Source organism: Protomyctophum parallelum (genome assembly GCF_964188405.1).
Source record: "Protomyctophum parallelum genome assembly, chromosome: 8".
In the NCBI taxonomy this organism is placed as follows: domain Eukaryota; kingdom Metazoa; phylum Chordata; class Actinopteri; order Myctophiformes; family Myctophidae; genus Protomyctophum; species Protomyctophum parallelum.
In genome coordinates, this window is record NC_139703.1 from 32,701,690 (window position 1) to 32,773,778 (window position 72,089).

At 41.5% G+C, this 72,089-nt stretch overlaps 4 protein-coding genes across 5 annotated transcripts in view; 1 reads left to right on the forward strand and 3 right to left on the reverse strand.

The window, feature by feature from the left end:
- The window catches only part of rpl22 (ribosomal protein L22), a 6,623-nt gene extending 702 nt beyond the window's left edge, over nt 1-5,921 (reverse strand). Inside the window, exons 1-3 of the mRNA XM_083770658.1 lie at nt 5,844-5,921; nt 4,967-5,092; nt 4,293-4,417 (exon numbers count right to left, since the gene is read on the reverse strand). Coding sequence (XP_083626784.1) covers nt 4,293-4,417; nt 4,967-5,092; nt 5,844-5,855 — 263 coding nt within the window. The 5' untranslated portion in view covers nt 5,856-5,921. The remainder of the gene's footprint in view (nt 1-4,292; nt 4,418-4,966; nt 5,093-5,843) is intronic.
- Nucleotides 5,922-10,468: 4,547 nt separating this feature from the next.
- On the forward strand, nt 10,469-41,070 carry rnf207a (ring finger protein 207a; the record flags this gene model as incomplete). The annotated part of the gene is given in 22 exon segments (XM_083771126.1): nt 10,469-10,480; nt 10,799-10,821; nt 10,823-10,876; nt 16,928-17,008; nt 17,213-17,847; nt 19,865-19,946; nt 20,037-20,100; nt 20,104-20,112; nt 20,232-20,348; nt 23,267-23,373; nt 24,011-24,033; nt 24,036-24,082; nt 24,750-24,818; nt 25,023-25,091; nt 25,644-25,743; nt 25,746-25,749; nt 32,929-33,106; nt 33,329-33,514; nt 33,997-34,048; nt 35,142-35,259; nt 38,752-38,844; nt 40,409-41,070. Coding segments are annotated over 22 exon segments (2,283 nt in total). The 3' UTR covers nt 40,569-41,070.
- zpr1 (ZPR1 zinc finger) lies at nt 16,617-18,343 on the reverse strand. The gene has a single exon (XM_083771541.1). It carries the CDS (start codon nt 18,209-18,211, stop codon nt 16,883-16,885), a length of 1,329 nt encoding a protein of 442 aa, XP_083627667.1. The 5' UTR covers nt 18,212-18,343; the 3' UTR covers nt 16,617-16,882.
- Nucleotides 41,071-50,912: 9,842 nt separating the features above from the next.
- agtrap (angiotensin II receptor-associated protein) lies at nt 50,913-58,896 on the reverse strand. 2 transcript variants are annotated; one of them, XM_083770932.1, is made up of 5 exons: nt 58,776-58,896; nt 57,219-57,253; nt 56,696-56,804; nt 55,724-55,928; nt 50,913-52,257 (listed from the first exon to the last, which is right to left on the reverse strand). In XM_083770932.1, exons 1-5 carry the CDS (start codon nt 58,806-58,808, stop codon nt 52,112-52,114), a joined length of 528 nt encoding a protein of 175 aa, XP_083627058.1. In that variant the 5' UTR covers nt 58,809-58,896; the 3' UTR covers nt 50,913-52,111. The 2 variants fall into 2 exon arrangements, with proteins under 2 accessions (XP_083627058.1, XP_083627059.1); XM_083770933.1 differs by lacking the exon at nt 50,913-52,257 and adding an exon at nt 52,423-53,784.
- Nucleotides 58,897-72,089: the final 13,193 nt, after the last annotated feature.

Genomic DNA, 72,089 nt, shown 5'->3' on the forward strand with positions numbered 1-72,089 from the left:
TGGTTAATTGTGTATAAAATGTCAGTCCTGTGTTGGCATGGTGTCTGTTAGCAGTCATATTTATTTTGGATGTCAGTAATTAAACAAAACACATTTCAATAGATGAAATTAATAAGGCCTTAATGTCAAGCACGTTCAAATAATGAAATTTAAAGGCCTTAATGTCAAGCACGTTCCCATAATGGGGGGTAATACGTTGGTTAGACATAGGCCTATCAACAGTCTTACAGTCATTAGTCAGACAAACCCGTGCTGTGGGTTAAGACATGTGTGGCAGGTTCAGTAATGAGCTAAGCCCTTAAAAGGTATATTCAGTGATTTCACTTAATTCAAATATCACTTTTCTTTTTTTTTATAATCCTCCCTACTATAGAGTGTGCTGACCATATAAGGAGTTTCTCCCTGTCCCTAGTTAACCCCTGGGGTCAAAAAAAGCGTAGGTTTGGCTAGAGAGCCCATCCTTTATCCAATCAAGATAGAGAGGGGCCTTCCTCCAACACATCTTGTTACCGGGCCGGTTAGCTGACCGGGGCCTCCAAGGGCTCTTTGATTGATTGAATACTTTATTAACAGTTTGCAGAAACAAGCACAGGAAAGTACAGTTCAATACAAGGTCTGCTAAGATGATAAAAACCATTTCCATTGGGATCCTTCATATTCAAATCATCACAATTCTACACTTGGTCTGCTGCTTTTTCTCCCTTTACACTAATAGCTGGGGGCGAACCCATAATTTGGCTTTTGGTGACTAGTTTTTGAATTTTGGTGTGGTGTTAGGTATGGGTATAAGGTTTGCATGTTCTCCCCGTGTCCCCTAGGGTAGGTACCCTCACAAAAAACATGCAGTAATCCTGGTCACTAAACTGCCTCCCCCTGGCCAGCCGGGGCGCCTGATGGAGGGGAAAGGAACTGGTTGGAATAACGTGTTCCTTCCACGTGCTACGTCCAACCAGGGAAACTCCCCCCTGTCAGGTGTAAAGGAGCAACTTGGACACTCAGGCATGAAGGAAGCATGAGTTCAAGTCCGTTGCTCTCCCCTTGTCCCCCATATATGGGGACTAGGTTGGTGGAGGGTGTGTAGAGCCCAGGATCACATTAGATGATTGACACAGGGGTGAAAAATGGGTTACAAATTCGTGGGATAAAATATATATATATATTAAAAAAGGTTTTAAAAAAGATGTGCAAACGCGTTGGCGCACCCCCTAGTGGGCTGTTTGCACAGACTCAAATATTAGATACATATAGCTATGGTTGTAAACCAAAATAATTGATAAAATAGATTTGTCAATGGATTATGTTACTATTGGGTGTGCTAAATAACATACTAAAAGTTTAGGAAAAATCACACCCGTGTGAACTGAGTGGTGCAACTCCCCTCTCTCTAGTCACCAAAATCCAAATCTTTACAAGTGCGCCCCCAGCTATAAGGGCAGATTCATACCAGGATGTTTTACTGTGATTAAAAATAATCCTGGAGCGTATTGTTGGAAAGTGCGCTTCGTTTGGGCAGGGTGAAAGCTCATTTGAATTAAAGTGCTGATCAAACAAACAAATTCACCAAAAGAAATGGTGGGTTCGATTCGCTTCCAAGCGCACCAGAAGGCGGGTCACCACAGGTGTGAATGCAATTGCATACAATATCGGGGATAAACCAAAGAATGTGCCATTGTGGAATGAAGTTGGCATTTGGCACACGAGGAAGGAGAAGGCATTATTACGTCACATGCATGTGTTTGGTCCGACGGGCATTAGTCCGACACCCTAGCCAAAGCCCAAACCCTAAACCTAACTTCACAGGAAGCCACAGGTTGGTTTTAACCTTCCACGCATGTCGAGAGCCACAGGTTAGTTTTAAACCTGCAACAGGTTAGTTTTAACCTGCCACGCATGTAGGGAACCACGGGTGAGTTTTAAGCGGCCACAGGTTAGTTGGGGGCGACTGTGTTGTCGGACTAATGCCTGTCAACTATTATGTCTAACCAACGTATACACTCTATTATTACGCAATACGCAGCGTAAAGATGTTCTGTGGACAGACGTGGTCTCAAAGAGATAGAAGCCCATAACACTGCAGTGTAGGCTACAGGATATTTCGCGAGAGAATGGGTTCCATCGCACATTTGCACACTGTCGCATTAAAATAAAGAGTTTGCGATCGCAGTACATAACAATCCATGACAAGATAAGTAAAAGTGGTAGTGCGGGTCATGAGAAACATAAGTTCACAATGGTACGACGACCTGGACGTGACAAACAAACAAGATTGCAAAGATCACAAGTTGGTAAAGTTGCAGCGAGTTGCACGGACCCCGAGGCTGTCCGTGAACAGACAGTGGTACAGCTGCGTCTATTGGAGAGAGTGGATTAACTTGTAAGGGACCCTAGGGTACCGCTGTCCAAAATACAGAAAAGGCAACCGAGGGTCCCAAAAGGGGCTAGTCTGGTGACATGACATCTAAATTCAATTTATGTTGAAACAATTCAGTTTAAAAAGAGACAGGAAATGGCAGGACAGTGAGATGGAGGATGACATGCAGCAAAGGGCCTTGTGTCTGCCCGACTCACCCTGTTCGGCCCTACATTTTTTTTAAACTTTGCTGCCCCTAGTGTATATTCACATCATATTCATATTAAAATCATATACATTCGAAATTCAAAATAATTTGAAAATTGTGACATGTGGTGTTTTAAAAGGAATATTCAAATATCATTTTTGGCCAATTCTGGCAGCACTATTGTACAGTCTTGACCATACTGGCCACAATAGTGACAATACACATCATGTCTCCAACATTGACAAACCACCATGCATTTATATCGGGCGTGTTGGATTGACTAAAATCAAGCAAGTATTCCTTCAAGTAGATTTCCATAGTATACTAATTAACTGAATCCAATAGCTTCCACAATAATTCAACTAACTAGCTTAGGAAAAGTTGGCAGCGACGTCAAGTGTACCATGAGTAGTTTAACATGCCAGACCAATGGTTAGCCCCTCTCGGAACCCTCCATAAAGCTTTTCTGAAATTTGGATGTAACTTTATGTAGGGTCCCTGTGCGTATCTATATTTTCGTATGGGAATTTTGGAACGTGGGCATAAATATGCTCGGTAACATCGTATCTGCGGCGTTTGACGGCCTCTTTTTGTTTGAGTTATTCTGAATTCGTGAACTATAAGTACCTATACATACCGCTGCGAATATCTCCTGTGGAGCGGAAGCCATTAAGTATTTTTAATCTGTGTTTGACCGATTTGGAAGCTTGGATTCTTCTTGTTTATTTACCGTTCATTGTACCGCCTCCCGATGTGCGGTTGGCTTGTGCCGGCTACGTGCCTGCCTCTGATCTGCTCTGTCATAGCTATAGCGCCACTAGCTAGCCAGATAGGCGGTACAATGAGGTGTCAATAAACAAGGAAGGAAAAGAAGAATTAAAGCGACCAAATCAGTCAAACAAAGATTAAAAATACTTAACGGCCCTCACACGAAGAAAAGTCCTAAAAGAGCGCAGACAGGCCGTATTCACGGTGTTTATGTTTTATTTATGTCCGCGTACCAGGTGGCAGGGTAGAGATGGAACAGGACCCCATGCTATCTGGGTCGTCAAAAATGTCAGAAACTTCAGTAGCATTGGGTTCTGCTTGTAGGGCTAACCAATGGTATGGTCCGTTAAATCCATTACAAATTCAGTTCATGCTATCCACGTTTTTCCCCGCCAAGGCACTGGGGCTCCTTGTGTGTGTGCTTTGCTTCCTTCAGGCCGCGTTGCCATGTCTGCTTATTATAAGCAACCTTTTTTTTAACACTTTATTTTTATTGATGCAGCAATGAATAAACATAAATGTGTACATTTTGCTGTATCCGACATGTAAAATTATAAGCAAACTTTGACTTGTTTTTTTCTGTAAAGTCACAGGTTACTGGTTGATGTTTTTTTGGGGCTTGATTCTAAAGTGTACACAGTAGTTGCTTATTTGGGCTTGCTTCCACATTTCTTCACATCAAGTAACCCCAGATTAATTGTCCACATCTGAACATATTTTGTGCCTTTTTTATTAAAATATTCAAAATATTTCTATTTATTCTCAATGTGTTTTTAAATAACAGATGTACAACCTCACAATGTGTCGCTGTGAGCTTGTAGATCAGCCATTTTCATTTGTGGTTGTTTTCATAGACCTGGTCACTTGTTTCTCTTGCAAAACTGGCAACACAGCAAGAGAAAGAGGAACTTATGCACACAAAAATGCAAAGACTTATGGGCCATATGAAAAAGGTGAATGCTATACCTCTTGGAGAAGGGAACCTCAGAGTTCACAGCAATTTTGCTCTTGCTCCTCTCAATGGACACCACACCACCGCCCAGGTTTCCAGCTTTTCCATTCACCTTAATGCGCTCCTGAAGAAACTGCTCCTAGGGTAGAAAAGAGATGTGTACAGCAGAGCACAGCATTTTAGCAACTATTGTAAAATCAAAAACACTGAACTTCCCACAATATTTACTTGTGAGAAGCTGAGATACGGTGCCAAATGATAAGGTGACAGCTGTAGCAGCTGATTGTGTTGCTTTATTTTTGAACATCAAAAACACAATGGATCATTGAATAGCTAGTTCACGACCTGATTGAAGCCATTCAATTTTGTGAGAGACAGGTGTTGCGCCATCCTGTGAGAGGGTTATCTAATAGTCCAATAAACAGGCTGTACACTTAAAATTATGGATTCACAAGATCTGGCATTTATTGATTGCCCACAATTATCCCAAATTGAATGGTCATGTGATATACATATGAACAGCAAAGACATATATGAAAGCAAATACGACCTGTTACATCACAAATGCAACACAGGATTGAACTGTGTTCAATAGACAGCAATGTGCAAAGGGATGATGCTTTGCAGCTGCTATGCATTATGTAGGAGAGATCAGATGGAAATACAATAACATAACTAATCTTCTTACAAAGTTGGCAGCATCCATGATGCCATCCTCAACAGGGTGGGTGCAGTCCAATGTGTACTTTAGGATCTGCTTTTTCTTCTTCCCACCCGGCTTCCTCAGCACTGGCTTCCTCAGCACTGGCTTTTTCTAGTTAGTAAACAAAGTCAAAAATAGAAAAGGGAAAAAGTCAGTTAAGACACACACACACACACACACACACACACACACACACACACACACACACACACACACACACACACACACACACACACATTTGAAATAGTATAGTACAGTCTACCAAAATAATCATGTAGCTTCTTAACAGTCAGAAACTGTTAGATCTATAGCTGTCTGCTCCATTCCTATTCAAGAGACAACTTACTGACAGCTGGTATTAGATTTGCTGAGCCAATGGACTAATACTTTATGGTGTCGTCCACAGTTAACAGTTGTGCTTGAAATGTACTGTAATTCTCCAATCTGTTAATAAATGCATCCATCAATCAATCCATTGGCTCAGCAAAAATAGTCTGTGCAAAACACAGACTGGCATTAGTTTAGCAGCACGAGTCAGTGATTGATGAATTTAGTAAAACACTTAGTTGTACGACAGGTAAAAGTTCAGTGTTGTTGACGAAGTATCCTCCTCACAAGTTGCCGTTACTGGGAGTGGACGCTAGCCTATACTCCTCTACTCTACTGCATTAGCATTTAGCCAACGTGGTTTAACCAACAAGGTAAATAAAGATCAGTAAAGAGCTTTTTACTACTGCAGTAGACGTATTGATATACGTGCACTAAATACACACTTGTGTGTTTAGAAGACAAGCAAGAATGAACACGTACACACTGTGGATGTACACATTTTAGTCATAGAGTATTATATTTTAGTACTCACAATCGGAGCCATGACTGACAAATTTGGCAGAAAAGGAGGAGGAAATGCTACACAGGAAGTATAATAACCCGCAGCACAATCGATGCACTCATCGATTTGTCTATATCTGGAATCGATTGGAAAGAGACCAAGATGATTGATATACAGTACAACTTATTCTAATGTTCCATCTGGGGACTGTTATTTAACGGTTTTTAGTACGCCAATAGTTATGAGGTATGTGGGTTTTTTTGTGGTGCAACCACTCCTATAAATGGTAAATGGTGCATTTATATAGGGCCTTTATCCAAGGAGCTTTACATAGATTGTGCATTACATTTACCCATTCACCACTCACACACATACACCAATGGCGGCGGAAACCATGCAAGGCAGTGAAGCACCAACATCAGGAATGTAAATTATCGATGAAAATGCTTCAATCATGGTGCACTTTGAGATCAAAATGAAGAGGCTAGATCTATAATGAACTAGAACTGCACTCTGTCGAGTGCATACTTGCTTGTTGCACACTAGTAGGCCATAAATGGCCAACTAGTGCGCAAGCAGAGCGCGCATGTAATGTTTTCGCCCACTGTAAACTGCCAAATCTCAGTATCTCTGTGAAGGAATGTTTGAAATGATTAATGTTTAGATGTAATTATTTGCTACCTACTATACATGTAAACATTTAGTATTAAGTATGATTCTAGTTTCTATCTATATAAGAAATACTGTTTTATCGTTGTAGATATATTCTGGATCCCTTTTTTTTTTCAGAGACAAATAAATCACTTATATGTGTTGAAAAAAAAAGGTATATAAACTGAATTAAAATATGTTATACAGTATACTTTTTCTGTAAACGGTGGAATCTCAATATCTCTGTGAAGGAACATTTGAAATGTGTAATTATTAGGTGTAACTATTTACTACCTATCTAATTTATGTATGTAAACGCCTATAAAAAAAAGTATATAAACTGAATTAAAATTTTAATTTTAATTTTAAATCTATTTCATGTTAGACTATAGTGATATTAATACTAAATCATGGTCAGAGTAATATGTGTCTCTCTTTCATCATTTAGAGCTAGTCATACATCAAATCTGTACCCATATTGCTGGACCAATGATGACGAAATGACCATATTTCTTACATACACACCACGTACTCTAGTCCCAGCAGATCAGGCACAATTTGGTAAATTATTTTTTTATTGATTATGTATATAGTATACGTATGACTAGCTCTAAATGATGACGTAAGAAATATATATAGTATATATATAGTATACTGTATAAAGTGTGTAGTTGTAAGTTGATTAGCGGTATTCTGTGGTCACTTTGGTCCAAAAACCGTGACAGCCGTTCCGCCATTTCAGGACCCCCCCAGAAAAACATCAAATCTGTGCCCGTATTGCTGGACCAATGATGACGAAATGACCATATTTCTTACGTCATCATTTAGAGCTAGTCATACACGTATTTCTTACGTCATCATTTAGAGCTAGTCATACACATACACACACATTTGAGGCTTACGCAGAAAAACATCAAATCTGTGCCCGTATTGCTGGATCAATGATGACGAAATGACCATATTTCTTACATACACACCACGTACTCTGGTCCCAGCAGATCAGGCACAATTTGGTAAATTATTTTTTATTGATTATGTATATAGTATACGTATGACTAGCTCTAAATGATGACGTAAGAAATATATATAATATATATATAGTATATAGGCATATACTATATATGTATACATATATACTCTATACTCTATACTGTATAAAGTGTGTAGTTGTAAGTTGATTAGCGGTATTCTGTGGTCACTTTGGTCCAAAAACCGTGACAGCCGTTCCGCCATTTCAGGACCCCCCCAGAAAAACATCAAATCTGTGCCCGTATTGCTGGACCAATGATGACGAAATGACCATATTTCTTACGTCATCATTTAGAGCTAGTCATACACGTATGTGTATGACTAGCTCTAAATGATGACGTAAGAAATACGTGTATGACTAGCTCTAAATGATGACGTAAGAAATATGGTCATTTCGTCATCATTGGTCCAGCAATACGGGCACAGATTTGATGTTTTTCTGGGGGGGTCCTGAAATGGCGGAACGGCTGTCACGACAAATGGACCAGGCCGATCACATTACTTGCGCGCTCTGCTTGCGCAAGTAACTACACACATTAGAGTATTATCATCTTTACTGTGCTATTGCCAACAATTCAATCAACCAACTGCAATGAACTGCAAACCACTTCACCTGTGGGCAGTGGGCCACAGGTGTATTGCATAATGCAATTTGCAACTTGCATTCAATATGTGGCATATTATCAAATTATTCTGTCTTGTGTGAGATCTTAATTCTATTGCATATTAAAATAATAACTTGTTTTTGGATAGGGCACAGCTGGGAAACTTTGATGATGGAGAGTGCCAGTGCCACTATATTTGAACACTCACTCCAGAGGGCCACAATGCATATAGTAAAAAATAGCTGATCTACAAGCTCAAACTGCAGTGCGTTTCGAGCTCGTAGATCTGCTATTTTTTAATTGGAATCCTGAATTATTTTTAGCTACCGATATTTCTTTTTTTTTTAATACTGTTTTTATTAGGCATTTTTTGTATGTCAACATCAGAATATTATCAACAATGATAATGTGTAGTTCTGTTAAATAAAATGAAAGAAATAACAGGCAATGTAAATGTTCCACATACAATACATAATAAAAAAGACATATAAATGTGATAAACATGAAAAAACAAAAAACAGTTAAACAAGTGTGAACAGACAAACAAAACAGACAACAGGACAGACACTCTTGCTCTCAAACTTTTCCAACATGTTGTAAATTAAGTGAATTACAGACATTCTTTTTTTAAATGAGAAAAAATAAAATAAAGAAAAAACACTCAGTTCCTTTTTTTTTTTTCATTGTGCTATCTATTGTGTAGGAGGGGTTAGCGTGCACCTATTGAAATATTCAATGAAGGGTTGCCATGTCTGGTAGAATCTATCTTCACTCCCTCTCAATTCAAACTTAATCTTTTCCAATTGTAAGTAGTGCATAACATCTCTCATAAGTGAAGTGTGAGTCGGAACCTGTGCTTGTTTCCAATTCAACAGTATCAGTCTGCGAGCCAGTAGAGTCACATATTTCACCATGTTATATTGGAAAGTAGACAGTTTGACCCCGGTCCCCCTGACTCCCATAACTGCTGTCAATGGATCCGGGTCAAAAGGCCTGCCAACAATGTCTGACAGTGATTTAAATATACTTTGCCAATAGCCTATGATGTTAGTTTAGTGCAATGCCAGAACATATGAGCTAGAGTGGCCGGCGACTGGCCACATCTGTCGCAGGCTGGATTCACATTTGGATACATTCTGTTGAGTTTTTCCTTTGACAAATGTAACCTGTGTAATATTATTATTATTATATAAACTGTATAAGACCGTGCCTGGCACATACTGAAGAAGAGTGCACAAACTTTTGAGATGTAGACCATTGCTCGTCAGTGATAGATATTCCTACGTCGTTTTCCCAAGCAGTTTTTAAATACTCCAAGGAGGCATTATTATCTAGACATGAGAGAGAATTATAAATAATAGAAACACCTCCTTTGAGCAATGGGTCAGGTAGAAATATAGATTCCATTGATGAGTTGGGAGGTATGTTTGGAAATGAAGCAGTGTGTTGTGTTAAAAAATGTCGTATCTGTAGAAATCTAAAGAAATGTGATTGGGGTAAATTTAATTTGCGTCGTATTTGTTCAAAGGTCGGAAATAAGTTAAAATAACCCATCAATATAAAGATTTTTGAAGGATTGAATACCATTTCTATGCCACACTTTAAACAATGAGTCAGAAAGGGACGGTAAAAAAGAATGGTTAGCGACCAGAGGTGCGCGCACAGGACCCGGGTGCCAACCGAAATGCCTTCGTATTGAGAGCCAAATTTTGAGAGAATGCCAGACTATGGAATTCTTTGGCAACTTAGTATATCTTGAGGCCACTGGGGAAAAGATTAAAGCTGACAACGATGTTGGGGGAAGCTACCGATATTTCTGAATTGGAATCCTGAAAGTGTACCTGAATCAAATTCATCAACACACTTTCACTTCACTGCTAACTTTATGGCAAATAATATTAGCAATATGGAAATGACCAAAACTGAATTACAAATTCATATTAGCCAACAAAACAACTGTAATAGAGATTTAGTTTCACAGACATTCAATAGGAAATTAGTTTGAGGTTTGCTTCTGAATGTGCACAAAAGACCTTTGGTTTTCCAGAAGGAAAATATTTAAAAAAGAGACCCCTTCACTCTCCCCTTTGTCCCCTTTCTGTCAGCTGCTTGCTGTTCGTTCCCCATCAACCACTATTGCAGTTTCTACATTGCTGTCATTCCTGTTGGGGTGGCTGATAGCACCAGTGAACGGTGAGACAGTAGCTCCTCTGGTAGACAGGCTAAACCCACTACATTTAGGAGTGGACTCAGAAGGTGGCTGTCACCTGTCATGTTGGCATTAAACAAACACATGACATAGGTTGCTGATCTTACTTTTGTGCAATCTATGGAATGTGTTCTACTGCAGCTCTGAGCACATCTGCTGACATGGCAGAGAAGGTAAGGAAAAGAACAAGCTAGTTGGTTACCTACTTGAATTGTTTGTTTCATTTGTAGACTTGATCAAAGTTTGCAATTCATGTTTTATTCAGCTTCAGAGTTGAAGACCACCGAGGCACTTGCACTTGATCTCAAAATAATTCTGCGACTATTTGACACCCTCTCCATCTGCAGATGGCAAAGGGAGCATTCACCAATTTGAATAACCTGTGAGATGTGTATTGTGCAAATGATCACCCCGTGGTCTGTCACCTATGCCATGAACAGTGCCAGCCCAGCACCCATGCGTTTTATGGAAGAACCCATGTCTCTTGGAAGTTTGACTGTTACCACATCTTCTGCCCACTGCCTCCAGAGCTGCACCAATGATAGCCGTCTCAGCTGCCCCCTCTGTGGGTAAGCAAGAGCATTGAGAGGTTGATCAACATGTACTCATGTAGGCATGTGTAGGTTGGTTGTTTCTGTTTGGAAACGTGCTTTCAAATACTTTGAAATATTAATATTTCATGCTTCCTTCATTAAATAAAACGCATCATCTTTTGAAAACATGGTTGCCATTCCCCTCAAGCCACATGCACAATCTAGAGGTTAAACATTAAATATGGAACAACCTCAAAACCAGTGTCAAACTGACACTGGTCTTTTAAACAGTAGACTTCTATGGTCTATAGAGGGTTATTAGTCTAGGATAGATAATGGAGAACTTGCTTCATGTATACACATATACTGTATGTTACTGTGTGTTTTGTATTGTAATGTATTTTGAACTTGTTAATCTGTTAACTGTGAGAGTAGAGGACCTGAATGGAAATAAGTCCCATGCCTTTCTTGTGTAATCAATCAAATAATTAAAAAAAACACAGCAAATATACTGTTTCGTTACTGTATACTGACTATATAGAAACGGATGGACATTAAAGGTAACTGAAAATCAATTACACATATAAATCTAATTTCAGTCTTTTAAATGATTAGAATACAAGCTATGAACTTAATTTAGATCAGAACAGTCCAATACAGCCACATACAATGACAGTTAATTTACTGTCTACTCCAGCAGAGATAGGAAAAGTCCTCTACATCTTCCCCAAATGACACAAAGAGACAACTGCTGTTTGTGGGCCACATAAAATCTATTTCATATTGTTTTATTAACAGATTCTCAGTCTCATATAATCATATATAATATACTTAATACTTAACCACTTGAACTCTAGTCTAGGCCTATACTATATTGACAAGGTTCTCCCAGTGGTCTGTATTTGGCCTTCACCTTTTTCCCCTCTACACAAAATATATTTTCCGACAAAAAGCAATCAAAGTACAAGCTTGTAGATTGGCTATTTTCACTGAATTTTCAACAAATCTTTGTCTATTATGGCATGCCCTGAATAGGACCACTAGGATTAACATGGAAGTATGATTAAGCATCATTACACAACAAAAGTGTCACTGGACTGGTTTCAGAGAGCATTACTTAGCATTACCTCATAGAAACTATGCCTCAACCTAACCTCCAAACCATGCCCACCTGCCTGGGTGAATCACCAGGAACAGAGTTTCGTGCCTCTGAAGCATTATTCATAGTATGGATTTTCGGTGGTGAGGTGACCACTGAACTACAACATGACGTCACAAGCCGCGGTGAAGAGCAAACCACCTCCCCAGCCCTTCTCTCTGTTTTTACTCACCACAGCTCAACGTTATTTCAGCTCCGGTGGTCAGCTCACCACCGGAGCGGTAAGGCTCATACTGTACATAGTCTGGTTTTACGGTGGTGGGGTGACCACCGAACTACAACATGACGTCACGAGCCGCGGTGATGAGCAAACCACCGCCACCGCTCCAGCCCTTTTCTCTGTTTTTACTCACCACCGCTCAACGTTATTTCAGCTCCGGTGGTCAGCTCACCACCGGAGCGGTGGTCACCTTACCACCGAAAATCCAGACTATGAATAGGCCTTTAGTCACCTCACCACCGAAAATCCAGACTATGAATAGGCCTTTAAAGGGACATTTCACCCTTTTTGCAAAAATATATATATGTTAATAACGTTTAGAAGATTTACAATAAAGTAAAAAATATATAGGGCTAAGTGGGTTGTCAAACTAACCAAATTAGTTGATTGTAAAAACAAATCCATGAATTGATATATAAGAAATAGTACTTTGGGGGGAAACAAAGGCTTCTTGATTGTTTGATTAATCTACATGAGCAAAAGTCTGTCGATTATTGTTTCTAAATATCTGTTTTGATATTATTTTCAGTTAATCGCCTAGTCCGAAGAGTGGCTGAAACAGCTGCAGGGTCAGCCGAGGCGCTGATTTAACCCCAAGGTGAACACTCAGCGTAGCCGGTGAGCTGCCACTATCATGCTGTGGCAGAGCAAACAAAACACTCAATGGTATCTTGGCATTGGTGCCCACAGCTTAGACACAATATAAAGCAGCTGCACAAAGGCTATCAATTTGACTCATGGCGGATATAGCCACCTAAAAAGGGCAGCAGTTGCTTTTCTTGATCAAAGAGCAGAGGGATACGCATACCTGTTATATGATATGATCACTTCTGTATGATTAATCAGTAAACTTAATCTATGGTTTTCCTGAGCACCACTTTATTCTGTTGTTTCTTCATGTAAGCTGTGGCTGGTCATATGTTTCTTAAACACATCAATTTTGGCATCCCTATTTGGTAAGAAATAGTAGATCTACAAGCTCACAATGTGACCAATTATGTATATAATATCAGCTATTTTGGACTAAGTATATTGGGCTTAGGTGGTAAACGTGAAATGATCTCTCTGAGAAAGTTAAGCAGTGCTATCACTGATGAACAGCACCAGGGTTTGATTCTGTTAATGCCTGAGGTTAAATCTGTCTCTTTTATTGTACTTTAATTAAGACTATTAGATAACCTGGATCACTGGTGATGCATGAGGCCTCTCTGGCCTTCGTCTTTGCAGTACAGCTGCTGTGGGTTTGTGCTTGCACTACGACAATTGTCCTCGATCTACACACCACAAATAACTATAAGCTAATGGATACAAGAGAATGAATGATGACAATATTAAATGCTGAACTTAAATTTACATCCAACTTCCAAGTTACTCTTACCCAGTAGGCCTACTGGATTCTCACTCGCACTGAGGTGTCACTTCACTAGTTGGCACAATAGCTGCTAAATATGTACCGTAGTTATCTTCAGTAGCATTAGTACATACTGTAGTACAATCTGATGTGTTAAGTTTAACTGAGACAATGAGTCAATTAAACGCTCCAGCTGTGTAAGCAGTACAAGGGTTTTGTAGTTAATTGGAGCACTTGGAACACTACAAAGATAACTGGTTTGTTCTTTAATCGTTGTACTAATACTGGTATACTAGTATTTTCCCTGGAAGCAGCCCATCATCAACTGCTCCCTGCAATCTGGAATGTACTGCTATGCAATGAGTTGTGCCAAGAGTACTGCTACAATAACTAGATAAGTGTGAGGGAGAAGAAATTGAAAATGTATTATTCCCATAAGCATAACACTATAGAGAAATAGGTAATGTTGGCAACAGCACAGAGCACAACTGCAATTTAGTGGCATAACCTTGGAAAATATTGGAAATTGTTGAATCAGATTACGGTAATAACTTATTCTTGTATTGTTCAAATAGTTTCTTTTACAGACCAAAGGAAATTCATACAGTTATAAATCAGATTTAGTGGGCCAATCTATTGCTTTTCTAGAACAGTTGCTACTTCGTTTCAATTGGAAATGCCATGGCTACAAGTAGATTCGACGCCTGAGGGCGAGAATCACGTGCACGCATCCACCTCGTTGACGGCAGACTGCTGGGAAAGCGCTAGCTCTTTGCCATGGGGGGTCAGATCAACATGGAATTAATTCTGTACTGGCCATATAAGGAGAATGTCTTGAGTGTACAGGGTTTGATTAGGTCAGATCAACATATATGTCCAGTGTTGGGCAAGTTACTTTGAAAGCGTAGCTTGTAAAGCTACAAGTAGCTCACCATGGCAGTAGCTTGATCAAGCTACATAGCTACCCCTGGAGAGATGTAGCTTGTAAAGCTACAGCTACATGGAAAAAGTAGCTCAAAGTAGCTCAGCTACTTTTTATTTTTCAGCATTAAATTGAGAATGTACATGCGGGAGACCCCTCCTCCCCTCTGGGAGACCCCTCCCCTCTGGGAGACCCCTCCTCCCCTCTGGGAGACCCCCCCACCCTGCTCCCCTCTGGGAGACCCCTCCTCACCCTGCTCCCCTCTGGGAGACCCACCCACCCTGCTCCCCTCTGGGAGACCCCTCCTCCCCCTGCTCCCCTCTGGGAGACCCCCCCACCCTGCTCCCCTCTGGGAGACCCCTCCTCCCCCTGCTCCCCTCTGGGAGACCCCTCCTCCCCTCTAGGAGACCCCTGCTCCCCCCTGGGAGACCCCTCCCACCCTGTGATACCAGGGCCAATCAGAGGCCAATTAGAGGCAGCTGTCAAGTGCTGATATGCCCTCAAAGCAATCAGAAAAAGGAACAGTCCTTGATTTTTCAAAGGGGGTTCTAGTACAAGAATTAACACAGCAACCAATGGTCAAAATTAATATATTTCTTTCATGTTATTGCCCAAAATTGTAGCTTGTAACTTGAGTAGCTAAGCTACAAAAAATGACCCAAAAGGTAGCTGAGCTACTTGACGAGGTACACAAATATGAATGTAGCTAAAATACCACAAGCTACAGCAAAATGTAGCTCAGCTACGTAGCTCAGCTACATGTAGCTTAATACTCCCCAACACTGTATATGTCAGAAAAGGTCAGCTCCATACAGTAAATGGAGATCTAAGGGTGGTAGAGGCCCAAGCAGGGACATTCTCTTCAATGTACAGGGTTTGAAGAGCGCCCAGGTAGGACCAGGCCTGTTGAGAACTCTAGTTTTCGCCGGCTGCCGGGCACAGCTGCACTAATAACTTTGGGGCAGGCCCGTCTACAGTTTGAAATTTGAATGGACATAAAAGTCAAAAGGGAGACATTGAAGAGGAAGGATGGATGGGGAAGGATCAACATATAGAATGTCAGAACAGGTTCTGAAATATATCCATATATGTAGATCTAAGGGTTTGAGGTCAGATAGAGTTGCTGGCCAATAGTGATGACATCAGGGATCTCCATATATGGGCTTAACTGCGACAGCAGGTTGCATTTACTATGGCATCAGGCCGAGTCTCCACTGCTCCATCCCAGATGATATCACATGTCACTAGACCTGGGCACCATATATGGTGCCCGACACACTGACGGGAAATGCTCGATTCCATATTTAACTGCGACCTTCGGTTGCAACTTGCAACAATACAATATATATTCTAATACTCTTAACTTGTGGTAATTTTGAGAGATCATGTTTAGTACTTATATATGCCAACTTTATAAACCTGTCAAATGCATTGCTAGTATATTACCTAATTTCCTCAAATGCAAGAAGGCCAAGATGAGGGTTAAAAAGAAATCAGAAATTCTCTGTGGCGTGATAAACTCTATGGAGCATTGGCTTCAGGGGTCCTTGTGGGGTACCATGACAACGACGAGGAAAGCCCACCTGGCCGAAACGAGTACGTTAGCTCTTCAGAGGAATTAATAAACATGTGAAAAGGACATTGAGTGCTGGCATTCCTTCTTTCCCCACTAAAATATTTGAATATAGCATCACAATCATTCTCACCATTTCAAACATGATTAAGAAGCCCACAGCACGTGCCGCATCACAAGCTTGCCTATCTGCTATTTTTTTTATTGTGAACATTTGTGCAAATCTTGAAAAATATCAAAGCGAACATTTTTTACTCAAATCTTTACTTCTGGAAGAGCATTAATGTTAATATTGTCATGACTTATGTCCAATAAAAGTCAGATTTGTTATACCTTGTCGAAATGGGAGTGTTTGCTTTATAATCACATCATTGTGGGCACTTAAGCTTTACGGAACAAAATTCTGTAGTGACAAGGCGCCACCTTGTGTTGCGTCATAAGAACATGTGTGGGTTATTATGCAATGCTAGAATAAATCTTCAGCCTGCAGTGTTTGTGTTGTGAACTTGTGATAGCTTAAAGTCAACAATGTCCACTGAATTACAAATGGATTGTGAATCCTTACTTTATTCACATTTAACAAACTTTTAAACTTTTAACATTTAAACTTAAAACAATATTGCGGTGGTGATCAGCACATACAGTAGGCAGTAGTAGGTCCCTCCCTATATACCAAATTGTTAACAACATAGCCAGTGCTTAACAAAAATTACCCCAAATCCTCAAAATGAAATATAGGTTATATATAGGTTTAATAATAATTTGCATCATCCAACTTAAAACTTGAGGGAAAACAACGTTATTTGTGGTACACAATTCACTGTGTTTCATAACCCTCTGTTATCATATCATTCAATCCCAGATCTTCGTTCTGCTCAAAGGTGCGGGTGTATTTCTCGATCTTCATCTCAGGGTCCGGGTCTGGGGCGTACTCGTTCTGGATGTAACTGTTACCGGCCGGGTCATCGAGAACTAAATGGACATTCATTTCTCCAGCCATGATCTTGTCAAGCTTCTTCCCGAAGAGTTTCAGCTTCTCCACTCTGTCCCCAGAGCTGCTGTCGCCACAGAGGAACGGGTTTTTGGAAACAATCAGATTCTTGACGTCCACGAGCAGTCCTTCCACGGTGGTGAATTTTCCTCCCAGAGCCGCCATGCCCAACTCGAACTCCAGCTCGGGGATGAGCACACTACACGTCTCAGACTTCAGCAGGTCTCTGGACATATCTGAAGGGCCGGTGAGGCGCAGGGTGATCCGTGTGGCCAGGGCCTCCGTGGCTCCGCCGGACTTCACCTCATTTGTCCTGTGTCCGCATTCATCGCAGACGGTGGCCATGATGATGACCTCTTTGAAGTGGGGGATCTGTACGAGCTTCATGTTAGTGGAAGCGGGTGCGTTGCAGTTTGGACAGTTTGTGTTGAACTGCAGGACCTCGTTGCGCATGCTGTCCAGGTCGTTGCCAGCCGGCTCCTCTTCCAACTCATCTCCAGCTGCGATCCCCAGCTGCATGTCCTGCTGGGCAGTCCGCTTAAAGCGGGTGACAGTGAGAGCTTCATCCTTCTGGGGGGCCACTGGATTCTCCACAAAACTGTTACCAGATGGATCCTCGACGATCAACGTGAATTCTTCCTCCACCTCTTTCAACTTTTTCAATTTCTCGATGAACTCGTCTATTTTCTGGGCAACTTCGGGGTCCGCTGCCCTCCTTGCGGGCTGCTCCTGCTCCAAGCCGCACACCGCTCGGTCCAGGAGGCCCTCGATGGTCGATAGGGAGCCCTTCTGTGTGAATGCGGGGATTTCAAACTCAATTTCGGGTATTCTGACGGCCGCGCTGTCTGCTTTAACCACCTCTCGGTTCAAATCCTGCTTCGACTGTACTTTCAGGATGTAGCAAATACCTTGGTCCTGTATACGCCCCGCCGACTGGATCTCCGTGTTGGACTCGTTGCAGTTGGGACAGCTGAAGGAGCTGATGATGACTTCTCTGAAGAAGGGGATTCTGATGAGCAGCAGACGGGTGACGCCGTTCTCGTAACAGCTCATACACAGACTCTCAATCTCGGTAGGTTGCGACTCTTCGTCGTCCGCGCTGAAATCCTTGAATACATCCCTGCCCCGCACGTTATCCTCTGCTATCACAGACATTGTTACCCCTCTCCTCAGAAATGTCCCAGCCTCAAACTGAAACTGCTGCGAAACTGTTCTCTCGGAGATATGAATCTAGAACGTTCTGGAAACAGCCGCTCGCCTCGACGCCTTCCAAACAAACCTGCAGTAAACACGTTTGGCGAGTGACAACTACTTCCGGGTATATATCTCTTCCGCGACGAAACACTTCTTCACAACGCGAGACTGCCTCTACAGGAGAGGAGGGTTACAGCGCAGTCACTGCTATTATTTCAACTTGTACTTCAAAAAAGCTGGAGAGTGGAGAGTGGAGACTGACTGAATATGGTTGTATTGCTTGGTATGCTGTCGCTGAATATCATTTTTTCAGATCATATTATTTAATGGGCTCCTGCCCAATTATGGACATGATGACTGATGTCATAGTTCTGATGGCATAGATGATGATGAAGGACGGCATATAGCCTATTGGCCTCCAAACAGTGATATAATATTACTGCAATAGGCTACTTGTGTTATCAAAGTAATCAAAGTATGAATAGTGCAAAACTGTTTTATGAACTCATCTGAACAAGGATTTTAAGGTTGGTTTTGAGGCCTTGAAGTAGAGCGAGACAGGAAACAGGGAGTGACATGCAGAGTAGCCTATACACTGATACACTGCCATGCTAGGGAATGAAACCTGGGCTATGCTATCAGGCATCAAAGCTGTGTTATGCGCAGACCACCACTTGGCATTCAGTGCCCCAAATAAACGTCTATGATGTAAAAATAAATCTAATTTGTCCAACAGCCATCAGAAATGTGACTCCTTAACCTTCAAAACCACCATAAAATAGCACCTATCTGTAATTTGCAACTGGTCATATCAATCAATCTGAATTTGTCTCTATGTTACAGTTACCCATGATCTGTAGTAAAAGGGACACTTCCACCAGAATAATTCTTGATTCTGTCATAGTATCAATGATACTGAGGAGCCTGTCCAGTGTGCTAACTGTGACCCAGAAAACAACAAAAAGGTACTGAAATACTCTTTTATCTTAAGCTTTATTTGCTGCAATTCGAAACTGGCCCCTGTAAAAAAGTTGACGTTAGCGCCCCTCAAAAAAGAAGGGGAACAGGGGCCTGGGGCCTAGACCCCTGGGGGACTATTGTCAAGGTTTACATTTCTAAAGTAAGCATCTGGAAATTATACTTGTCTGTCTGCCATGTGCACTATGCCTCAAGCACAGAGCCCGTGTACTAAAGCTACTGTATATTCACCACATTCTGGGCATGTCATAACGGGCGAACATTCAGAGAAAAAAACGGATCTAAGAAGTAAAGAACTCACGTGTCACATTGTGACACGTGAGGTTGTATATAAGTATCTGCTATTGATGTAAGCTTGTAGATTGATGAGATGTAGATGTTGTTAGCTTGTAGATATTTTTGGTGAAGGTATTTGGTATAGAAGGAAAATATTGGGAACAAGTATAGACCCCTGGGGGACACTGTTAAACACATTATATAGGGTTTAAGTGCTTTTTGTTTTTGTTTTTGTTATGTTTTACTGTAAGCATTTGTACTTTATAGTCTTTTTCATGACATCAGCAACCCAAATTAGCTAAACTGTAGGCTACAGGACAGCCATGAATTGAATTGAATTGAACAGTGTTTTCTCTACAGATCTCCACCAGGAACCATACATTCTTTTCTCAACAGAAAATAAGTCAATGCTTTGCATTAAGTGCTTCAGAGACATGGACGTGTGAGTAAATACTGTTAATTTATTTGAATCTGACACTATTCTATTCTATTCTATTCTATTCTATTGTTTCATTATTTTTGTTTATCACAGGGAGAGCTGGAAACACTGCATTGACATTAAAACAGCTTTCATGCAAGGCTGTGAGATATTGGACTAGACAATATTGGTGAGCCAGTCATGACATTTTAAATTAAAATCCTGCCACATCTAGTAATCAGGGGAAAAAAGTATATATAAAAAGTATATATATATATGTATGTATGTATGTATGTATGTCCTACACAGGCAGTGATGGAGCTTCAAATTTCAGCTCGAGAGGCTATTGTCCTGCTCAAGGCTGATATAGGAGAGGTGTGCCTGAATATGGAGGAAGAGGAGAATGCAATCTGCACTGCGTTGCAGGTGAGATATCACCTCTGGGATCAAAACTGTGATGTACACAAAATTACATAACTGTAGGTCGGAGAGGCTTATTGTCATTCAGTATATGAGCCGAGTCTGTAAAATAAGTTAAACTATTAAATCCATTTTTGTGATTGACAAAACATGATCAGACTTGTTGTATTGTCCTATCTATTCCCATCAGGTACTTGCAACAATTGTAAGGCAATAATATCTTACATTTGCATATGGCATATACTGTATAATCCAGGTCTCATAGTAGCAATAGAAGTTCCACACTGCTATTATTATTGTTACCTTGTCTTCACCACTGGGTGTCTCTGTTGGTCTTATTGAGAAATGAGCAGCAGCATATGTCTTTTATATCATTAACAAGCCACATGAGGGAACCATGCTGTAAAATATGTGAACATTGTGCTTCTTTTTTCAATGTTCATCTTCATTAGAAGTTATTTTGCTGAAGGCCATTTTCATTGCAGGGTAATGAATGAATACCTTGTTTCTATGCTCATAACTGAGCAGAGAGAAAGAGATTCTACTGAAAACAGCAAAGAGGTAAATTATATATCTATCTGTATATAATTAGTATAAATAGACCTAAGAAAATGCTCTTTTGTTACCATGATGCCAGGTTCACAATATTTATCAGCTAGATGCTATTATTCTGCTGTCACAGGTCTTTTGGGGAGGCTTCTTCAATTGTGCTAAATTTTTCATTATGCTTCAAGGTGATGAATAGAACACTAGTTGGTCGAGAATAATCTCTCCTCTCACCACACACACATTTATGGGGAGAGATTTTCATTCTGCCCCAAGATGAAAGAGGTGGTACTATTAAGCTTGACTGGCAGGGCAGCACAACAGGGAGGACAAACATTATAGTAGGACTACTACCATTTCTGCATGACTGTAGTTGCAGCTTATGGTCAACTCAAATTAATGTAGCCAACCATAAAGTATATATGATGCGTAGCCTGCGGAGTTAGTTCAGGCAGACATACTCAAGGGGGTTCATGCCATGCTCAAAGGCGCATACTAAACTCAAGGGCTTAACATGCTGCATTACTATGTGGGTGTATAAGTGTGTGCAAGTCCCACACGTCATTCGCTGATGTGGCAGTCAGCTGGCCAATTGGGCGGGCTATTTAAGCTCACCAGTCTGCATGCTCTTCTTGCCTTCCTCTGCATATGGTTCCTGGTTGTTATGTGATGTTTGTTCCCACCACCACCCCAGCACCACCGGTGGGCTCTGTTATTTATGCTCCCCATGGTTTTTTTTATTGTATATCTATCTCCCTGCTCTTAATGTTTTACGATGGTGTTTAATCGTGCCGAACAGGGAGAAAATGCAGCAGAGCCGAACACCAAGTCTAATATTGTATGCACACTTGTATTCACATTCTCTAATACATATTGGTTAAATCTATTCGTGAGTTGTCTGACTGAAAGTTCAAGACAAGCAGCCAGTGGGCGTAGCCTGAAAACAAAAGCCCCCAGTCCTGCACTGTAAATATTAAAACAAGGTCTAATAATAGTGTGCCTCCCATGTGGATGTTAGACCCCACATGGCCAGTATGTTGTCTATGACGCCAAATCTGAAGGTTTCAGCCTGATCTGACCCCCCATTGTCTTCCATTATATTATAATATAAAAATATAAAACATTTGTAGACTGAGACACTATGTTTTGTGAGATTAGCCCCGGACAGACAATCAAATGGGTTCATTTGTAGATGGTTAGCCACGCTTTAAAATTTGTGTACATTATAGGATTTTATTGTCCCTTGTACGAAAGTCGAAAACAGTACCCTTTCCCAGGTAAAATGTAGGCCTATTTTAGGTCTCATGTAGGCATTGGTTCTCAATTAAAAAGATGTGAACCTATAAGAATGTCCTGCATGGGTTCAACTCCAATGTGCAGCAAACATTGAAATGGAATCAAACTCTGAAATGTTGAGAGTCCTGGATTGATTGAATACTTTATTAACAATTTGCAAATAGCACAGAGGTATGATTTTACAGAGGATAACACTATTTCCATTGTGATAGTGGTTAGAGCTACTGTAGATAGCAGTGGCTTTGGCATGGAATTTAACTTTTTAAGCAAGCTATGTTTTATTGCAAAGATTGTTGCACAGCCCTTCTAGAATATCACTCTTAAAGGAGGAGTGAGGGTGAGGATAAAATACCGGTGTATCTATACAGTAGCTAGTTTTTTGTCAACTTTTCAATACATGGATTCCTCTGCTATCACAAGACCTTGAAATTACAATAAATCATATTTAATTGCTAAGTTATCAGTCCTCTCTCTATATGGTAACCGGAACGCTCGCCCCCATTTTGTTTGCAGACCACTCACCCCCAGCCTTTCTTGTATTTAATCTATACTGTACATAGCCAGGTTATAGCCTGGGTATGTACAGTATTTCTGCAGAGAAAATGTTATCAAAGGAATGCCCATGGTTGCCCACCTCTGGTGAACATTCTAAAATACAATACTGTAGTACAGTATAATGCTGGGGGACAAATGACAATTCACAATGTGATCTTTACAGCCCATATCTGTAAACCGTAGTGCTAGTGTATCTTGTATCACTGTTTTGAGTTCAGAAGTCTTATGGTCTACGTTGGTTGGCCTATAATTCTCGCCAAATGTGTGCATGTGTGCATGTGTCCTGCCCAGAATAGGGAGGCTAGTGTTCATGTGGTTCAAATTAAGGTTGTTATCCCGACACAACAATGTCAGGGCTCTCACTTCATCCCTTTGGTCCGTAATACCATTCTCCGTAATCAGGCTCATGACGGCTCAAACTTTATGGTGTAGTTTGAGCTGTGCATGGCCACACAGCTGTGAGTGAACAGGGAGTACAGGAGGCGTCTGAGTTATTCTACACATCCTTGGGGGCACCCTGTGCTCAGAATCAGTGTGGAGGAGGTGTTGTGCCAAATTGCCAATCCACCACCTGGGCTCTGTCCGTCAGGAAGTCCAAGATCTATAGTTGCTCCGTGATGTTGAGTCCTCCTAGGTCTCTGAGCTTGGCGACAAGTTTGGAGGACACAGTGGTGTTGAGTGCTGAACTGTAGTCAACGAACAGCTTCCTAAGTAGAAACCTCTTTGGAGCTCACGTTTTAAAATGTGTGTCTCTATATTGTGTGTCCCGACTCCCGAGTCCATTTTTTAACAATCTCAGAGTTAAACTCGCACTCAGTATTTCAGTGTGTGTGTGTGTGTGTGTGTGTGTGTGTGTGTGTGTGTGTGTGTGTGTGTGTGTGTGTGTGTGTGTGTGTGTGTGTGTGTGTGTGTGCGTGTATGTGTGTGCGCGAGCGCGTGCATGTGCGTGGTGATATCTGGTTGCCCTCTGGGATCTTTAATGAGATTCTTTTGTACCCTCTGTCCTCCATCTCTCTCAACCCACTGCCTGGAAGCAGCCACTAGGCTGGTTTCCCGGAAGGGTGTTAGAGGCTATTTATATGTCACAGTCTGTCTCTATGTGCCTGCCTTTGTGACACTATGTTTGTTATAGGAGACAGATAGATTGGGTCCTGGCTGGATATATGGAGTGTTTGAGATTGTGTGTCCACTGCCGGGTCCCCCCCGTGTATGTCGGATACAATAGATGGCACAGGTGTAATGTTACATTATTTCCGTGTTTGTATTTGCAGTCAACACGAGGAGAAGGAGCAGGCACTAAGGACCAGCTCTCCCACCTTGCTGCCCTCCTACCAACCCTCCAGGTAGTGCACAGTCAAATTTAACTCAGAGGATAAATAGTGGACCTGTAAGAGTCCATTTTCACACTTCTACAGTTAAACTAGGAAAATGTGCTCCTCAGAGCACAGCTCTCCTCCAAGCCAGGTAGTTTATTGTGGTCCAGCAAAGTTTGGAATCCACCAGTCACAGATGGAAATGGGCATGGCTTATTTGGAGAGTTGAGTAGGCCTAATAATCCAAGGAATCCAAGGGGAAAATAATATTGCTTGTATATGAACAATGGTTCAAGACCTATAGGCCAAAACCTGAATCTGCCTATTATAACGCCACCTTGAGGCCGATTTGAATGATTTTTAAAATTTCTTCCTTGGCCTAGTGGGAATGTGCGTGCAAAGTTGCACAACAATTGACCTATAGCTAAACCGCTCCCCAAACTGCTATGGTCCATTTCACAGCTAGCATAACATGGGTTAGACAAACCATCTCGCATTTTGTTCAAAATAGCCCACGACTCGATCCACACGTGGAAACTTTGGAAGCCTGGATAGTTTGAAAACCACTGAATGATTGGATGATAAAATTACTGCAGTCTGCAGGGGGATCATTATATTGATTACTGTCAGTCTCCCATAATGCCCTAGTGTGTGTGTACAATACAGCCTGTTTAATATTCTGTTTTGATGTTTGAAGGTTCACCTTGTCACCTACTCTGCTTTCCTAAACTCAGCCAACAAGTTAGAATTTCTGGACATGGGCTATGTGAGTTTGCTCAAAAGGAGATAAAACTGTGATGACGTTGTTATCGCTATTGTCATAATAGAGTCCCAGTCCTATACTTAAATCGATAAATGTATTCTATCGACTCAGATAAAGTTATCAGCTAGACCGAATTGTACTCTAAATGGAGGCTCTTCTTAACGTCTCGGGTCACTGAATCATGCCAGGATAAACTGGTTTACACAGCGAATCATGGAGCGGCTGAAGGGAATTGTGAAACTCCCTCATCCACTGAGACCAGTGCAGAGCGGCAAAGTGAGTGTAATCTGTTGCAGATTACGCATCACCTACTGAAAATTGTAATCAATAATCTAATACCAGCAATTCACTTGAATAGCTGTATGTACTGAGTAATAACCTGATTACCGGTACTTTCTCAGGTATTATCTCAATCCAAAATCAATGTGCAGTTAAAATAATGTTATGCTCCAGTTTACAGAAATGGTTAATTATCTCTGGCCCCCCAACACGAATGTTTATCATCTAATGCCATTATAAAAGCAATTTGTTTCAAAAGCCATTGCAAATGTGTGGTACATTCCAAATGTCCTTATATTGAGGTTACATCTCCCATGTCAATTTAATCCACAATAGTTCAGAAAATATATATTAGCCTAGCTAATTATAGTTATAGTTGTTTCAACTATAATGTATACATTTGTTGAATGGCCCTGTCACGTCACTCATCAAATGCATATTGCATTTTCACTAAGAGCTTAATATGATTGAGTATACAGTAATTGAGTATAAATATAAGTTAGTTTTAACTGACTGTGTGAATTGTGACAGTGCCCTGTTTACTGTCAGACCAACATAGACTACCAGAATGAGTTTGCACAGTGTCTTGAGCCTTTACTGTTGCTGGGGCAACGCCATCCACCCTGTGTCACTGCATCCAATGCAGCTACAAATTGTAATTATCTTCTTTGTTATTGTCTTATTGTTTGAGCTTGTATTATATTATTGGATGAGATAGAATATCTCTTATCTATTGTAGGCCAGCCATTAGGAGTGATGGTCAGGTCAGGGGGACAACATTTTCCAAATTTGGCACCTCATCCACACCCACTCGCCCACCACGCTCATTCACCCAGCTCTTAGCTCTAATACCAACACATGCTATTTCAAATAAGCTCTTGGCCATTAGCCTTGTAGTGACACAGATGGACTAGGAGTTTAGAATATACAGTACTAAATATGATTATAAAGCACAACATTTCAAAACACAAACATTTTCTTTCAAATAGTATACTGTAAGTTATATCCCTTTTTATTTTTTTATTTTTTACCTCAATACTAAACAAAGAAATCACACCTGTGTGAAGTGAGGGGCGCTAATATAGTAAAGTCTAACTCATGTTGCTATGATTAGGTGATGTAATGATGATGTAAAACAAACATTAAATTCTCTTTATTGTTAATGGGATTTAATGTTTGTGTTAGGGACAAGATGATGTAAACCTTCCCTTCATTGTCAATGGCGTTTTTAAAACAAACATTGAACTAAAAACATTAAACCTGTATATAGGAGGGGCTAGTGCCCCTCAAAAATGCACTCTTGGATTAATTATCCAATGATTAGAGAAAAGTATAAAACCAAACAAGAAATTACTGCAAAGCTATGAATCATAAGAAATCATGAGTGAACAAATGAGTTCAAATAAAATATCGGGGGCTACATTAATCACAACTACATTGTAAGCTTGTAGATACTTTAGTTTTTTTTTTGTCTTTTTATGCCCATACTGTATATGGAGGTCCGTGATGTCAAATATGCCTATATGAGCATGCTGATGTCATCAGTGTATGCCCATACACCCCCTTTGTTTGCACCTAAGGCCATGGCGACACATTGACGTTAGACAACACACTAAATATTTTGGCTTAGCTGCATTGGGAACTCCTTATAATGGTTATGGCTGAGTCATGGTGACATGAGCGTGACATATGTCTGTCCGGCCCCCGGCCAGTCCCTTAAACCAATTGTAGGAGTACTGTAAATACAGTGCAAAATATACATAATGTATATTATACATTGCATTTTTTGTGAGAGAGAGAGAGACTCGGAGTAGAGTCGCTGCTTGGATGGATGGTATTTTTAGTGAGTCAGTGACTTAGAAATGCACACGCAGATTAGACACACCAACGGACTGGCATGCGGAAACAACGGTTGGACATGCAGTCGAACATGCGCTGCTCCCGTGCTTGCGGTTAGGGTTAGGTTAGGGTTTGAGGTAGGTTGTCGGTCTAATGACCGTCGGACCAATAGTGTGTCTAAACTAAAACTGTACTTCATCCCATTTCAGGGTCAGACATAGACCTTTTACATGCCCTCACCCACCCACCTGTACCCTTTGACCCCCCTAACGGTGGGGATGCCTATAATCTCCTGTCCTGTGCCTGTCTTGAGCAGAGGAATTCCTAGTATCCTTTTATGATAGAGCCATTAACGTTTGAGCCTTCCAGCGAACAATGTCCTTTGAATATCACTTTGAAAGTCTTCCAAGTGCCCGCATGCCTCTGACCAAAACACTTTCAAATGCTCAGATGTGAAAATCCCCCAAAGGGTTTTGGGTGTATGGGGGATAGACAGGGATAACCACAGCAAGAGGAAAAGAGGCGCCATGCTGAGCCCTGAATCCCCAATGTATCAGTTATATCCATCTGCTCATAAACTCTGGCCATTGATGTGTTTATGTAACTCACCTTGTTCAACAGGATGGGGGCTTGATAGGTGGCAGGTTGAGAGAATGAACAACCGGTAATATAAACAAATGGTATGCTATTTCAAAGTGTGAAATAGTTCAAAGTGGGAAAACGTTGTTTACTGTATAATATTCTTGTGTGAGTTACTGTAAGTAAACATTTGTGGGTTCTCAAAATGCATTTTGTGTTCAAACACAAATATTTAGCCTATGTAATACATTTGTGCACAGTATGAGTATGAGTATGTCTCTATACTAACTATATGCTATCTTAAAATAGATGTAGACCTATTTGACAGTGCATAAGCATAATTGCCTTGACATTAACAAGCGTCAATGCGCACCAGCTGGATACACACGCACATGCACACGCACGCACACACACACACACACACACACACACACACACACACACACATCAACTAGCATTAAGCAACTAGCAACTAGTAAATAGGGCATTAAGCAACTACCGTAGTAAATCTACTAGTCGACCTTGTTGGTACTAGTTGATAAGAAATATATATAGAAAAGCGCCATAAAAATGCAATTCATTATATATATATATATTTTTTTTTACATAATAGGTAGTTAAACAACTAGTCGACTAGTAAACTAGGCAACTAGTCAACTAGTAAAAATGACTAGAAGTTAATGCCCTAACACACACACACACACACACACACACACACACACACACACACACACACACACACACACACACACACACACACACACACACACACACACACCAGTATGATAGAATATGATTAAGGACTACTGTCAGTATGATAACCTCACACTTCATATCGCACAAACCATACCTGTAACTTTCATTAGCTCTCTCAAAAAAAAAGTTAAAAAAAAAAAAAGCTGGCAGTTGAATACCCCTGCTATATGGGATCCCCCAGGGGTCTGTATTTGTATCCCTCATTTTCTCCCCTCTACATCAAATCTCTTCGCCCCAACTTTAGTTCGCAAAGTGTCATCTTGTTTTTGCCTAGAACAGGGACACTTCATATGGTTAATAGCAGTAGTTAGATCCTCTCTGTCTGCCTTTATGTGGACACCACTGACATACTACCCCTCACCAATTTTCTACATAAATCAGTTCACAGGTCTGTATGCCAGTGCCAGTGTAGTACGGCGTAGTCCAATACTGCTTTTGCAGCTAGTCTCACACCATGCCAATGCCGGACAAGAAGTGGGCAGCGATTGGTGGTGGGCCTGCCGGCTGACTGACTGGCTGACACTATTTTTATCAGAATTTCACAGAACTCTCCAGGATTCATCCGGAGGAGGGCACAGACAGCAGTGGTGGGGGACACATTGTTCCATTTCACTGATGCCACTGCTTTAGCTAATGACAAAGTCTTTAGAATATTATAGATCACACTCCTCACATGGTCACACACGCTCGATCACACACACTCGTTGCATGTGTCCGGGCCAGGGAGCAGGGACCAGTACCACCTAGAAACAAGGTAAAGGTTTTGATTTGATTTTGTCTTTTGATGGCAATGTCTATGGTCTTATTAGATAGTAGTTTAAGAAATGGCAAGATATACAGTATAGAAGAGATGAGAACAAGAGGAAAGGAGGATTTGTGACTGAGATTTGAAACGATGATGGCATTGGACCTTCCTTTCTGGTTGAGTGTTTGTGTATACTGTACTTAAATGAAGTGGAAGCTGAAGTGGTTTTATTATATGAAGTGAAGCTACCTGTTGCATCAATGGTGTGAGTAGTATTTCTATTTGGATATATCACACACATGCTTTTTAACCAATACATTTGTCATTACACAATACACATAATAGTACTGTTCCTACATTTTCTGTTCTATTCTGTGTTTTTTTGTCTTAGCCAGGGATACAACTTATGTGCAACATGGTGCTAGAAACTCGGCAATTAATGCAGCAGATAGGGATTGGTAGCAGAGTGCCGTGTTGGCACTATTTTTTTATCAGAATTCCACAGAACTCTGCAGGATTCCTCTGCAGGCTTACATGCAGCACGGTGGGGTCATTCTGCTTTAGCTACTGACAAAGTAGTTTAATTGGTGTCTCTGTCTGGATGTAGACAACCTGAGTCTGGTTGCTTAGAGGGATGAAACACATTATGGCAGGGTGAGAGAGACACTCTTGTATCAGCCAGATATCATAGAAGTGCTCCAGGGGTTGTGCTTGGTTGAGAAATAGACCAGGCATAAGGGCCTAGCGGATGTGCTTTGACTTGGCTGTAGGCCACGCTGGGCAAGACCTACGCTGTAGAGGGTATCATTCAACTACAGTATGAATCATTTAAGCTGGTGAAAACACTGGAAAGAGAACGTGTAAACTCAGTAAGCGGCTCATAGGCAATGAGTCACAGATTTATGTCTGCAAAATGAGCAGAGAAGTTTTATATCTACGCTAACATAATTATCAAGTGCTGGATTCTACTTATTTTTGATGATGTAACCCTGATGTCGGGAAGAAACCACCTAACTCCAAAATGTTCAGAAAATGACGAAAACCTTATATTTTTTAAAACAAAGCAATGCTGCCTCATCAAAGTTTGTGTTGTGACTTTATACATTGTCAATTACCTGTATGACAGGGGGAGACGTGGTGGAGATAGCTGCTTTATCAGACAATTTGAGGGTCCAACCAATGGAGTTAGGTGGTTTCCTCCCGACAGCAACAAATGATGTTTCATTGTGTCACACTTTGCTCAGTGCGAGATAGTATGGGCTCAAAAGGCATTAGATTCAAGACTCAAAAATGTTCAAAATTACACAAGATAGCAAGTCAGAGTCCTTGTTAGCAAAATCAAAGACAAAGTGTACAAAGAAATGGTGAAAAAATTGTGTTTTAACAAAACACTATATACATGGCTGAACAGGTTGGCCCTCCTGGTCTACAGCCCTACATCGACTGATCCACAGTGGCAGGTCCCCCTTCTTATATATAGGCTAGGCCCCTCCCACTGGACCATACCAACCCTAATTGATTCCACAATTATAACAGCCCTATGTCCAGAGACAATACTTTAACACTTGTATAATTCACTTTTAAATCATTACACATTATCCACAATTCACATAAACCACATATTTATAATCAGAGTTCTGTCTCTATACACACACACACACACACACACACACACACACACACACACACACACACACACACACACACACACACACACACACACACACACACACACACACACACACACACACACACACACACACACACACACACACACACACAAAACACTGATGGCATGTCCCCTACCCAAACCCACAGTTGGTAGGTGCAGCTCCCTACAATGGAGCCACCAATCGGTAATCAAGCAAGCACCACACAATATACAGAAGTCAAAATAACAAATAATACTTCAAACTTTAACCCCGTGTTGAATTCAGTCTCAGTGGCAGGCTGAACTGCCACACATTGGCCGCGGCGGTCCCCCAGGGGTCTATGTGTGGTCCCCCAGGGGTCTATGTGTGGTCCCCCAGGGGTCTATGTGTGGTCCCCACCTTTATTCCCTCTAAGCAAGGTGAGGCAAGTTTATTTGTGTAGCACATTTCAACAACAAGGCAATTAAATGTGCACTACACAAAACCTAATTAAAATTTAAATAAAAACACTCGTGTGAAGTGAGGGGCGCTCTTATCATCATACATCAGCATACATCAAATTCCATGGTCAACCATGAACCAATCATATCTTCTCGAATTTGGTACACAGACACCAAAGCTGGGCATATGCGCCCCTCAATAACAAATCAAATCAGACCCGTCTGAAATGAGTGGTACTGTACTGTAATGTACAAGCTCTCCTCCCTGGCCTCTGTGTGTTAGGCTGCAAAACAGTGACACTTGGTGGTGACAATATGCTATTTCCGTGCTCGGACACAGGGACACACACATAGCTGTCTATAGGAGTGGTTGCACCACTCAAAAATAAGAGTTTGTTCCAGATATGTGGGGCATAAAAACGAAATGCTGCTTCTCTGCGTTTAGTTTTGATTTTAGGGACAGAAATTAGACCATTACCAAATGACCCGAGAGGTTTGGATGGGGGACCTCCATCTCTCTCTCTCTCTGTCTGGGTAAGGTGTTTTCTCTCTCCGCTCCCCTAGGTACGGTGCAGAGAGGCTATCCTTTACCACCCAGACTTGGGGGGTTCACCTGGGCTATATTTCTTGGCAATGATTGATTGATTGAATACTTCATTAACAGTTTGCAAAAAAAAGAGCACAGGAAAGTACAGTTCAATGCAAGGTCTGCTAAGATAAGAGGATTTAAACCCAAGAAAGCCTATCACCCGGCTTGTTTCCATTGGGGTCCTTCATACTCAATTCATCGATAATGAACATGTAACATGTAAGTCCTGATGAAGATCACTGAGTGATCAAAACGTTGACAGCTAAAATACAGCAGGGCTTTTGCAGCATTATACTAGTATGTAGACTTGATTTCTTCTTTGTATTTCTGGGCACACCTCCAGCAGATATGCAACGTCACCGTATCATCATCCATAGACAGCATACCATGCATTCTCTATAGGCTGACATGGTAGTTTGTTCCTCTGCACCACACTCACAGGTATATGAGCCAAACCCCATATATGAGCCAAACCCCATCTGTGCATTGATGAGCAGAAACGCCATACACCATGCGGGAGGTGATTAAACCTCAGCCATGCCAGGGCGAGGGTGACACTGTTACAGTAGTCAATAATTCTACTGAAGGTGAATGTCTGGACACGTTTTTCTAAATCCTGCTAGACATTAAGTCCTATAATCCATGATATGTTTGAGGTGATAGTAGGCTGACTGATTGTATTAATGTGTCTGTTTAATTCAGGACTGAGTCCATGACTACACCAAGGTTTTTGAGGGGCGCTAGCTTCATCACATTCCGTGATCAGCTGATTGGCTGAGCACGGAATGTGATGGCCTACCTACCGTATGTGATGATAAGAGTGCCCCTCACTTTCCACGTGTGTGATTTTTGACTTGTTCTAGAGGTTTAAACATTACCAACATCAAATCGCTTCACCGAAATACATTGCTGATCTACAAGCTCACTTGAACTTGTAGATCGGATATTTGTAGCCCATCGTTTACTCAATAATAACTGACCTGAGGCGATAGTTTACTCCCTTTTTCTCTATATACAGCTTTAATGTTTGTTTTTTAATGATGCTTGTTCAAGAAAACGCCATAGACAATAAAGAGAAATGTAATTCAATTTGTGTTGAGGACTAAAACAAACATTAGCACCCGTTGCTTAAACAAACATTATGTTGTAATTGATGTTGTAAGATGATAAGAGCGGCCCTCACTTCAAACGGGTGTGATTTATTTTTGTTTCAACATCTCTCTTTCTACATCAGGCTTCAGTCGTCCCTCTCCATGTGGTGCCGCTCACCCTCCCTAAATGAAATGTCACTGGGCTCGGCTTTAGGCCGACGGCCCACCTCTCACCGCCACGTGTGCACCAAGGTCCTCCTCGCTGAAGGAAGTGAAACCCCATTCACGGAACACTGCCGCAACTATGAGAACGCATACACGGTAAGTGTTATTTGAATGAATGTGCGGCCGGCTTGCAGTGCAGTGATTGGTTGGACATTTGTTGGAACAGCGTCTATCCAGAACCAAAAATTAAAAAATCTCTGTATATCCGTATCTCTATCCCTCTGTTTGTCTGTCTGTCTGTCTGTCTGTGTCCCATTTAATGTGGCGTGCGTGCGTGTGTGCGCGTGCGTGCGTGCGTGATACTGCATGTGGCCTCAGACTCTCCAGACAGAAATCCAGCTCCTGAAGGACCAGGTTCAGGAGTTACACAGAGACCTAACCAAACATCACTCCATCATCAACACAGACACCATGGGAGAGGTCCTGGACAGGTCTCTTCACATCGACCGCCAGATAGCCAGCCAGTATTCTGCTGTTGAAACAATGAGGGCAATGATTGAGGAGGTATGCCCTTCAAGAAGCATTTTATATGGGAAACCTTGATATTCTGAACGGTTTTGACAAGGCAGAAAATTGCTCTTGAGTCTCCTGCTCACCCTAAAAATGACGACACGTTTTTCTATAAACAATGGGATCCCTAAAATCGACAGTGTGAGACACAGACACAGACACACACAAGTGTGCCAAATATTTAAGCTGAAGCTCACAACACTGACATATACAGTATTATAAATTAGGAAATGCACGCGCGCGCACACACACACACGAAGAGGTGACACGAAGAGGTGACCACCAAAATGGTGGTTAGTAAAAACAGAGAGATGTGTTGTGTGAGGCGTGACGTCATGTTGTAGTTTTCGGTGGTCTTCACCGAAAACTGGACTATGAATAGGCCTTAAGAAAGCAACAAATCTAAGAAAATACCGGTACCTGAAAAGTTTGGGAACCACTGCTGTAGCATACAGTAAAAGCATTATTTTTTGTAGATCTGGGATGATACGTTTCAGAGGGTCACCAATGAGCAGGAGATCTACGAAGGTGAGTCTTCCACTGAAAGCAGCACTATGTAACTTTTTAACAATGATATAGCATGTCCCACAAATTTACATAGCAATAACAATCATCCTTCTATAAATATATAGACTCAGGGGCTTGGGGCTTGACTATTACTATGTATAATAGGGGAGACATACTATGTATAATAGGGGAGACAATGAGTTGCCAAGGCACCAAGGCAGAACTACCAGTCAAAGCAAAGACTGGCCAATTGCATTACGTCCTTGCCGTATGCTTGCAAAGACTCTTGGGTAATGAAAGTAATCCAAAGTGACCACTGATACCATAGACATATATAAAGACTAGATGGCTTAAGGCGGAGTCACTGACGTAGTTCACCTGGCAGCCATCTTTATGGGGTGCTACAGTACAGTATGTTCTATGGCAGCTCAAACAAAAATGCTCATAACTCGCTCAAAATGCTTATCTGCTTAATGTTATTTTTTACATGAACATCATATAATTAAACCAAACCGTTGGAAATTGAGAAAGTTATGGTTATTTAAAAAGTACATTCCCCATAGACACAATGTTATGAGTGAGCGAGCTGTAAGATGTCCGCCACGTAGTGACGTCGCTCTCCATTGGCCAGCAGCGTGGGCGAGTCATCTAGCCTTTCTTTATCTATGACTGATACCCCATACTTATAAACCCTACTGCAACATTGCTGTACATCAATAGTGAAAATAGCAGATCTACAAGCTCACACGACACATGCTATTTTCACTAGCTGTGTTACACTCTTCCACAGCCAGTCCACTGGCACATGTAACAAGCTGGGAGGGAATTTTGTCAAAAATCATAACAATTGTGCACTTGGTAAAAACAGGAGCTTGAAAAGTATGCCTTTCCAGAACTTATACATGTTCCTAAAACATTGTTTTTTGTACGTTATTTAGCATACCCAATAGTAACATATTTTCTATCAAAGATTTAGGGTTTCAACTGTATATTAACTGGCCTAATATTGGATTATTGCATGCCCAGAAATTTGGACGCTAGTGTGGTTAATCCCCGACTAATTTGATCTCTTTCAGCGTTTTCTTTCACCACAATATACTTTTGTCATCCTCAGCCCAGCTTCACAACCTGCTGCAACTGAAGCAGGAGAACTCCTGTTTGACCACCATCGCCAGACAGATTGGCCCCTACATCCTGTCCATCGCCAAGGTCAAGGAACGTCTAGAGCCCAGGTTCTGTATGGCAGGGGTTCTCAAACCTTTTCATGTCAAGGACCCCCAAATTTAAATTTATTTACCCCCATTTGAAAATATATGCCAGGGACCCATAAGAGAAGATTTTTACGGCTCTAGCAGTGATTCTCAACCCATTTAATTTCAAGGACCCCCAGTTTGAACTCAATTAGGCTACGGTCCCCTATTTAATGGCATTTATATCTCTGGGACCTCAATGTATATTGTAAAATCAATGTTAATTTAACTCTGAGTGTACAAACATTTGGTTCCATTTGTACACTCTGAGTTACAGACCCATAAGGGTCCCCCCCCCCCTGCTCTCTCTCTCTCCTGCCTCTATCTATCCCCCTCTCTCTCCCTCCCCTTATCTCAAAAAGCTCAGCTCAGCTCAGGTCTTAATGTTTGATATACTGGAGAAAAACTTGTTTAACTGACTGTGCCACTCATAGGCTGCCAAAGCTTAATATAGCCATTATTATAATCATCAAGTGAAATATGCCTGACCAGATCCCTAGTTTTGCATTGGAATGGAAGTGCTTTGTGCCAAATCCGATCGACGTTTGTCATGAGCCAGAGCCCGTTGGACTCCTCTCACTACATCTCATTGCCTGGAGAGACAAGTACTATAATAAATAATATCACACATTTTATGGCTCTGTTCCTCTTGACATTCACAGTGAAAAACATTTGGATGTGTATTCTCCAGACAAAAGGCCCCTATTACTTTAGATAGCATTGAACTTCTAGGGCAAATACATGCTCCTTTAGGCCCATGGTGCAGCCACTCCAAGGAACAGCAATGCGTGTCCCTATGTCTCTGTTTAGAGTACCAACAGGTGAGTCGGTGACAAAGTGTCACTGTTGAGCTTCACACTGCACAGGTGCATGATGGCTGATGGGAAGCTGAGGTGTGACAGTTCAGTACAGTACAGGGACCCCCACACAGTAACTCTGTCATTTCTCGACCGTTTCGGACGCGGGGCGGCTCGCCGGTGCGTTCCTGTGGGTCTGGATGTTCCGGGGACCCCCCACACGGTACCTTTGTGATTTCTCGACCGTTACAGTACAGCGCACAGTACAGTACAGTAACTATAACAAAAACGTATACCTCTCAGTTCACACGGGTGTCATTTGTCTTGAACAAGCTGCTTTGAAATTGTGTCAGTCAGCCTAATGATCAAGTTGAATGATGAGAAATAAAAGCCATAGTTAAATAAATATTAAGTATTTTTGATTATTTTGCACAAACAGGTTTGTCCTTAAAGAAGAAAAACAGACTTACCGGTTTAAATCTCAAATCGAAATCAGACCAGCCTCTCCTCTTTAGTGGAAATCTCACGAACGTTTGACCTATACTCACCAATACAAACACGGGTTGTGTCAATAGAAAGCCTACTTTCCTTAGTGGACGCACTCTGAGCACCCCACCACACGTATAAACTGTACTTTTTGGCCAAAAGGGGATTTTGTTTCCACCGGAAAAAAAACATTTTTAGTTACTCCGCTGTGCCCTCTACTGATATTGCCCAGAGAACTGCCTCATAGAGAATATTTTTCCTCCGGTGGAAAGAAATACCTTTCTGGCCAAAAAGTACCGTTTATACGTGTGGTGGGGGGCTCAGAGTGCTTCCACTAAGGAAAGTAGGCTTTCTATTGGAGTAGGTCAAACGTTCGTGAGATTTCCACTAAAGAGGAGAGGCTGGTCTGATTTCGATTTGAGATTTAAACCGGTAAGTCGCATAGCCTTACTGCAGGGCAGAAATTCGCAGAATCGAAGCAGGAAGGCTATGGAACAGAGCTAGGCTAGATGCTCTTTTCCTTCTGGATGGAAGACTGTAATATTATCAAAGGAAGGGGTTCATTAATACACGACATGCTGTGAGAGCAATGAAGCTCTGAACCTCATTTTGACTAATTTAAGCCCAGACAAATTCAGAGTCTATATAATTTTACCCCATTGCCCTCCATCTACATCAGCTAGAAACATGTAACATGCAGCTGCTTGTGTCGCTCCAGTCCAAACTCAATCCTCATTATTGATTGATTAAATACTTAGACAGAAGCAGGCTGAAGGCAGGTAGATCATGTTTTTGCCCGTCTTTTGTGTCTGTTCAGTAGTCTGACAGCAACAAGTCTGCAATACAAGTGTTTCAAGGGTCGATATCTGACCGAAATGGAGTGGTTCTGACCTAAATGCTTTTTACTGAGGCTACTTCAATTGCTGCGGGATTATTGGCAGATAAATTACTCAAGTCAGGAACAAACTCACTTGAGGAAGCGACGTAGAAAACCATTTGTACTACAAATTATGCAATGTGTCAGGTGTCTGGCAAGTGCATATTGTACACATACAAGCTGTTTGACAGTGTATCTTTGTGCTCCTTATGCCAATGGCGTCTATTATTAAAATATTATGCCGGCCCTTGGTCCAAACAAGAATATGTGGGTCTCGTGATTACAGTTACAAAAACCTATTTACATTTGATTCCACTCAGCAAACCTTAGTGGAGCATTTCCTAAAATGGTCCTATTTTAATACAACTTGTTTTATCCTGCTGTTCTTATTTCAATATTATTCTGTTGCAATTATGCCTTCTGTAATCTCTGAATCATTGAAAATGAGGGCAAATACCCTCAATACATTTCAGAGAAAATAAAGGAATGAAAGAAGAGTTGAACAAGAGCTGTAGAAACAAACCTACCTACAGCTTAATTTGTTACACTTTGGGGAATTCATAGCCCCTTTCGGGACCCTACGTAAAACTTTGATATTTTGTTTAGTTTTACGTTGGGTCCCTGCTCGCTAGTGTATTTTCGTATGGAAATTCCTAAATGCGGATGTGGAGATTCTCTCTAAAATAGGACCCGCGGCATGTGACGCCATTATTTTCCTTGAGTTATTCTGAATTCGGTAACTTTAAGTAGCTATACATCCCGGTGCGAATATCTCCTGTGGCGCGGAAGCCGTTAAGTATTTTTAATCTTTGTTTGACCGATTTGGTCGCTTTATTTCTTCTTGTTTGTTTACCGTTTATTGTACCGCCTCCCGGTGTGCGGTTGGCTTGTGAGGCTACGTCCCTGCCTCTGATCTGCTGTGTCATAGCTATAGCGCCACTAGCTAGCCAGATAGGCGGTACAATGAGGTGTCAATAAACAAGAAGAATCCAAGCTTCCAAATCGGGCAAACATATATTAAAAATACTTAACGGCTTCCGCGCCACAGGAGATATTCGCACCGGGATGTATAGCTACTTAAAGTTACCGAATTCAGAATAACTCAAGGAAAATAATGGCGTCACATGCCGCGGGGAGGCGTTTTAACATGTAAACATGAGCCAGTAAATGTTTTAATCAGGTGGCATGGACGACGTGGAACAGGACCCAATGCACTGGGTCGAACAAATGTCAGAAACTTCAGTAGCATTTGGGTTCTGCTTGGAGGGCTAGGGAATTCAATAATCTTAGCACATCTGTGAATGTTTTTGATAGGTTTGAAGAACCTAAAGAGCATCTTGATGACCGTACAGAAACTATGTTGAAAATCTATGAAGACAGCACCGTGACTAAAGAAAACCAAGACAGGTATTTCGTCAAAATTAAAATGCAAAGCAAAATAAATGAACAGCTCCTTACTTTAATGTGTCTGTAAAGGACCATATCGCTGGTCTGGCATTATCGACTATGACTCACCAGTCACTATACTATTACTGTTGACCATTTTCCAAGGCATATTGTGGTTTGTTTGGTCTTCAAAGAATCCAGTGTTGAATGAATGTTTATTTCGAACCACTTAAAAAAAATAAAAATGGCAATAAAAATACAAAATATACAATACATTAAGAAAAAAGTTAAAACAAGCAAAACACAAAATATAGTACAATTGTTCGAAAAGGATTAGGAATGAAGCCTAAGCTCATCTATATGGTCCTACCCTCAGTGGTGAGCTGGCGGTAGGGCTGTCCAGGGCACCGCACCGGTAGTTCAGACACCGCACGCACTGTCGCACGCCCCCCACAGCACACCACTGCCTACCCCCATTTATACAATTTAAAAATAAACTTAAATATGTCAAGGTTCGTATTAAATATTCTGTGGTTTGTGGGTTGAGCGGACCACCCAAGTTTCTCCAGTTAAAGAGACGGTTTGTGACACCAAGGTATAATCCAACAATGTGGTAGTTTATTTCTCCATGAAACCATGTTTTCTACAAACAAAGGAATACATTAGCAACTAGTGCAATGGCAAAGTACTCAGAATACAGCATATTATCTCAACATTATGGCAAAGTGAGCAATAACCGATCAACATGTTGTACAAATAATGTATTAAAGTCAAAGCAGAACAAAGGCTTACATAGTCAAGTATGCATGGCTGGAGTAGTGGGTAGACTCAGGGAGATCTGCAGGTGCTGCATGTTGCCTGTGTAGTGTGTGAAGGCTGGAGATTGAGTGAGGAGTGTGGGGTGAGTTGCTGGTTATAAACTAAACTGTGATTGGCTAATGAGTTGAGTGGTGTGATGGCAAACACATGTGTAATTGTGGATCCAGGGTAGGGGGAATGTCCACCAGAGGCTGACATTCTGACAGCATGGATATAATTCACAACAGTTCCATTTATATCTATTTGTCTATTTATTTTAGCACTAAGTGGAACCATAATCATAATGTATGTAGCATTTTATGTAGACTTAGATAGCATTTTATGTAGAATCATAGCATTTTATGTAGACATAGCACTATAAAGTATACATGCATAGTTTCATTATAGATATTCCAATGTTACGTTCTTAGCTTACGTATGATTCATGATAACTACTTTTTTATGTATGTGATGTATTGCCATGCTTTTTGTTCTTGCTTAAAGTAAGTCGCGCTGGATTAAGAGCGTCTGCTAAATGCCTAAATTGTCTGTAGCTCATAAGAAAAGTATATTTAAACCTCTTCTTAAACAGTACAATAGTTCCACTTTTTTATTTCATCATCCAGACCGTTCCACAGAGTCACTCCACCAAATGAAATGCTCAGAACAGAGAACCGAAAACAGAAAATGATGCTTTTCATGTTAACATTACATTTTTCATAATGAATGTGTAGTTACTTTATTGGAATAGAACCCTCATAGAGTATATCTTTCTGTCCCCTGGCAGTGACAACCAGACCTGTGCCACAGACCATGACAGGAACAAGAACAACCGCTCACTGATGTTGGTGTCGGAGGACAGCTCTATCAAGTCCAATGATTACGACTGGTCGGGAAGACAGAGGAGCCTCGTAGAGACAGCCCACCACAATGAGATGCCTTCATAAACAATGCCATTTGTTGTCTATCTCAGCCCCTTTCCAGACCTTTTTTCCTGCCCTGCACTGGCCAAAATGACACCCACTGGAATGGCACACCGGTAACATTTTTTGTTGGCAGCAGGGAGCAATTAGCAGCTCTGAGGTGAACCCTTAAAACTCTTAAAATTCTTGGAGGGCTGCATTGGCATCGATTGCACACACACACAATCGTAACAGTATCATAATCCCTTGAGTTTTACTTCACAATGGACAAGTTGGTTTGAATAATATGTGCATTTGTCTGCATATTGAATTGTAACTTACCGGTAAGTGAAATCAATGGGTAAGACTGTCTCTGTTTGAAGACACACGTCTTCTCTCCTGTCTTTTTACATTAATAAAAGAAATAGGCTACTAGGGGAGTGGTCTACCCTTAAAAATACAATAAAAAATAAACACTAGTAGTAGTACTAGTAACTCAAGGTGCACTTACATTATTTACACTCAAGCATTTTTGGTCAAGGTTCTGAAGGTTATTCACATTACAGTATCGGTGGCTTCGTTCAGCCTGATTACTTCCTGTACAGTATTGGGGTCATGTCATGCTGGCCTTAAGGAACAGCCCTACGCCTCTGCAGAGGAGTCAGAGGTGCAGATTCATTAAAAATACATTTGTGACAGCAGAGTAAAAAATGACTGTACCTCCACTCCGGTCCTCTCCTCCCTCCCCACGGTCATTCATCATCTGCACTCATTGAACCACCAGGTCCTTGTTGTTCCTGGCTCATTATTATTCTCTCTCTCTCTCCCTCTCCCTCTCCCTCTCCCTCTCCCTCTCCCTCTCCCTCTCTCTCTCTCTCCCCCCAACTTTCTTTCTTTCTTGCTCACCCACAGCCTAAGGGCGACGTCGCGCTGAAACAACAGAGCGTAAGACCACAATGAATCAAAAGTGTAAAACTAAACTGAACAGGTGGAATAAAATAATGTACAAATACAAAGTGTAAAACTAAGCTGAACAGGTGAAATCAGTCAGTACAGTTGGAGGTAACAGTTTGTAGTGATGGGGGGATTTTGCAGATTCTGCTCGGCGGCTAAGAACTTCTGCTGAGGCGTGGCAAGAGGTGGCTGGTGCATGAGACTCTGGCAGTGATGCAGAATAGGGACACAGTGGGGGGTATGTCTAGTTACATACTTCTAAACATTTAAAAACCAATCCTGTCATCCCTGGGTTAATGGTGAGGGATTTGTTGACCTCCTGACTGGCTGGTTGGTGTTGGCTGTTGGAGGGTAATTGGAATCCATTTTGATGCCCTTATCACCATAGCGACTTGTGCACAAGGTAGCAGCGTGAAAAGGTCGAGGGTTGCGAGGGTAATCTCGAGGGAATCTCCCATGTCAGAGAAAGAAAAAGTCATAGCAAATTCAATTTCACACTTTAGCCTAATACCCTTGCATACAATGCTTTGTCGAGCAAATAGCAGCCTAAGATCTAGGGGGATTCCCCTTTGGCTGAAGTGCTGAACATTAGATTTTTGTTTCCCATTCCCGAGTCCTCGGTTTGAATCCAGCTATTACACAATAAAGGAGGCTATGCTGTTTTTGAGGGTGCCAGCACCTCCTATGTCCAGCTTTGAGGGTTTGTGTAAACACAAACATTGTAGACAAAAGTGTGTAAACACAAACATTGAAGACAAAAGTGAGGACGCAAATTGTGATTGTGGCCAGAATTAGATGATGTGTGATGACAAGAGCGCCCCTCACTTCACACGGGTGTGATTTTTGAGGGGAGCTAGCCCCTCCTATATACAGCTTTTGTCCCCACACGTCTCAAGATTTACCATTGACACTGAAAGGGGAATTCCGGTCAAATGTCCACTAAATCTTGTCCCCACACGTCTCAATATTTACCATTGACAATGAAAGGAGAAATTAGGTCAAATGTCCGCCAAATATGACGTAAATTTAACCAACCAATCACATAAATTCAGTTGTTCATGAGATGATGATGTATGATGATAAGAGCGCCCCTCACTTCACACGGGTGTGATTTTTAAGGCCCTTCTATAAACAGCTTTTGTCCCCACACGTCTCAAGATTTACCATTGGCAATGAATGGGGGATTCCGGTTAAATGTCCACTAAATCTTGTCCCCACACGTCTCAATATTTGTCATTGACAATGAACGGAGAAATGTCGTCAGAATTCCTCTAAATATGACGTAAATTAAACATCAAAACATTAAACGCCATTGACATTGAAGGGGAAATTTACGTCATATGTAAACGAGCAAATCAGCTAACCAATCACAGGCAACAGGCATTCTGATTGGCCAGTATGAGATGATGCAAGATGATGTATGATGATAAGAGCTGATAATTCCGTAAATAATATATTTACGGAGCCCCTGAGAGGCCATGGTATAAAAAAATAAATGATCTTGTCCGGACGAGATATTATCTTGTCCGGACGAGATAATAATGATCTTGTCCGGACGATATTATTGCATTCTTTTTTAAAACATTGTATCATGGTTAAACGATAATAACATAAATTGATGTACGATAACAAGAGCGCCCCTCATTTCACACAGGTGTGATTTTTTTATTCAGTAACATCCAGCTTCATATTACAGTATGCATTCACATATTCACCCCTACTGTTATGTAGGAAAGGCCAAAGGCAAAAGACGTGCTCCCTAACACTAGCCACTGTGCAGCTCCAGTGAGCACATCATTTAGGTGCCTTGCCCAACCAAATGGAATATAAATACTTCATGGGCTTTATTCTCTATTCAGGACGTGCATCGCATGTCGTGCTATAAATAATCTCTGCAGTCTATTGCTAGAAAGGCATGGAAAAGTATTTTAAAAGAATGGATAAAGAAAAACAATCGCCATCAAGGGAATGTCTCAATTTCCCTGTTGGTCAGTTGACATAAACACCTTCCCCTTTATGTTGATAAACACCCTGCCCTGCACACATTGACATTCAACGCACATCGATATTTGTTATCATTCCCTGCCTGTGAGCTGCATAATTAACCCACGTCGTTGGACCAAGGGGCCTGAGATGACCCCGGCTCCTCTGAAGGTTACACCCCGACGCCCACGCCCGGCCTTGGGGACTGCTACAGCAGGGATGGTGCAACAAAGTGCTTTTATTTGGCTTTTTCTTCCAGGAGTCAAGTCAAAAGGTAATGCACTGAAAGGGTATGCTGCTGTGCTGGACACTGAGACCACGGACCCGTCTTAACCCGTCCATGTATGGAGGTATGTGGGACTAACAAACAGAGACGTCAAACTAACGTGTGCCCCACTCTCACTCTCACGGCAGTCTCTTTGACAAGTAAATGCAGCTCAGGATAACAACATCATTATACATCATTATACATCATCACATTATGACCACACTTTTTAAGCCCTCGGCCAATCAAATCGCTATGGGGTACACACAGACACATAAAGCTGGCCATAGGAGGGGTAAGCGCCCCTAAAACAATTGCCGACCTTGTACACTGGCTATTTTTGCTAATGTTCACCCCAGAATTAGCTTGGGTTATTTATTGCTGGCACACATCACCATCTAAACAAAGCACACCCACAATTAATGTTCCATCAGCTGTATTACTGTCATAATGGCTGATGTGAAACATACTTAAGCCTAAATTATTTTGTTGTAGGCCTAAACATTTTTTTGAGGGGCGCTAGCCCCTCCTATATTCAGCTATATTGTAGATTTTCACTTTACACAAAAATGAAATGCCATTGACAATGAATGGAGAATTTACGTCATATGTGTCTGAGCAAAAAGGCTATTTTGTCCTAACACAAATTAAATTCCCAATGTACGATGATAAGAGCGCCCCTCACTTTACACGGGTGTGATTTTTATATTTCCTTCAGGTGACACGAGTCGTACGATGGATTACTATACTGTACATTTAGTCTCTCTCTCTTTCAAATGCTAAGTTTAAAGTTTGTATGTCGGAAGCTCTGGAAATTAGTCGAAAATCATTTACATTTCCTTATTTCCCACTCAAAATCTAACTGGCTTGCTGCTTAGCAAAAGTGGAAATTCTAAAATGTATATTTTAAAGATATTTTAAGATATATTTATTTGGGCGACTACACTTCCGGTCTGATGAGCAAACGACAGACTGTAACATTCGAAGATTGTATACGTATATAGTATGACTTGAGAGACTGCTGTAGATTAGGCCTTAGTGAAGATTCCACTCCACCTTATATCTAACAGGGGTACAGTACAGAAAGGTTAATGGGGTTCAGGTGATGTCTCACCAAGCCTTCCCACACGTGCTGTGTTTAATATGGTGAGTGGGAATAGAATGTACTGTAATAAGTATAACTTCTCTTGGTTGCTCAACCAGATAATGTGCTGTCCATCTAACCATATAAAAGATTGGTCTTCACTCTTCACTGCCATCTAAGAGTGTATTACATTACACGATGTTCCCATCTACCCTAAGTTTATTTGCCATTGGGTCTGAATATAAAACACTCTTCTCATCAAAAGATTCTCCAGCTCTGTTGGAGCTCTCTTCTCAGCAGGAGGCGAGTCTCTTTGTACAGTATGAGCCTCTGTTCACGTACAACCATTTGCTTTAACGCAGATAAAGCAGTATGTCATTTAAGTTCATGCTAATTGTCAGAATAATTTTTAAATACTGAATGATAAACTAGGGGCAATGATTATTTCCCCAAATAGATACACAGACACTCTTCATGTAAAACTGATGTCCACACTCGGCTGTGCAGCAAACCTAATGTAAAGATAAAAGTGTCGTCAAATGAGAAATGACATATAAAATGTCTAATCTCATCCCGCATACATTTCACCTGAATTATTTGTGTTCTCTCTTTTCATCACGGAAGGCAGCAACAAAATATGAAGCTGCTTACAATAAACGTTAACGTGTGGAGAACCTCGTGTGGTGCCTAGATATTGAAATGTCTCTGGAATGTAGTAAAAGCCTAATCAAATTGAAATGGCTGTAATAACGCTTTAGCGATGAAAAACTGCTTCATGTCACTTTGTGGCTCTTCAAGTCTACATAAAAACCACAGCAACTAAAACGTAACAACCTACTGTAGGGGTGAATTGCTGTATATGCCAAGCAATGTGCACAATTGTGGACAATTTGTTAGAAGGGCAGTCAATGGTAGGCTAGTGTCTTGTTGTACAATAAAATGGTCTATCACAAATATGGCTCTATTCTTCCTGACATTAGTGAGTCACGAAAACACTTGGATGCATATTATGCTGTTCCTTGAGAAGCTTTCTCCAGATGAAAGAAGATACCGTGTGCGTCGGGTTGGCATCTGAGGGTTGAAAGCCGAAAGCTTCTTCTTATGCTTTTCAGTCTGCTGTCAGAGTGATATGTCATTATCCCCATGCATGGAGATCCAGATACTGTCAGAGTAATGTGTCGTTTTTCCCACCTGATGATCCAAATGATGATGTCCGTGTTGATCTGCCCATATATGGGTATTCAGGTAATGTAATCTCGAGGTCGGACAGCCACATGACCTCCACATTCTCACGGAGGAGACTGCCGACGAGCGGTGCCGTCGTCTGGCCAGAACTAGAGTTCAAACTAGAGTTCTCAACAGGCCCGAAAATTATAAGTCCCGGCCCTATACCGGGGCCCTCATCAAACCCTGTACATTCAATACACTGTCCCCGCTGCCACCCTTAGATCTCCATATATGGAGCTGACCTGTTCTGACATTCCATATCTTGATCTGACCTCATCACACCCTGTACACTCAAGATACGCTCCATATATGGCCAGTGCACGTGACCTCGCCCTTTAGGGTGAGGTCGCTTCTCGCCCTGGAGCTCCTTTCCTATTGGTGTGACATATTATAATACGATTAAAGGTGTGCATTAATTCATGCTGTGAGCGGAATGAAGCTGTCAACCTCTTATGGGTGATTGACTATTGACTGAGACCATTATTATAATAGGTTAATTATAATCGTTATCACCTATTAACTTACTGATGAAATTCCAATCCTGTATATTTGTATCTACGTACGTCAGTTGTCATATACCGTAGGTGTGCAGACGTTTCTGCGGCAGAAATGTCACGACACACAGCTGTCAGATACTGTATGACTACGTAATATAAATCATATTATAGTCACGATGTTTGGACGTGCCTCCAACAAAGACTCTTGTATATGTTGTGTATGTATAGGACAATAATGTTATTGTGATTCCAACTAATAAGCCGTGTGTAGAGGGTTGACTTGATGGAAAGGTGGGCAAGTATATTAAACTTACTGTACATTTGTCTGCAGTGTATACATGCGCAGACAATGTGCAGATTATTTCCCTGGAGCACCTTAACCATATAGTTGCAGAGAAAGCACAGTTATATCTTCATTACAAAACAATTTAGTAAATTGTTCTCATAAGCTCTATGCAATAACAAACTCCTATAGAAAAAATCCTTTTATCACTGTGATTTCATAAATAATAGCTCAAAATGCTGCAAATTAACACACATCTTATAATAAGTCTATAGGGGAGGTGGGGGTGGGGGTGGGGTTGTCGCTAATGCAATAAGAAAGAGCTGACAAATTGAGTTATTTTTATTGCATGGAACAACAAAGGCAGCGAGCATGTCCTTGACTCCGAGGAATCACAGGTGTGGCTGTGTGCGCCTGAGGATGTGTCAACCCAGCATGCCATGCATGGACTCAGGAGAGCTAGCCCAGTAGCTCCTTATTAATCAACAGCTCGTTGGGCTGCCAGATACACCCAGCCACCCACCCACGCCCCCTTCATCTTCCTCCTTGCCATCAAATTCCTCCTCCTCATCTTACCCCTCCTCCATGACGCCACGCTTCTATTCTCGGTCGGAGCTCGGCGGGAAGGAAACATTAACAGATTGCTTTACTAGTTAATTAAGACCACTAGTCCCAGTCGCTCATGCTCTCACAGGGGGAGAGAGGAATAAATAAAGTGGGGTGGGGGTTCAAAAAGAACTGGATACAGAAATTGAGCAAAAACAAGTAGATGAAATGCAGTGAGGAAGGCAGCCCAGTGCCATGTAATGACAGTGTCTGTCTGTCTGTCTGTCTGTCTGTCTGTCTGTCCGTCCGTCCGTCCGTCCGTCTGTCTGTTACTGCAGTAATAGAATTTCCATTCATACATGCCTTTCCTGAGAGACCCACAAGGCATTATAAACAAACGGGTGACAAGGCTCTTACGCTGCCTCAAGGCCTCATGTGCAGTCGGGGACAATGGGCTATTCAGCACAGCCACTGATTGAACTGCCTCACTACAACAACAGCTAAAAGCTGGGGAAAAACCTTCATCACGTTGACATCATTTAGGCACCACTTTAACAATTTCCTTATGATATTTCATTTCAAGCCACACCTGTTTTCACCTGGGGTATGTGTGAAATATGAAAATCAGGTATTTAAAATTCCAGGTGGCATACAGTACTATCACCCTAATTATTCAGTTTTTTACTTGGTATGCAAGAGACGTCAGACAGAGAATGCCCCAGTTCAAGTTAATGAGCCAGACTTTACCAATACCAAGTCTATATTATAAGTTCAACTCACATTTTCGACACACAAAACCACACACCCAAAGTAAGTGTAATGTATGCTGCAAACTGAATTCAAAACTACATTGTCACAAAACAGACACACACCCACAAACCTTTGCACCAAATTGTGCGCACATTCATATTATCAACCAACTACATACTGTTGTTTTCAACAAAATAACTTTCCTCTTAGCTGGGCTTTGTCATAATATTAGACTCTATGTAGAGAACTTTGCAGAGAGATTGCCAAAGTCAAAAGAATATGTGTAGTCACATATAGTCCTGGGTTCAATGAAAAATGCTTTGCAATATGCTTGAAAAATGCTTTCTAACTCATACTGTGAACAGAAAACATTGATAGAATACTGATATTTTTCTTATACTGCATCTCACCACCAAGTCTGGGAACAGCACTTCAACAATATCACAGCACAGGCAATGTCTTCCTTGGCTAAACATCGAGGGCAGATGTACCTTGAGTGTCGTATGTATCCAGACATCAATGTCAATACATGCCTCTAACATTGTCTGCAGAATACATACTGTAATGTAGGGCAGACAGTAATACACCTAACACCTTCCACTTCCATGCCAATGTGGAACAGTATTTATGTCATTCATTGTCTGTATCTTTTGATAATAAAACAATATATAGAAAATTATGCAGTCCCTTATGATGTGGCTTTCAACCCCTGTGTGAATTGCTATTGCATTATTTACCCAAGTTGATGCTTCCTGTGCATTAGGTCTAAACGTCCAGATGACAGGGGCAATAGTAAATCAGCTCACGTTATTCTCTTTCGATCAAATAGTAATCTCAGCAAGGCAGACGGCTTCTCAGTTAAAGTGGGTGACATTATCACAAGAAAATATGAAATTGCCTACCTAGGTTCCATCCTGGCAAATTTTTCCTGTGATAAAATTAGGGTTGACGACAGAGTACAGTACAGCAACTTGCAATGGACCTGGTCTACAAGATTTGCTATACCACTAAGATAAAGATACCCATGTACCTGTCAAAAGACTTCCTTAATGTCAACGAAGTCCACAATCCACTAATATGTGGAACACCCTACCAACAGCCATTAAGAAATGTTAATCACTAGGCTCCTTCAAAACCGCTCTCAAAGAGCACTTACAGGCAGTGTATATTTGTACGTCTTTCTGATGAATTAAAAATGGAGGACCCTGATGTAAACAAGTCTCAGTTCAAGTTCAGTCTTAGTCTCAATCAATCAATCAATCAGAAGGTTGTCCTACTCTAGATATATTCCTACTTCTAACTCTTCCTTCCCTTCTCAGCCTCCCTCTACCTCCTCCTACCTACTTTAGCTTCCATTTCTAAACAAAAGTACTCTTAGTGCATATCCTGACTGATGATTATTAGCAATTAAAACACATACAAGCGCATCCAACCCCACTGGCTGAACAGATTTGTCTCGAGGTTCTGGAGACTGGCTGGATGTGTGTATTGCATGACACCATGGGAATATGCATAACAAGTGTGTAAGAGGGAGAGCAGTGAAGCTGGAAAGATAAGTGCCTTGTCCAGTTGGATAAATCATAGCAGCATTCATCCCAGAGAGTGTAGCCAGGGTAATAGACGAGGAAGACATTAGAAAATTTGACATGCTGAGTGTCTGAAAGCTTCAATGATGAGATTGAGTATTCTCTGCAGAAGAAATACTGGATATCACACTGTTCAACCACATGAAACCTAGCGTCATGTGGACTGTGCAAAGGTACTTATGGTGTGTAGAGGGTAAAGGGGGGGGGGGGGGGGTTGGGTAGTCTGACTTTCCAATAATCCGACACCCATAAATCGGTCTACACAATATTCCGACCATAGAGCCACATACTAACCCTATCGCCAAACCCGGCCACGCAGTCGTACTAACAAGATATCGGACTAACACATTATTAAGTGGCTAATCAGTTATGTGGCCCTGGGTTAATCATGCAGTCATATGTACATTTGACTCAAACGATAATTTGTGAAATAGTTCTCTTTATTAAGGAAACAGATTGCCAAATAACATTTTGAACCAAACGTTTTTGTAACAGTCTATAAAAAAAATAAGAAAGTCAGTCAAGAGATGAATGTCCTTCATGATAAGAGAGAAGTATGACATAACAGCTAAGGAATATAATTAAATATCATGCAGCCCACTAATTATTCCTCTATGTCAAGTTCACTTATGAGAAACAAAATAATAAAATAAAGAGAACATCTTACTGAGTGAAATGGCATTAGGTTATGGCCAATAAAACACTTTACTCGCCTTTTTGCACTGGTTTTCAGAAAAATAAGACTAAATAAAACAACAAATTAGATAGAAATGTGTTTGCATTGTCATACAATACAATAAATGTACCAGTGAGTGTATGCAGCTGAGTCACTATACCTTATCACACAAAAAAGGGAACGAGTAATATGGCAATATTACAAAACAATAGCATGACACACACTTTAACCACATTTTCAGTAAACTCAAGTTTGTGGCAGAAAGAGTAAACTCCAGTGTTAAAGTTTCAGCTTCATACGAAACAACTGATGTAGCCCCTATTAACTGTAGACCGTAGTATGCTCCGTTATGAACCGTGTTCATCATTCCATAACATAAAGCTAGTAAATTACACTAGCCATCAGTAACGTTTTCTATAGAAGATCGTTTTCAGTTGTTCATAGAACTCAATACACCATTCACAACAATCATCTTTAGCCTAATAGTGCCAGACCATTCTTTACCATGTTCTGGTGGCTGAAAATTAAGCATTTTATTTGGCAGAGCATCAGTACCGCTGTAATCCCAGCATGCAATAAACTGGGAGACTCCAGAAATGGCAAATGTTATCCACTAGAGGCGATGCAGTACAATAAAATGTATATCACGACAAAATGCACAATTCAACATTCAATCTCTCTGTGACAAAAGCAACACTTTTTCACATTTTTCCAACATTACAGGAACTTTTTTGTAACAAATACAGCAGGTATAGTAGCTGTGTCATGTGAAACTATTGCATTCTCACAATTTAAGTAGTGCAATTCACTGATAGAGAAGAGATAGCTAACGTATAGCACTATAAAGATTATCAAAGAATTACTGTGCTCTCCCCATAACAAAAGCAGCACAACCAAAATTAAAGCTGTGCTATATTTTCAAATGGGGAAATCTGATCTAAATACTGTACAGTTTCATAATTCTTTTGGGGAGAATTATTTAATCATGTGTCTATTTCATTCATTCATTGAGTCATTCATACCTTCAAATGTAACTTTAATTTACAATATAAACTATAAAGATGTGTTGGAGTATAAACTAATATAGAGTTAGAGGATTGGGTATTCAGAATATATTTTTGGTACAACTGGCCATTTCTCCATTTCTGTGGGGGCTGCACATTATTCTGATGATTCTGTTTTATCAATGTTTGTAAAATATTTTAAGGTAGTAGTCAGTCTGGAGAATCTGTATCATTTATACTTAGTGCTAGCTGTAACAGTACATTTAATGTAACAGTACCTTTAATCATTATTTTGCTAAGAGCAGTACATAAATATTACCCCTCTTTTTTTACTCTACAACATCATAAATATCTACGCTTGTGGTCAAACCACAAGGGTATTCATTTCAATTCTACAGTGTATTTGACCACTGACCTGAGCTTCAAGCATTATCGTGCTACAGTACACAGTGATGACCGGTTTGGTGCCAATCAGGATACATGTGCATAATTCTATGACATCTCCGAGTCTTTATAAGTGCCACATACTGTACAAATAGAACACCGATATGGAATGAAATCCATTCAGCAACAACAAAACGTTGTTGAATTATCCAGAGAATTCGGTCACTGCAACATGGTTTTGGTCCAAACCGGGATAAATAAAAATCCCCGTAAAAAAGGGAGGAAAAACAGGACTGATGTGAAATCAATTGTGACAGTTAAACTTATAACATTCCATAGAAACATTGTCTTAGTATGTACGAGTTGCAGGAGTAGGACTCTCATCCTGGGCCTGGTCAAAGGGATTGGCGGCGCTGGTGGAAGACTGGTCAGACTGCTGGTCGCTGTCAATGGATTGGTAGGCCTCTCTGTTACTCCGTGTTACAGTAGGGAAACCTGCAGACAAGTAAAAGAAAAACAACACCACCAATTGTAATGGGAATGCATTATGCATAACCATATCCATATGGGCACTAGTAATTCCCGATATCCATCCCGAAATGTTTTCAGAAATGAAAAACACAAAAGGATCAACATACAGTATTATGTTTGTTTCGGGCCTTTATATTCTGCACTCCTCTCGTAACACACATTTTTAGTTGTTGACTAAATATGGATTTTACAATGTTGGTAACTAAAGTTTGCAAGCATAAAAAACACAAATAACCTTGGATGATTCCTCCAGACTCAGTAATTTCTTTCTGCGAGACTGAAAGATTCTAAGATTTCATCATTCACACAGTCGTTTTTCGGCTCACAGACTGCTGTGCTATAATGATCATACGTTTTCTTTTAAGCACAACAAGGCAAAACTAAATGTGCTTTGATGATGGCAATATACTGACATATCGTCTGGGGGATGTTACAGGGAGTTCTTCATGAACTCCAACAATCTACCCTAACAGTCTCCACTCTCCAAGTGTTAGAACGCTAAGAATATTAATGACATTTGATCATGGAACTACAGAGGTTCACACTCTCTCACCTCTATCATTCCCTGCAGCTCAGTGTCTTATTACTGAATCAAAAATAAATGGGTAATCAAGCATACAATTTCAATTTCATTATGGTCATCTTTTTTAACAATACGAACAACACATTCATTTGAAAGCACTCCCTCATTTTAAGCACAACCAGGCTACACCTCAGACCATGATGTCTACTCTTATGAACCACAAGTACATATGTGCCTTAGAATTTGCTTTAATTAGACCTATTCTTCTAAGTGCACCCAAAACGACTTGTTATGTACACTAACACGCATACTGTATGTGTAATGCTGGGTTTGTTCAGACTGGCAGATACAAAGCTACAGTCTACCATTCATTTTCAATGGAAGCCAGCCACATGAAGATACAAAGCGACGCCCGCTGCTATACAAAATCTGCAAAACTGCAATTGAAGTTGAGCTGGCTTCAACTTCAACTCCGACAGATATGCAATGTCGCTTTGTATGTTTTGTAGCAGCCAGTGTGAACACAGCATTAATGTACACCAATAGTGAGATACTGTACGAAACACAATTGAGGTATCTGGAGAGTAGCAGTATGAATAATACATAGATGTAAACTTTAGAAAAACACATACAGTAAATATAAATATATATATATAAAAAACCACAAGAATCATTGACATACATAGTGACAACATAAGTGATACAGATTCACACAAACAAAGCTATGAAAGTGACATGATAAGGATGACTAGGGACGGAATGGTACAGGAAATGAAGAGCAGAATAATGAAAGAGGGGTACTCCTTAAGTCCATTACTACTTCCTGCATGCAGGGGATGGGAGAGGATGGCTGAAGGACAGAGATTGTGAAAAACGAGAGGCCAGGAGGAATCAGTAGCGGCGGCCAGTTATAAAGGCACTGTCAGCACTGTCCGTGGTGCAACGACTGTCCACTGAGGTCTCCAGGTCTGAAAGGCCAGGAGTCAGCCAGGGAGAGGAGAGGGGAGGGGAGAGCATGAGAGGAGAGGGGAGAGCATGAGAGGAGAAGAGAGGCGGTGACAAGATGGAGACAAAACATGAATGATCAAATCAGAACAGGGACAAAACAAGTAAATAAGGCCAGAGAGGGAAGGACCGATTTCAAACAGCAAGACAGACTGTGATTGTATATTGAGAAAAACAGAGAAATGCAGGAAATCTTCTTTGGTCACAACAATCACTATGCCAATTACTAAGGAATAGTACAATGTATAACGTTACAGCTAATTAAGTAGTAATTCATGGCCACCAACTTTTATTTGCAGGTCTCAGATTCATTGCTTTTTACTGACAAAAAAACAGTGAAAGTCACATCAGAGCCAGAGGTAACACAAGCGATGACCAATCAAAACTCAGGGGTTCAGACAACTTCAGAGATGCCTGAAATTGAATCAATAATTCATCCACCACACAACTGATTGCCTTGTTCTCTCTCTTCTGAGTGTGCTGCGCAGCGGGGTCTCACTCTAAAGCCATGTAATCAGACAAGGCAATTAAAAACACATTCACTAAAACTAACTCTGGCTATATTCATCAACTCCCAGTCCCACATAACGAATTGAAATTAGCTGTGAAAATCACCACCTTCATCAATATTCAATTATCCTCTTAATAATCTTGAAAACTTCACACCACCTTGTGTTTTCAAACGGATAAAGTACATACACGCCTTGGGAGATCCGTGAAATCACACACACGTGAGAAAATAAATCAAAGAACATGCATTGAGTGATGTTCTAAATGGCTGGTGAAAGAATTGTTATAATGAACAAAATATAATGAACAATAATTGATAATAATGATAACAATCTATTCTCTCAATATATATATGTATACAAATACAATACAAGTAAATTAAAGTCTAAATCATTCACTATTGTTCATTCCATTTTCAACTTCTCTGACAAAACAAAAGTGGGCTTCACCAGTCACTACACATGGTTTTCCATGCTGTACACTACTGATCTGTTCCCACATCAATGACCAGTACAGTAAACAAGTCTCCATTTTGAGGCTCACGAGTGATTATCAAAACTGGTCTAAGGCAGTGCATTAGTCTTGTGAGTGTTGCGCTTGCCAATGTGCAAGCTTGCAGCAAGCTATTCCGTTCTTCTCTCAAAGCAAAACAACGACAAAGGAAGCTAGAGTGTCTAGGTGGAAATCACGCCTGGGGCAAAAAACACCCCAGAGCACTGGGACAATATCTGAGGCACATGCATGCGACCATACTTCTGGTCATTTCGGTTGCATTCAGGGCTGGGTATCACTACTGAACAGTTTCTATACTGGTTGTGTAGATTAACGGAATTAATTAATTAATTAATGAAATATGTCTCCATCTACAGTTGATATATTTTGAAAATGTGTAATCTACAAGAACCAAAATGTGTCGTTTCTTGATACCCAGCCTTGAGCCCAACTTTGCTTCAGTCCTTATAATGCATTATTGTGTGGCGGTACACTACACAATCATGACCAGCCATTTTTAGTAGGCAGCCATCCAGCGAATAGGCAAAAAAAAGGCAAATAACCTGCAAAAGATCAAAATTCACACTGTCAATTTCTGGCTAGGGCAAGCACTGTTGCTTTGTTGCTAAACGATGTATAAATTAGACCCTAGTCACGACCAGTGGATGACCTCCATTTTAACACAAAGCTCCAACTTCCATAAACCATTTTCCTCAACCAAAGAAAAATAAAACAATTATAGAGAATTGGGCGTAATTGATAAAAAGCATAAAAAGGACAATACTTATTATATTATATATTTATGCCATATATTACGATATGCAAAATCCCAGACGATATGTAGTCTCATATCATCCTATCATATTGATTATTTCCCAGCGCCCTAATTTGGTCACTTACCAAAGTTGACGTTGTACTCTCCCCCGCGCTCACGGTACATCTGGTACACAAAGAAGCAGGACACAGGCTTGAGCACCAGACTGAGGATGGCCATTCCCGAGCTGAAACGGAACATATCCCTGCCGCTCTCCACTACCACGGATGGGTAAAAATACCCAAAGTGGAGGATGTCAGTCAGTATTGTAATCGTCATTCCCATGAGAAACTACGGAAAGATAATGAAGAGTTGATATCAGTAGGGACAGTATGTTAGAGTCCTGCTGTCCTCCTCATGTATACATCTTTCCCCCATCTCTGACTGAAGCCAAGGTGTATTACAGCAATTACTGAAATTGAAATACATTTCTGATATGCTCAGTTCTCCAAGACACACAATGGACTTCCACTGCACTACAGTGTTTCTGGTTCTAAAGAGAAAGGTCAACTACTAAACTCACCAAAGGTAGGTTAGGTACAAAAATGGTTTAAATGAGGTAAGGATATTCATAACATTGGACTGTATACCACATGTCACGCAGGGTGATACATTAGTTAGAGAGACTGCTGTGTGATTCAAAGATTTGTCCTTGAATGAGAAATTGATGCCTCTAGCTTTTCCTGAGGTGCTTTTCCTGGCTGATCTTGAACTGCTGACTTCTCTGGTGAGGTGCATGTGTCGCTCTCTCGGGGGATATGCAACATAACACACACACACCTGCATACATTACACAGCGTATGAAATTGCAATGTGGTGTAATAGCAATAGTGGTACTTATTTTAAATATTCAGGCACCTTGACAATTCGTCCCTGAATTAAAATAAGGCAATCTCTCTAAAAGTAAATATGCTCAAATTGTCCTAGATTCCACAAGCAAATGGGCTGGAGTGAATATGCAGCACACCAGCACTGTGCCTATAGTTAGACTCCCGCGCTGTCACATGATATTGGGATTGCACATTGCAGCCTACCAAGAAATCAAGGCAAAGACTCACCATGAGCACAGCATCAAGGGAGTCTCGCTGAGCAATAGCCCACAAACCGACGCCTAGAACACTGAAGTTTCCCCAAGCATAAGAAGGAGGCAGCCAAGCCATGCATCCCCTAGAGCCACAATGAGACAATGAGAGATTATTAAAAATAAATAAATTGATAAATGATCTTAGACACTGGTTTACAAAATACTTTATTTATTTATTACTCAAAATAAGTCATAGTTGTAAATGTGTCTGAGTGAGAACTCAGACAAATTATAGTTAATTTATAAAAACTAAAAAACTAAAAACACTAAAACTAATAAAAGCTAAACTAAAACCTAGCATTAAACTACTTTATCACTTTAAAAACTAAATAGAAATGCTAAACTATAATAATCTTGTTGAAAACCCTAAATAGTGCACCGTGGGTGAAACTGTGTGTGCAACTCCACTGTGTGGAGTTTGAGAGTGCACCATGAGAAGTGAAATTCCTCAGCTGTGTGGAAAAATAATTTTTCAAGGAGCCAACCTGTCTACTCACCATAGAGTCAGTAACCAATGCACCAGGACAATAGCCTACCATGGAGGGAAAAGGAGAACAAGTATGATGCTAAGGGATATATCTGGTGAAATGCTTTTCATGCCGTTGTATTTAGAAGAGAGAACACTGTGGGCCATGGTAATACATTTAATACTGGTGTCAAATACTTGGCAGCATCAGTCAACTCGTGTTGTGTGACCTGAGCAAAATCCCATTTAGTTTTTGTTTTTATTCTCTGACAGTCTGGTTCAATCCCAAATCTAGCAATGACATGAGAGATACTGTAGGCTACAGATCAATGTTGAATGGCATGATCTGGAGCTGTTATTTTAGTTTTAGTTTTTTTTCAACCAAGGTTCATGTTTTAGGTTGTTATTAGAGAAAGTAAAATATGAGTGTTATTTCTTTTTCATTTGCTGCTTTCTTTCGTTTTAGCGATCTTTGCAATTTTTGACAGGAGCGGGGGCATTCGAACATGGGGCTAAATATGTATTTTATAGCATATATGTATTTTTTATTATTTACTATAGTCCTACTAGACCCCAGGAAATTACATCTGGCCACAAAAGATCACAGGATCTACTGAATGTGAAGGGGGTGACAAACTGATATACAACACATACAACACATTATGGCAGCCCCCTATAGTACCCCCCTTCACATTCAGTAGATCCTGTGATTGTTGTGCCCAGATGTAATTTCCTGGGGTCTAGTAGGACTATAGTAAATGATAAAAAAAAATATCGCTATAAAATTGTGTAAAATAAATACATAAAATAGCCCCAAGTTCGAATGCCCCCGCCCCCTGTCAAAAATAGCTAAAATCGCTAAAATGAAAGCAAGCAGCAAATGAAAAAAAATTAACACTCATCTTTTACTTTCTCTAATAACAACCTAAAACATGAACCTTGGTTGAAAAAAAAACTAAAACTAAAATAACAGCTCCAGATCATGCCATTCAACGTTGATCTGTAGCCTACTGTATATCTTATGTCATTGCTATATTTGGGATTGAACCAGACTGTCAGAACCTTGGTTGAAAAAAAACTACTGGCCTATCTACTCTGCAACTATTCAGGACATGATGGCAGTTTTGACAGTTTTGTCAAAAAGTTAAAGCTCTAGAGTGGTTGGGCTCTCCCCATCCAGCACAATGTTATTATGTTGCCAATATTGATTTAGTCTCATTTGAGAGTTTGCATCCTTAATGAAGGCCTGCCATGACTCTTGACCCATGACATTCTGGAAGCCCCTTATGAATATGAATAGGATGTATAGCGAAGGGCAAGATGACTTTGTGCACATGTGTTGGCAAATACCCCCTAAACTGTTACAGTGTTACTTGTCTACTCTTTGCTTTTAAACTTTTCTGCAAACATCGATAATCAGACTTTACTTGAACTGCATGCTCTTGTTGTTGTCTTTCTTTCGTGTGTCTTCTTATCTGTGTCAACAAACGGTTAGCCACCGAGGTGAAACTTCATCTTCGCCACACAACTGTCAAAGTTTGTGTTACAGCCAACTATTGTACGCTGATGGAAATCAAACGACTCTTACCTTTAGGTTAATTGCAGGGATCTCCATTTCCATATTATGGTCAACGCAGATCTCTCTCCGTCCCCCGGCCTAATATTGAGTGTGTCAACTTGAGGACCGCATCAAGAAACTTCCCTTTCCCTCCGGAACATCTCACTCCTCCCTCTGATCAGTTGGCAAACACAAGCCATGTGACAACAGCCTGACTGTTTTCACGTGACCATCCTCCACCTCTGAGAGAGACCACATGAGGGTCCAGCATTGCTGCATTGGTCATAGTGTTTATTTCTGGCTTTCATTCAGACTGATGTGTCACACAACATAGATCTGGAATGTATAGAAGCATCTCTCTTTGAAAGTTTTATCAGCTCATTATGGAGAAGAATAGTGAATAGTGACTCCCCCACCACCCACTCCCTTTTCCCCTCACTGACTGTAGGCTGTTTCTTTTCCCTTTTTACCTCCTGATTAATTCCTATTCTGTTCTTTGACTATATAGAAGTAGCCATGGTTCATGACTCTCGTATTCATACGAGAGTCATGAAGAAATTTCACCCTGTTTTTTGCACTCGCTGCATTTACAAGATTTCCGTATATATAAACATTCAGATTTCAAATATAAAGTACTCACAATTTGTCCCACGGGTGCTAGTTAGTAGCAGCTCCAGCAAATAGAATGTCTGCATCCCGCGTTGTTTAATAAAAAGCATTTTTATCCGAGGTGTTATTTTGCCATTGGCTTTCAACTACGCGCCCCTATCGGTCGGGAGGAGGGTGGCACTCGGTGTGTTCGATATATGTACGCTGACCGCCCTGCCAATACAGACTAATAGGCGAGTGCGCTCCCGGTGTGCAACTGTAGTTTACCCAAACGAACCCCGTTTGAAAAAAGTAGCCGGGGAGCTCGGACAAAAATGCTTTTTATTAAACAACGCGGGACGCAGCAATTCTAATCGCTGGCGCTGCTACTAACTAACACCCGTGGGACAAATTGTGAGTACTTTATATTTGAAATCTGAATGTTTATATATACGGAAATCTTGTAAATGCAGCGAGCGCAAAAAACAGGGCAAAGTTTCTGCATGACTGTCATGATAATCATCATGGCAGTCATGTTCCAGGGATAATATAGAAGTGTCTATTTGTACGTCTCTAAATGTTTTGAATCTTGTAAACAAGTGTAATTCTTTATTGGGTCGTCCACTCACAGTTGTTCAGTCTTTGTATTGAGTTTGTGCTTGAAATGTAGTAGGCCTACTGTAATTCTGCAAACTGTTAATAAATATTTCAATCATCAATCAAAACTTTACTTGTAGCTTGTGATGAATACATTATACATTGTGCTACCGTTACTTGTCCATATACTACTCCTAGTGGTTAAGTAAAGTAAACTTGATGATATGTAGAAATACTGTTAGCAAGGTGAGAGCAGGACATTCAAGTTTACATGGATCCCCTGAGCTTAATGTAAACACTAAGAATGTGGTTATTGTGTGTGTGTGTGTGTGTGTGTGTGTGTGTGTGTGTGTGTGTGTGTGTGTGTGTGTGTGTGTGTGTGTGTGTGTGTGTGTGTCAAAATAGTGTGTGTGGATCAAATAGTAATCTCAGCAAGGCAGATGGCTTCTTGGTTAGAGTGGGTGACATTATTATCACACGAAAAGATCAAATTACCTATAGGTTCCATCCTGGAGGCCAATCTTTCCGGTGATAAGATGGCCACCAACGTAATCAAAAAAGTCAATCAAAGAACAAGATTCCTTTACAGGATCTCCTCACTGGTCAGCAAAAACACCTTGAAGACCTTAACAGGAGCCCTCGTACAAGGTTTCTTTGACTATGCATCCACCTCTTGGTACCACAGCACCTCAAAGGCCCTTAAAACAAGGCTCCAGACCTCCCAAAACAAACTGGTCAGGCTCCTACTTGGCCTCACCCCCCGAACCCACCTCACCCCTGCCCACTTTGACAGGCTGGGATGGCTTAGGGTCGACGACAGAGTACAGCATCTTGCAATGGGTCTGGTCCACAAGATTCGATACACCACCAAGATACCCATGTACCTGTCTAAATACTTCTTTAATGTAAACGAAGTCCACACCCACAACGCCCTACCAACAGTCATTAAGACATGTGAATCCCTTGACTCCTTCAAAACCGCTCTCAAAGGGCACCTACGGATGGCTGCAATTCGAAACTGGCATCTGTAAAATCTGAATCCCCCCCCCCCCACCCCATTTCCCCTCACTGTATGTATCTTTTCCCTTTTTGCTTCCTATATGATGAATTCCTGTTCTGTTCTTTAGCTACATAGAAGTGTCTATTTGTATGTCTCTAAATGTTTTGATGAATTGAACAATGTGGACCCTGTTGTAAACAAGTGTAATGCTTAATTGGGTCGTCCACTCACAGTTAACAGTCTTTGCATTGAGTTTGTGCTTAAAATGTACTGTAAATTCTACAAACTGTTAATAAATATTTCAATCAATCAAAGTGTGTGTGTGTGTGTGTGTGTGTGTCCGCGCGCACGCGTGCCGCTCGCGCAAGTGTGTAACTATGCTGTAGTGTAAATCCTCCCTTCTCAAATTACATTCTCCTCTGTCCTCACCAACCTATATAAAGCATCCTAGATGCTCCCTCCTATCTCCCAAGCTCTGCAATGCCATGTCCTCACAGCCTGGCTAATAAGCCAGACTAATATATCACATTGTCGGCAGGCAATTCTTTTTGCCAACGGCTGATTCGCGTCTGGCTTATTTACTAGGGGTATAACAATACATTTTAACAGCGATACGATACATATCACGATACATGGTTGACGATACGATACATGGACGGTAGGCCTATTGGTTTATTATGGTGATACGATACGATCTGATTCAATGATTTGAAATCAATACCGGTAATTAAACCCCTCTTTTTCTTTTGTCTTAAAAATTGCTAAATACCACACGCAAAAATGCAGTATTGATAAAATAGCAAAACGATTCGATACCGATTATTTGCATTGCAAAACAATACGATACGATACATAGTCAATGTTGCTGTTTTCATTTCAATTAACTTCCATTCTTGAAATTAAAATCGATTTTTCAATGCATTTACTATATCGTTACACCTCTACTTATTAGCCAGGATATGCCCTCACGGCCTCACCCTCGTCCCAAGCCAGGACTCAGGACTGCAGACTCACTCCACACTTTCTGCTGCAGTCCGAAAGCTCACCTCTTCAGACTCTACCTCATCATGTATGGCACTGCACAGCCTCGAAAACGAGGATCCATTCTCCTCAGCCAATAATTGTCTCCACCAGGCCGAAGGAATGGGGAGAGAGTCTGTTTTGCACTCCGTCCGTCCGTCCGTCCGTCCGTGTGTCCGTCCGTCTGTGGACAGCTAATCTCCAGCACCGTTGGCTTGATCGCAGCCATACTCTGCACACACACACACTCCCTGAATGCCACAGCTGAACGTCTGCCCCAAGGTTTTCACATTGGCCTCTTAAAGCGCCACCAGGGGGCCGCTTTGTGCAAAACAATGTTTTGGACAGTACACCTACAGATTTTGTCCAAACATCACGCAAATTGGTACACAGTCTCTCTAGAGCCATCCAACGAAACGGGTCTTTAAAACTTTTCATACTCCATCCTGATTGGCTAATATTGGCTTCCAAAGTTCGCAGGAGAGCTCAGTTTCAAACAAAATGCCGCAAATCATGCACACATCGTGTGATTTCCGTGAAATTGTGCACGCACATTCCCACTAGGCAGAGGAAGAAATGCCACTGGAACATTTTCAACTCAGCCTCATTGTGGCGCTTTAACTGGCCGATTAGTGTTTTTACCTCTAAACTGCACGAAGTGTAAAACTTTTTCACACCTGCTCTTTATAGCTCCACCAGGAGGCCGACTAATGTAAAACACATTTTCTAATATTACTCCTTAAGATTTTATCCAAATTTCACACAAATGCTCTCCATAGTCATGTGATCAAGACGGGTTTGTTTGATTTCTCATAATCCATCCTGTTTGGCTACGATTGGCTTCTAAAGTTTTCAGGAGTAGCCCACTTTGTACCCGTTTTGTACAAATCGCCACAACTCCTCAACGCGTTTCCAATTGCTGCGGATGACAGTGTGAAGGCAAACCGTAGCAAATTAAATATGCAAGAAACCCAACTTCTCCGCCCATTCGCATCGAGTCTACCGAAGTATTAGGTGGGAATGTGACCTAAGTCGTGTTGTGAGTAGGCCTACTGGGTGCTGATGGTAGGTGTGGCGCTCCACCTCAGCAATCCATCCACCAGGGTCTAGCACCCTTATAATTGGCTGATATGACAATTAACCACCCTGACTTTGTAAATGAGTCCGTTTGATGAGGGCTAGGTGCACAGAAAAATGACATACCAAAAGATCTCCATCGTTGCCAAAGGTTTATTTCTTCAATCAGTTCCAAACATAAAGGTTCAAAATAATTTCGCAGGAAAATATTTTTCACAAAAATAAACTATAACTTTCAAATAAAATGAAAATAACAAAATGAAATGACATGCTTAAATCCAAGCATCCAGTGTGGACATTTACCAGTCCCTACACTGTCCTAGGGCAGAGTTTCCCGCATTGTGCCCCCTCCCTCCCCATGTCTCACCATGGACTGACTACATGAACTCACACCCAGGCCTCTGACTAGTGGCCCAAACCATCTGTCTAGAGACAGGTTTTCCCAAAGCATTCACTTATTAATCTAGTGAACATGCAACACAGAAAACATTTCCCAACAATTACAGTATATTTGTCAACACCAAAGTAATCAACAAATCAGGTCTTAAACAACCCATCTCGTTACAATCATATTAAATAATATGTATTGCCAGATACATGCACCCCTGCAACATGGTGCAACCCAATTTGAATCCACCTATAAAAGGAGCAGTGGATTCAGTGGTGACTCTTTTGTGTACTTTTGACCAGGAAATGAGGATGGTGTGAGTAGTGGGTGTTTGAGTTATCATTACCATGTTGTCAAACTGTTGGACTTTGAAAGGAATAAAAGTATGTTTGACCAACCAATTGTCTCTGTCCAAATGATGAAATGAAATGAATGAATATATACATACGGTAGAAGTCAAGATCAACTGATTGCTAACTTAGCCGGCATGCATAGTTAGCAAACTGTTGATAATGACATGTGGGAATACTGAGTATGAAATGAGGTTATGCCAAACAGAAAAGGAAAAACAAACAAACATGTGTGGCTCAAGAGGAAAAGTGAAAAAGCATTCTGTCTTTATCACAGACTTACTCCTAGTTCCTACACTGACCGTTGGCTGACTGGGGTTCATGTCATTCACTCTGATCTTGCACTTTGAAATCACTCTGAATAAGAGTGCCTAAATTCTCCTCTCCTCTCTTGCATACAGCAGCATTAACAAATGGTAGGCTACATGATGAACATATTTTACACTAAGTAATACCTTAGAAATTACCTTTCTTAAGTAATGACCAAGTAATGATTTCTCCTCATAATGCACACATTGACAATATTGTTTTCAGCTAAGCATATTAAATGAAGGGGATATAACTAACTAGCACGAGAGTGGGACATTGAATTCTAATGAATCCATACTTAGGGAAGGAAATGCCTCACAGATCCATTTCTATATAACATAGATATTATTATTAGCAGTCAATTGTAAATCATAGGCGTGGTTCGGCAGAAGTATCAAGGGAAATATAAGACCTTACATTACAATACTAAAGGCTACCATGTTCTCCTTGTGTAATCAACCACAGATAATATTAATTGTACACTGATGATGACTATTAAATAAATTAATAGAGGTCAGTAAAAATGTCAGCATTTTGATATCTGAGAACCATTATTTGATTGAATTAATTCTTCATGGTACCACATATATAAGATCAGGTGTTGCTTTTTTCTTCTTTTTTGTCTTCTCTGGAGACACCATTAAACGATTGGGAAACTGGACATTGGATATTCTGGCATGGACCCAAATTGGTTCAGCTCTTATCTCCAACACAGGGACAATTTTGTCTCCATTGACAACCATGGTAAATGGTGCATTTATGTAGCGCCTTTATCCAAGGCGCTTTACAGAGATTGTGCATTACAAGTTAGTCGACTAGTTAGTTAGTTAGTCGACTAGTTAGTCGACTAGTTAGTTAGTTAGTCGACCAACTAGTTAGCCGATTCCGATTATGCTACCGATTAATCGTGCACCCCTAATTCACACACACACATTCATACACCGATGGCAGCGGAAACCATGCAAGGCACCAACCAGCACATCGGGAGCAATTAGGGGTTCAACGTCTGGCCACATTTATACTATACTAGCCACATTTATACTATGACTATTTACTAATGAGACGTAGCTTGCGGTGTTAGTTCATGCAGACATACTCGAGGGGGTTCATGCCATGCTCAAAGGCGCACACTATACTCAAGGGCTTAACATGCTGCATTACTATGTGGGCGTATAAGTGTGTGCAAGTCCCACACGTCATTCGCTGATGTGGCAGTCAGCTGACCAATTGGGCGGGCTACTTACCAGCTCTTACCAGTCTGCATGCTCTTCCTGCCTTCCTCTGCATATGGTTCCATGGTTGTTATGTGATGTTTGCTCCCACCACCACCCCAGCACCACCGGTGGGCTCTGTTATTTACGTTCCCCTCTTAATGTTTTACGATGGTGTTTAATCGTGCCGAGCAGGGAGAAAATGCAGCAGAGCCGAACGCCAAGTCTAATATCGTATGCACACCTGTATTCTCATTCTATAATAAATATTGGTTAAATCTATTCGTGAGTTGTCTGACTGAACTATTGTAATTTCTTTTATATGGACCCACAGGTCTGAAATAAAGTTTATTATTATTATTATTATTATTACCGTATTGTGCTGAATATAAGACGACTCTGATTATAAGACGACCCCTACTTTTCAAGACTCATTTGTGGAAGAAGAATATAGAGAATGTCAAATAATTTTTATTATCTTATATTCAGGCAAATATAGGGTACTTTCTATTATATCAACTGTTTACTATTCCACATTTCATAGTAAAGCCCTCAGGGTTCATTTAACTCTGATAGTATAAAAATGGACACTCTGGGGAGTTAAAGGGACACTTCACCCTTTTTGCAAAAGAATATATGTTAATGACGTTTAGAAGCTTTAGAACACTTTCCTGGGGGTCTTTATGTGTGCAATATGTGGTTTTAGATATTTTAGATTGTAGCAGTGAGCCTGTTGTCTCTGATGTCATGGACACTGGGCTCACTTCCTTCCTGGACTACATGTTGTCTCAGTAAGACAGCTCTCCCCCTATCCACAAGGAGGAGCAGTGCACCAAAGAATTATGGGAATTGTAGTCCAGGAAGGTAGTGAGACCAGTGTCCATGACATCAGAGACAACAGGCTCACTGCTACAATCTAAACTAGAAAATTCGCAATTAAAAAAAATTGCAGAGTGTGGTTGCCGCAGTGGCTTACATATGCCCCTCCCACTAGTATTGCCAGCCAATTACAATTTCAAGTCACGCCTTAGATCATGCGTAAGTAATTCGGAGGGGATTTAACCCCCGAAATTCATGTTTTTGCGACAAACGGTTACATTTCTCGCATTTGCGGCGCCCCCTATGGATGAAAATGGAATTGCTTTTAGAACTTGGTTGATTGAACCACCCCGGACATGTGATTGAAATGTGGGATGGATTGGACATTCCGTTCGTGATTTATGGCATTTTTTGTGATATAGGCCCCTCCTACTAACTTCGGAAGAGGATTACGGCCGAACGATACGCACTTTCAAAATTCTGCAGTTCAGTTTTAATTGGATGGGTCCAGAGATCACGTGTGCCGATTTCTGTGAGATTTGGACAAAATCTGTAGGAGGAAAAGCAAAAAGTGTGTTTTGGACAAAATTCAAAATGGCGGAAAATCTATCATGGCGGAAATGGGCGTGGCCTATATGGGGAGATGCGTCATGACCCAAGGAATCCAGGGAAAAAATATTTTTTATTTTACGACCTACGGTTCAAGAGTTATAAGCCAAAAGGTAAAGTGGGCTGTTATAGCGCCACCATGAGGCCGACCGATAAAATGTTAGGGTTAAATAATTTTAGGGATAATGTTGAATTATCCCTAAAAGTTTTGTAACTATAGTGATTACAGTCTCCGAGGAACAAATACTTGAATGTGAATTTTTGCCTTTTCCCATTCATGTCAATGGGGAAATTTAAAAATCACTTTCACCTAGAAACTACATTCAGGCTTTGTTATTCAGCTTACTGTGGAGACACATGCTGGAACTTTTTAGTATTGAGTTTGTGCTTGAAATGTACTGTAATTCGACAATCAATCAATCCATCACTGACCTTGAGCAGTATAAATGACCTTCATAAGATTAGTAAATGACCTTCACCAGTATATATGACCTTCACCAGTATATATGACCTTGACCAGTATAAATGACCTTGACCAGTATAAATGACCTTGACCAGTATGCGGTCCGTGACCATGGACTATAGCCTTTCTCTTTTCCGCGATTTTCACCTTTTCTTTTTCAAATCCTCCGAAATCGAAAAAAAACGACATACTATTGTATGACCTCCGAGACCATGGATTAATGACCTTGACATGTATAAATGACCTTCACCAGTATAAATGACCTTGATCAGTATAAATGACCTTCACCAGTATAAATGACCTTGATCAGTATAAATGACCTTGACCAGTATAAATGACCTTGACCAGTATAAATGACCTTGACCAGTATAAATTACCTTGACCAGTATGCAGTCCGACACCATGGACTATAGCCCTTCACTTTTCCGCGATTTTCACCTTTTTTAAAATCCTCAACAATGATGAAGAATCGCGCACTATAGCGCGCCGCTCAATGACCTCTGAGACCATGGACCAATGAACCATGTAAATACAACACATTGAGCAGGGCACTGCAGGGAGTTGAACCCCGTTCAATGAACCATGTAAATACAACACATTGAGCAGGGCACTGCAGGGAGTTGAACCCCGTTCAATGAACCATGTAAATACAACACATTGAGCAGGGCACTGCAGGGAGTTGAACCCCGTTCAATGAACCATGTAAATACAACACATTGAGCAGGGCACTGCAGGGAGTTGAACCCCGTTCCGGTAAACCAGAAGTACGACACCAGTGCCTTAGGTTTTGTGTTGTCCTTTACAGGTCCTTTCGTTGAAATGTAAATTTTACATTTCAAACAGTAAAGTAATATATAAAGAAGAGAAACACAAAAGCACAAAAATAACATTTTCGAATTACCTTTGCTTTGATTTTTTAAACTTTCTCTTTTGCCGACCTCCCACATTTCATTCGATGATTAACAAAAAACAGTGTTGGATCTGTAAGGATCCATTTGGTTACACGTGCGTGCGTGTGTACATGCTTCGATAACCAGTGTTGGACCTGTAAGGGTCAATTTGGTTACATGTGTTACACTCTCAGAGTTAAAGACCTGTAAGGGTCTATTTGGTTACATGTGTTACACTCTCAGAATGACAGACCTGTAAGGGTCCATTTGGTTACATGTGTTACACTCTCAGATTTACAGACATGGACCAAATGGTCCATTTGGTTACACTAGACCTGTATGTGCCCGTCGGCCACCATATATACTCTCAGAGTTAGAGCTGTAAGGGTCCATTTGGTTACATGTGTTACACTCTCAGAGTTACATTTGGTTAGCGTGTGCATGCACATGTGCGCCCGTGCGTGTGTAGGTGCATGTGTGTGTGTGTGTGCGTGTGTGCACGCTTCAATGACCACTGTTGGACCCCATGGGGATCAAGGACCTCAGGGAGCCACCCATAATTCACAACGATCACAGCGAACTCTGTTGCGTCACAACTGGTGGCCAACAGTCATAACCAACACCGCCGCCGACCCACAGGAGAATACCATCGCACAGTGGTATCAGACCAACCACAATCAGCCAGCCCTCAAACCAAACCCTTCGACCTAGAAGAACTCGAAACTGCAATGGGAAAGTTGAGCACCTGGGACCTAACGCAAAGACCTGGCTCGTGGGGATACTGAATAAATGCATGGCACAGAAAACCATCCCTTCTGTCTGGAGAAAGGCCAAAGTGGTTGCAATCCCCAAACCTGGCAAAGACCCATCATCCCCAAAGAGCTACCAACCCATTTCCCTCCTCTGCATCACCTACAAGAGAGGCTGCTACTCCAACGCCTCATGCCACTCATAGACACCAAGCTGACTAAAGACCAAGCTGGTTTCCGTCCCGGCCGCTCCTGTGCTGGACAGAGCTCAACCTCACCCAACCTCTGGCTTGCTCAGCTCGCATTCTGAGCTGGCTGGCTTGCCAGAAAGGCTGGTTCTGTTGCTGCAAGGCAGGGCGGAGCAGACTGGGCCAGGCAGACAGAGAGCCAGGCCTCGAGAGAGGCCTGGCTGAGCTGACTGAGCAAGGCTAGTATGGCTGCAGTGGCTGACTGCAAGGGCTGATATGCTCTGGCTTGGCAGCCTGACTTTCTACACTGGCTGACTGGCGGAGCTGACTGGCTGCGTTCGCTGACTGGGCAGGCTTGCTGGCTAGCTGGCTTGCTGAGCTCCCTGAGGGAAGCTTTGGGATGGATCTCTAGGGGCATCGGCTTGTGTTGAGCCTTCCAACGGCGTCTACCTTGATCTCCGTCCTAAGAAAGAAAGACAGAAAAAGAAAGACACGCACAAACCCAACTATGCAGCTTCCACCTGAGGAACCGAGACGCGAAAAAAGAACTGAGCGTCACTTGGGATGGTCACAAACTCTCCAACCATACCCACCCCATGTATCTTGGAGTTACACTGGACAGGACCCTCTTCTTCAAAAAACACCTGGAGAACACAAAAGCCACGGTCAACACCCACAATAACATCCTGTGAAAACTAGTGAACTCCAAGAGGGGCGCAGACCCACAAACAATCCGTGCAACTGCCATGGCCCTGTCTTTCTCTACAGCAGAGTATGCCTGCTCAAGCTGGAGCCGATCACGTCACACCAAATTGGTCGACACAGCCCTAAATGACACCTGTCGCATCAACACGGGATGCGTCAAGACAACACCTGTCCCGTGCCTTTATGCACTAGCCGGCACCTCCCCCCGCACATCAGACAACTGTGTATCGCTCAAGATGAATGGAGAACACAGGAGATAGACAGTGAAGTTGGGAATGAACGAAGGAAAGTCTGGAATTAAATGATAGAGAACACTTCACACACACATAGTTTCCTTTCGTGGCTGTTTACATTCGAGGGTTGCCGGTCCTCTCGAACGGAACAGTTTAACGTCATGCCCAGGACGAAAAGATATAGAGAACACCAACATGACAAATAACAGCAGGAAGGCATGGGCCACAATCCACCGTCTTGGCAAAGACCACACCACCCATAATTCACAACGGTCACAGCAAACTCTATTGCATCACAACTGGTGTAGTTATTGGATGGAGCCCGCACACCACCAAAAAAAGAAAAACAACATACTATAGTATGCCCTCCGTGACCATGGACTTTAGCCTTTCGCTTTTCTGCGATTTAACCTTTTTTCAAATCCTCAACAATGATGAAGAATCGTGCACTATAGCGTGCCACTTAATGACCTTGACCAATATCAATGACCTTGAGCAGTATAAATTACCTTCAATAAGACTAGTAAATGACCTTGACCAGTATAAATGACCTTGACAAGTACAAATGACCTTGACCAGTATAAATGACCTTCACCAGTAGAAATGACCGTGACCAGTATATGACTGTGACCAGTATACATGACCTTCATGAGACTAGTAAATGACCTTGACCAGTATAAATGACCTTTATAAGACTAGTAAATGATCTTCACCAGTATAAATGACCTTGACCAGTATGCGGTCCGTGACCATGGACTATAGCCTTTTGCTTTTCCTTGATTTTCACCTTTAAGAAATCCTCAACAATGATGAAGAATCGCGCACTATAGCGCGCCGCTCAATGACCTGAGACCATGGACCAATGAATGAAATACAACACATTGAGCAGGGCACTGCAGGGAGTTGAACCCCGTTCCGGTAAACCAGAAGTCCGACACCAGTGCCTTAGTTTTTGTGTTGTTGTTCATTTAAAGGTCCAGGTGTGCATACGCATGTGCGCCTGTGCGTGTGTAGGTGCATGTGTGCATGTGTGTGTGCACGCTTCAATGACCACTGTTGGACCCAATGGCGATCAAGGACCTCAGGGAGCCACCCATAATTCACAACGGTCACAGCAAACTCTGTTGCATCACAACTGGTGGCCAACAGTCGTAACCAACACCGCCGCCGACCCACAGGAGAATACCATCGCACAGTGGTATCAGACCAACCACAATCAGCCAGCCCTCAAACCAAACCATTCGACCTAGAAGAACTCGAAACCCGGAAAAGCAGCAGGGATTGATGACATACTGGCAAAAATTATACAGCACCTGGAACCTAACGCAAAGACCTGGCTCGTGGGGATGCTGAACACATGCATGGCACAGAAAACCATCCCTTCTGTCTGGAGAAAGGTCAAAGTGGTTGCAATCCCCAAACCTGGCAAAGACCCATCATCCTCAAAGAGCTACCGACCCATTTCCCTCCTCTGCATCACCTACAAGAGAGGCTGCTACTCCAACGCCTCATACCACTCATAGACACCAAGCTGACTAAAGACCAAGCTGGTTTCCGTCCCGTCCTGTGCTGGACAGAGCTCAACCTCACCCAACACATTGAGGATGGGTTTGAGGGAAAACAAATAACTGGAGCAGCAACTGGAGGGCGAAGCAAGCACGCAGGCAGCTTGTGCCTGCCTGCGTGCCTGCCTGCCTTCCTGCCTGCCTTCCTCATGTGGAAGCTGCATAGTTGACTTTGTGTGTGTCTTTCTTTTTCTGTCTGTCTTTCTTAGGATGAAGATCAAGGTAGACGCCGTTGGAAGGCTCAACACAAGCCGATGCCCCTAGAGATCCATCCCAAAGCTTCCCTCAGGGAGTCCAGCAAGCCAGCTAGCCAGCAAGCCCGCCCAGTCAGCCAACGCAGCCAGCCAGCTCCGCCAGTCAGCCAGTGTAGAAAGTCAGGCTGACAAGCCAGAGCATATCAGCCCTTGCAGTCCGCCATTGCAGCCATACCAGCCTTGCTCAGTCAGCTCAGCCAGGCCTCTCTCGAGGCCTGGCTCTCTGTCTGCCTGGCCCGGTCTGCCCTGCCCTGCCTTGCAGCAACAGAACCAGCCTTGCTAGCAAGCCAGCCAGCTCAGAATACGAGCTCAGCAAGCCAGCGCAGCTG

Bases quoted from the DNA above. Each gene is read 5' to 3' on its own strand.
- agtrap (XM_083770932.1), bottom strand. From the start codon at position 58,808: ATGGAAATGGAGATCCCTGCAATTAACCTAAAG. The intron at 55,929-56,695 runs GTGAGTCTTTGC...ATCTTTCCGTAG, and splicing joins CCCTTGATGCTGTGCTCATG to TTTCTCATGGGAATGACGAT. The intron at 52,258-55,723 runs GTAAGTGACCAA...ACTTGTCTGCAG, and splicing joins AGAGTACAACGTCAACTTTG to GTTTCCCTACTGTAACACGG.
- zpr1 (XM_083771541.1), bottom strand. From the start codon at position 18,211: ATGTCTGTGATAGCAGAGGATAACGTGCGGGGCAGGGATGTATTCAAG.